A 64,330-nucleotide genomic window follows, 5' to 3' on the forward strand; every position below is an offset into this window, starting at 1 on the left:
GAGGAGAACGTGAAGATCGCGTGAACCGAAGTGAAGGACTGGTTTCAAGGGTTGAAAGCACAGAGACATCCACCTCCGGAGGAGAAGGTAGATCCGGTGAAAGCGAAGCGCACTCTGGCTGCCCTGACAAAACCACCCAAGTCTCCGCCAAAAGGCAACTATGAGCGCATTATTGGAAAGACATTTGTCGCAGCGGAGCGGTCGGGAAGTACTGTCAGTGATCAAAGGATGAAAGAACGACGAGCTGGGAAACAAATTGCCCAGATCGGCGAACAAGCGAAGCAATCGTGCCCCCCGCTCAAGGTGCCTGCTAGCGACATCGTTGATTCGAGGATGGTGCCCGGTTATAGCAATCTTGGAGGTTACCTGCCCGACGATGTACATTATGATTTCTTGGAGGTGCAGATACACAGATACGAGTACGGGAAGCCTCTCGTCAAAGATGAAAGATCTCTAACAACGATGATGTGAAGATTGCATGATTGGTACATGAAAACCTGCAGAGAGTCTGGGGGAGTAATACTTTGTACCTGAGAGTTAAAAAGGAGCATGACCTCGTTGGAATTGAACTGTTGCATGTTCCATTTGAGGAGTTCTTTCAGTTTTTCAATCAATTGGCCCTCGATAAAGCAACGATCACCTGCTACTGTCTGTAAGTAGTACTACTTCTGTCATTAAGTCCCTCTATATATATAGGCCAGCTCTTTCATTGCATGTATTTATAATTATCCTCACTATATTATGCAGATTGAAGATCGCCGAATTGAAGAAAAGACAAGTCGGTGATATTGGCTTCATTAGCACAAATCTCATAGATGCAACTGAGGTTAAATTTCATGCCGAAGATACCGAGGCCAACTTGCTACGATCGTTGGTAATAAATGAAAACAAAGATATAATACTCTTTCCTTACAACTTCAAGTGAGTGTTACTGTCTAGCTTCTGCATATTTGGTTTCCCTTATATATTAGTCCAGGTTATAGTAATGTAATTGATGAGTTATGCATGCGTGCGCAGGTTCCACTATATTCTCCTAGAGATTAAGCTTGAGCAGGGAGTAGTAACTGTCTTATACTCAAAACGAAAAGATCCCCAGGAGTATGCGGACATGACTCAAATGCTCGAGAAGTAAGTTAAATCGATCATTATCCACCATATCAGCAACTTTGTTCATTTCTGATATCAAGTAATTGTTTTCTTTGTCTGGCAGGGTTTGGAGAAAATTCACAAAAAAAGCTCCGGGACTGCTGAAGAAGCTGGAATTTAGACACCCGAAAGTAAGTACTATATATAGTAGCATGTTCCGCGCATCTCCTAGTGATTCAAGCGCTAGTTTCATCAATACCATTTGGCATTCTTGCTTATCAGTTTGCTTGACCTCTATTTCTTGTAAAGTGGTTGTGGCAGGAACAAGGGAATGATTTCTGTGGATACTATGTTTGCGAGTCCATCCGCCACACGACCTATGAGCGGGGCTACTCTGACGAACAATATGAAGTACGTAAATAAAAATATTCACCATTTTATTTTATTACCATCATTTTTGTTGAGTTTCATTCATTCATATATATATATATATATATATATATGTATGTATGTATGTATGTATTGACCCCCTTCTTCAAATTAGATGTTTCGGATGCGGGATGAACTCCTAGCACCAGATCGCATGCGAGCAATTCAAGAGGAATTGGCGGCATTCTTTCTTGACCACGTGATCGCTGAAGATGGAGAATACTATGTGGACCACGTGTCCGTATGTTAGGAGATTATATTTGTAAAAGATAATTATTGTATATATGTAGCCGGTAGTGTCGGATAGATATACGAGAACTTGTTGTTCGACCAATCTCTCGGAGAAGGAGAGGTGGTCGATATCACTTCTCTCTGTATGCATATATGTTCATGACGATCTTCTGTTTCCTTCGTTTGCTTACTAGCTAGCTAGCGTGTCTAGCTAGTCCTCTCTATACGTATGTATAGTACGTAGCGTCGACCAAGCATGGACAAAAGAGAGGACACTTCTCTCTATTAATTAGCTAGATAACATAATATATGAAACACCTAAATTAACCCCCCAAAACCCCAACCCCCCCCCCCTTAAAAAAACAAAAACCCCAGCCACAGAAATGCTGACGCGTGGATGCCTATTGGTCCCTGTTGGTGCCACCAACCGGGACAAAAGGCCCTCCTGCCTGGGCTCAGCACACATGCCACATGGAGGCCATCTGTCCCGGTTCTGGACTGAACCGGGACTAAAGGGCCAGGGCATTAGTACTGACCCTTTAGTCCCAGTTCAGGAACCGGGACAAAAGTCCCTTACCAACCGGGACAATAGGCCCTTTTTCTACTAGTGTAGGGAAGAAAGGGCCGAGCAACGGCGGCAGCGGCAACCTCCGCTCTAGGGTTAGCCGTGGCCGCCCGCAGATCAGCGGCGCGTCGGATCAACGCAGTGGGAAGAGAGGGCCGAGCAGCGGCACCAGTGGCAACCTCCGCTCCTCCTTGCGATGGGGACAATCAAGCTCGATGGGGGGGGGGGGGGGGGGCAGCGGCGCCACCGGCCGTGGCGCCCCTTCGGGAGATGCTGGTTCGAGGCGGTGGGTGGCGGCGGCGGCGATGTGGGCGGGAGGAGAAGAGGCGCGCGGGAGGGGAGGGGAACGAGAGAGCGGGAGGGAGAGGAGGCGGCTAGGTCTTCAACACAGGAGCACCCAACTTTTATACCACTTTACACGAAATGACGAGAATGCCCTCAGTGGGGCAGCGTAATTACGCGCGGTGGCACGAGACGACGGTGACTACCGCAGTTGGAGGCAGTAACTATTCATTTCTATAGTGCCCATCCCAGATCCGACGGCCCAGCTCTTCCATGCGCTCGATCGGACGACCAAAAACTCATCAAGCAAACGCATCTGACGGCCGAGAGTCGCTGAGCTATGAGGAGCTTTGTAGGAACATTCATCTCTTATTTCTAGATGTGTACGCCATTAAAAGGATGGCGTCAAGAGATCAGAGGTTCGAGAAAGTAAGAATGGGAAAGGGTTTTGGATAAGGCCATGATCGGCGTGCAACCGAAAAGTGAGGGTAGGCGGTGGCAGCCGGAATAGAGGTTTTGTTCGGCGAATTTGACATAGGACGAAGCTATAAATTCACAGTAATTTGAGACGGGAGACATGGGCGGTGTTAGAGTTGGGTCCAGCTGAACTCAATAGTTCTATACTAATCTAGTACTCCTTCTGTATAGACTAATATAAGACCTTTTAATCAAGGTTAATATTAATTACTTAGGTTATCTTTATTTCGCTTGAACCAACAGTTTGATAGAGGCGAACCATTGAGCATTTGCTTTGGCTTGGTCACTCGCTAGGGAAGTACTCCCTCCATCCGAAAAAACTTGTCCCAAACTTGTTTTTCAAATGGATGTATCTAGCACTAACTTGGTGCTAGATACATTCATTTGAGGGACAAGTTTTTCCGGCCGGAGGGAGTATGAGACTATGAGGTTAATTTAGTCACCGTAGTGGCTAGGTTGTGCATTCACAATTTTCTATTCGGGGTATAATTCTCAAAATAGCCCGTGAATACACAAGTCTGTGTTGTATCAAGTGAGTTTCAGTCGTACAGCTTTAGTTTCAAGTGGGTTAGTGCGGTATCAAGTAGCTAGTACTATCGCATCGTTGGGTCCATAGTTTCGGCAATGGTATACAACCTCTCGATTGTGTGCATCGCTTGATTTAAAGGCCAAGGGCAAATCCTTCTTTTCACAAAAAAAAAAAAAACTTATGCATGTATGTGTGTGGGGAGAAGATGATGAAGAAGATGGCCAGCCATGTCCCTCGCAAAACAAAAGACCAAGCATGTGAGTATGAGTGTGATCAGTATGGCCGTAGGTCTTATGACTCAAGTCATGTGACTTTCAGTTACTTGACACGTGGCCTAGGTTGTGAAGGACCCAGATGTCAATGACCACTAAGTCACCTTACTTAAATTAGAGAATCTGGACATGATCGGTATAGTATTTTTGGCCATGCTGTCAGACTGAAGTGAACTGCCTATTTCTTCAGTGTAGCTGAATCAAGTTCAGTTATCCAATGGCTCGCCAGCATCCAGTTAAAGAAGATCCAACGGCTCAGTGTCCGCCGCTGTTCTGTAGCGTTTCATCCGTTTACCGTTACTGTTCCCGCTCTACTCCTTGCCGGGCTATATAACAGCCGACGCTGAGTGTCTCTAAACCATTCTATTAGCTGGAGAAATCCCCAATTACACTTTACACATGTATACTCCAGCTACAGAGCATATTCTATAGTATGGGCGTAGATCCTATGACTAAGTCATGTGACTTTCAGTCACTTGACATGTGGCCTATGCTGTTAGACGAGCCAGATGTCACTGACCGCTAAGTCACCTGACTTAAATAAGAGAATCTCGGCATGATCGGTATGTACTTGTGGCCATGTGGGCAAAGGCAGTGGCCTTCGTGGCCATGGAACAAGCTTAGAGCATCCCCAACATCAAAACAAAACTTTGGGTATCTAAATTCATTTTTACACGAGAAGTGAAAATATTTACGTGGCCAAATACAATTATGCTTTTACAACAGACCTAAGAACTAGATACCTAAATCTCAGCTTCTACTTTTACCACACATATTTGTGCATATGCATTGCTCTAAATAATAATGTCAAATAACTCCCACACGTATGTGAAGAAGTGGAGATTGAAGAAATTTCTGTGTGTAACTGTGTATCTATGGATCGATGACTCAAGTTGAGCACACCACACATACGCCCTGCCCCTCTTGAATGGATGGATGATGTGATGTGATGTGATCCAAGAAAGAAAGAAAGAAAGAAAGAAAGAAACGAAACGTGTTTCGATAAGCAGAAGATGCGCGACGGCAATTGTGATGATCGATCAGCAAGTTAAAAGTTAGAGGTGGGGACGGCGCAATGGGAGAAATCCCATCCTCCTTCCTTGCTCCCAAGTTAGTCTACGAAACATTGTAGCTATGTTGTACATCCACGGTTTCTGCCAATGTAATTCTCCAAATAGCTCATGAATAATGTTTTGGACTGAGTTGGTTTTTGGGGCCATCAAGTTAGTTTAGACTTGGTTAAAAAATAAATTGCTCTTGGTCAGGCTTTGAAAGATATCAATTATGTTACTTGTGTCGTGTCTCAATGTTGGATCCATAGTGCAAGCATGATATACTAGTTTCTCCTTTCTTACCACCCGATGGTTTAAGAATTTGCCACTATCTTGGTACTAAGGTTATCATGTGGTAATTTGTTATAAATGGTTTACAACTAATACGTTACCATCGACCAACAAAAGAGCGTGAGAAAAGCTTGTCAAACTATGTAGATTTAGTCTAGTTTAAAGGCCACACTGATATGAATGCTACAATAAAAATGGACTGTCAATGTCATAAATGTTTAGGCTCCTAAATGTTTTTATTCGTGAATCAACTTTTAATCCAATGTTCTCATCATGGTTGTGACTGTCCTTGTGCACTTTTTATCTCACTTATCTCTTGTTGTGTGCACGTAGAAATGCATATTAGAATGTTCTTGCACAAACTAGATTGTGTCATGGTGTGGAGACCAATACGCAAACATCATATCGTTATGTTTTTCAAAAAATATTCAAAACAACAACATTACAAACATTGAATTTGATATGCTATAAACAAAAGGGTTTCATACCAAGTACAAAGCGCTCATATTTCAATGCCTAACTAATTATTCCTAAGATAAATACATGCATATTTGACAAAGAAACAAGCACCCATCACTGGCGAGAACATTGAGAAGATATTCAACAATAAACTACTTATTGGCATCACATACACTCTAGAATAGTGTATTTAGTTATGCCTAAACCTGATATATACAATCAATAGCAGCCAACAAGTTCTACAGATAACTATGAATATTGTGTAAAGGAAGCATACAAGCACAACATAGTATATTTAACTTGTGTTCTTATGTGATATTTTTGCTATTCTTAATTTATGGTGAAAACCACTATATTATTTTTATAAACAACCCAAATTAAACCACAAAATTAATTAAATGACAAAACATATTGCTTTGATTTAGCATAAAATGAATATATTCAAATTTATTTAACTTAATGTGTATGAGTGGGATGTCCTTGTCAATTTCACTAGTAATACATACATATAATAAAATATATCACTAAATATAACAATAAGGGTAATATGTATTTATGTGTCATGAATAGTTGTGATGAAGTAAAAAAGTTTAGTATAACTGAATAGCCAACAACAAAATAATGCGGGGACTATCAGCACAATAGTGCTCAATCAAGGACTACAATGTAATTGGCATTTCAAAGAGCGATCAGGCACTTCAACTTAGACAACCTTCCTAAATAGTTATCTATAAAAGCATAAAATATTTTAAAAATATTTTCCCCAGCTTAACAACAAACATAAGTGTATTCCATGCTCACACAACATTAATAAAGTAACGAAAAGGCCGTGACGAGGAGGAGGAGGAGGATCCTTTGGGACGAGGAGGAAGAAACGGATATATTGCTCCATTGCGGGGCAGCAGTTGGTTGCTGCTATAGTGCTACTACATGGGAGTGGGAGGTGGAGGAGGAAGAAGAAGAAGAAAAGGATCTTCCCCTGCCTCCACCTCTAGCAGTCCTATGTGGCACCGTCCCGACCCAACCCGCCATACACACCGCCTGCACTAATCTCCTCCATCCCCAACTGTTTTCTTTCCTTTTTCTGCAGGCGTGCAGCTGACGTGTGGGTCCAGCAATGAGGCAGACACTAGTGCAGAACCGGCCTTTAGTGCCGGTTCGTGACGGCCTTTAGTGCCGGTTCGCCAACAGGCACTAAAGAGTGGGGACTAAAGCCCCACCCCTTTAGTACCGGTTCGTCACGGACCGGCGCTAAAGTGCAAACACGTGGCACGAGCCAGGCCCGGGTGCGCGTAGGGCTTTAGTACCGGTTGGTAACACCAACCGGTACTAAATGTTTGGGTGTTTTTTTTAATTTTTCCTTTAATTTTGTGTTTTCAATTTAATTTAGTGATTGTTTTACATTATAATGATTTGTTAAATCATTAGGTGAAAGTACCGCGGATTAGTTTCGACTGGATGCATTTGGATCTAGCTAGCTAAGTGATCAAGTATATGCCATATCCATATTATACTTGATCACCTAATTAATATGTATGGATATGGCATGCATATATATACTTGACCACTTAGGTAGGATCCATCCAGCTAAAACTAATCTGTGGTTTCTTTCATTAAATGATATAATAACTCATCATCATCATCATATTAACATAAAAGCTCTTGCATCATATCATCAACATGAGTGTATATATATACTCTAGCTAGCTAGCTAAAATCATCGTAGTCGTCATTATCACTATTTAATCATCATAGTCATTACCGCTATCTAATCACCACCAACAATAGCTTAAATAAGAAACATTCACTTGTACCAGAAGCAAAAATATCATCGAGTTCAACATGATTGTCATGATATTATAAGCGTTCATATATAACACCACAAAAGCAAATCACTCTTTGAGATTAAGTTCAGAACGAAGAACACGGACATGAAAGGACAAGTACTAAGAGCAGCGTGAACTAGCTAAATCACTCCTACTAGCTACTCTTTCTCTGGTAAAATAGCATAGAACATGTATAGCTCTCCTGATTCATCATACTGGAGCATGCAGATGAACCTGTCTCCTAATCGTGGGATGCGCTTCTCATTGCTGCCCCCTAGTACTTCTCTGCGATCGTTAAAAAATTTCCTCCAATCTTTCGCTATTAAGCATTCATCGCTTCTAGAAATCCTGAATGCATTCATGTGCAATGCAGGATATCTTGGCCGTAAGCTAACAATTGACATGCGACCTTTAGTCTCGATCCCCTGAGGCACAACTGTCATCGAGAATTCCTGTTAAAGAACATCGTATAGTACTTAATTAATATACTTAGCAATGAAAGTTTAGCAAAAAATTATGTATGCAAAAGATGCACTGAGAACAAATAGTAAAATTCTTACCATCATTCCTAAATAGATGTGACCGTAGTTCAATACCATCACTATTGGTCGCACGTTTTGAGTACTAACATTTCTAAGTGCAGGAAGAAAATTTGTCTTTACAGTATGAAGATCCTCAAGCCATGAAACATAATGACTTATCTCCCCGCAGTTTAGTTCAGCTCCGGGACAGTAGTAGGTCCTGTCTATCAAGCGCCGGACATGTTTGCTTGAATGGAAATAAGCTGTCAATAGAAATTAGTTGTCAATTATTTTTGAATAAGCAATATCAAAGACAAAAATATAGTTGAGAAGAACTCACATAATGGTAGAACAAGAGGCGTCTGCACATCGACCCATATGTCTCTATTACCTTCAATATCATCTTCCAGACGAATATCCAAGTTGATAACCATACCAGGCTCAAATGCATAAGCGTTGCATAGTGCTTGCCAAGTTTTGCATTCAAAATAGGTGTACGTATGTGCATTGTATACTTTGACGTTGAAAGTATAACCATGCTCAGTTTTCAGGTAAACTCTCTTTACCTCCATAGTTTCCATATCATTGAAACCTATCTTATCCAAGACAAAAATTCTTGCATGGCAGGGGATGCGCTAGTAGAATAGTGAAAATTAAAAATTATAAGTCAGGCAAATGAAGCATATATAAGTGATGCTTAATTACTGTATCGAATTCGAAGGTCTCATCCAGCTTGATGCTGAATCGCCTATCATCAACAAGGAAATTTCTGTCGCACTGACCGCGCTGGTCTTCACTGTATTCGCACATAATGAAATTTTTTCCGTCGTCAGACGACATTTCCTATGTTCATATAGGCGAAACATTAAACACTTACTAATTCAATTAATTCAACTACTTCTATTAATTCAACTAAGCATTTACTAAAAATAAACTAGTTATATTAATTCAAATAATCTCATATACCTAAATTTTAATTAGTTCAAATAATCTCATATACCTAAATTTCCTTGCTAAAAATAAACTAGTTCTATTAATTCAACTAGTTCAACTAGGCATTTACTAAAAATAAACTAGTTATATTAATTCAACTAGTTCAACTAAGCATTTACTAAAAATAAACTAGTTATATTAATTCAACTAGTTCAACTAAGCATTTACTAAAAATAAACTAGTTATATTAATTCAACTAGTTCAACTAATCTCATATACCAAGATTTCTTACTAAAAATAAACTAGTTCAAATAAACTCATATACATAAATTTTCTTACTAAAAATAAACTATTTCTAATTCATCTAACATATAACATTTCTAACATTCTAAAAATAAACTAGTTATATTAATTAATTCATCCAAACAATAGAAAACAGAAAATAAGTAATAAAAATTATATGTGTGTGTGTATGTGTGTATGTACATGTGTGTGTACGTGTAGTGTGTGTGTATGTGTGTGTGTACGTACATGTGTGTGCACGTGTAGTGTGTGTGTGTGTGTATGTGTGTGTGCATGTGTGTGTGTGGGTACTACGATTGAGCGGGCGCGTACGGGCGGCGGGGGCGGCGAGGGCGGCAGGGACAGCGACGAGATGGGCGGCGGGGGCAGCTGATTTGTCCATTTTTAATTGGGCTAAATAACCCCCTCCTCCCTAATTAATCCCCCCCTTGATGGGGTGGGCGCCAAGCCTCGTAATAGCCCGTCCATGTAGCAAAGCCGCTAAAATAAAGATAACTGCTCCTATTTTACTTGTAGTAACTTCTTTGCTTTGTGAGGCAAGGCAATAGCTTGCCCAAGAAACCAGTCTAAAAGAAACCCATGTTTTACTTGTACCTATGAATATTATCTGGACAAAAAAAATGAATATTATCTTGAATCAATAAAGTGACAAGATTTCTCAAAAAAACTTAATTCAAGGAGCGATGACAGGTAGGACTGGACGTTCGAGCGAGCTTTTCGGCTCGGCCCGAAGCTCGCTCTAGCTCGGCCTGTTACAGCTCGGCCCGATAGAATAAACGAGCGAGCAGACTTGTGAAATGAGGCCCGATTCCTGACCGAGCCGAGCCGAGTCTCGCCCGGTCCAACTCGGTGACTCGCTCTAGGCCCAGCCCAATTCCCATCAGCCTTCGTTCCATTAGGGCACGAGCGACGCAGAGAAAGCGCAGTCTCTCCTTTCTCTGTTCAGCGCCGCCGCATCCCTCTCCTCGCCGCGCCGCCACATCTCTCTCCTTGCCGCGCCGCAAAAGTGGACCGATGGCGGCGAGCGATGCGGCCATTCCTCACCACCCCGAATGCAGGCGGACGCTCCTCCCCTGGTTTCTCGCTGTACGTGACGAGCAGGTACTCTCTCCTTCCTTCCCATTAGTAACTCGGCGCGCGCACGCTCGGCACTCAGTCACGCGCGCTCCCTTGCACTGGCGCACGGACGGCAGATGACACACATGCTCCCTGCACGGCTGCGCAGGCACGCGATGGATGCATGGATGGATGTAGGGCTTGATGGATGGATGGATCAATGCTTCTGCTTGATTGTATAGAGTGTAGCTGTCGTCCTCCTTGCCGCGCCGGATGCCGCCGTCGTCCTCGCCGCGCCAGACACTGGACGGCTCGCTCTCGGCACCGATGGCGCCGTTCATCCCTCCTATGGTGCCTGGCCAAGCGTCCGCCGCCCGACGCCCGCAAGCACAGGCTTGCACACACATTAGCAGTGCACATGCGAGCTGCTCGAGCTGGACCGAGCCAGAGGCAAAACGAGCCGAGCCTCCAAAAACAGGCTCGTTCAACCAACGAGCCGAGCCGAGCTCGGCTCGCTTTAGGCGAGCCAAAGGCCGGCTCGGACTGAACTCAGCTCGGCTCAGCTCGTGTCCAGCCCTAATGACAGAATAATCTACTTTATAAGTTCCTTACTCTTATTTTTTCCGCGAGGAACTTTCAATCTACTCCCTCTGTAAACAAATATAAGAGTGTTTAGATCACTATTTTAGTGATCTAAATGCTCTTATATTTCTTTATGGAGGGAGTATTTCATCTTTGATCATAGCATTACAACAGAAAAAATTACGGAACGGACAAAGTACTTACCTGATGGCATTCTGGGGCGCGCGGACCATGTGCTTGGTCGGGGTTGACATGACGACGGCCACTTCAACGACGGTGAGAGCGAGGCCGGCGACTCGCGAGAAGATAACCAGGCGTTGGAGCTTTCGGTTAGCCATGTTGTGCTCTGCTTATGCTGCGCCTTGTGTGGAGGGAGGGAGATGTGAGAGAAGCGTGGCTCATCTGTGCTTGCTTTTATATCACTCGGAAGAATCCTGGGTTGGGTCTCCTGGGTGGCAAAGGTGCTTCACCCTTTTCTAAAAGGAACGAAAAGCACAAGACACACGCATTACATATACCATGAGTATGACCAAAGCAAAGACTCAACACACCATAAGTATCTCTCGGAAATTGTGCAGCCCTTCTAGGACGACACGCATTGCGTATATACCATGAGTACGACCATTGAGGGAGTACCATTTTTAAAAGCAATGGTAAATTTTTATGACCTCATCAGACCAACAAGCTACCCAAAACCACCACACTTAGGGCTAGCGTAACAACTTAGTACCAAATTTGAGTCAGGACACAAAAAACCACCGTTTGTGCCTAATGTGTAACACAGAGCACTGACGCCCTGATCTAGCCGCAAAACCGACAGGTGGGTCCTGCCTGTCGGGTTGACGGACGCCGTTAGACGGCGAAACGCCATGTATTAGGTCTAGTATGCCGCCGTTTCGACCCGTCCCCTCCCCCCCCCCCCCCCCCCATTCAGTTTCCACCAGCGCTACCCATGGCGACCGGCTCCGGTGGCGGTGCGAGTTCTTCCGGCCCGAAGCGCTGACGGACGGAATGCTTCGCCATTGGCATGTTCGGCCCCAACCCCAATGGCTTATGCAACCTCGATTCAGAGTCGTCGGCGCTTTAGAAAGCTCTCCCGCCGGCGCCATCATGTGCGAAAGAGGCGGGGAAGGGTGATGCGGAGGCTGCGGCGCAAAGTGCTGCCGAGGCGCCGACAAAACCGTTGAGTACTCTCGTACGCTTGGTCGCCACATAGGTAAATCTCACTCTGGCAAATTCTAGGGTTAGTTTTAGCAATAGTTATTTAATTGTCTCCGGAAATATTTGTCCTACAAATGGTTGTATCTAAACTTATTTAAGTTATAGATACATTCATTTTATCCATTTTTAGGACAAGTATTTCCGAACGGAAGGAGTATGTGATAGAATTAGAGCCAATCTGGGTTTGGGCTGTCTGAAAACCAACCAATTTGAACTGCTCGTTAATCAGAACGTCCCTCCTTGTGCTTATCCTGTAAAGTGGCACTGTTTTGTTTGCCTCCGATATTACCAACTGCAAACAATATATTGGAATCAGATCACATTGGTTAGCTTGGTTCCATTTTCCAACTAGGAACCTTCATGGCCAAACTGAAAAACGTGTACCAGAATTGTGCGCATTGGTTTTGTTCTTTCAGTTTGTATGAAGTACTACTACTACGTTCAGTCCTTCAGGAAGGGTAGCTTTACCGGTGTACGGATTGTTCAATTGACTTCTGCTGATGTGTTTTTCTTTTTTGAGAGAGACTTCTGTTGATGTGTTGAGTGTATTCATAGTACTACTACATTCAGTGAGAATAGTTTTGCAGTATTGTGACTTGCGGAGGCGCTAATTGTTTGTCCTCTGTAATTTTATTTGTATCTTCAGTTGCGAGCATGACAAAGTGGTCAGTGCTGTGGACTGTATCCTGTCCCTGGTTGGTGATAAGAATCCGGAGCACTACTTTGTCGCCACCCAGGATTCTGGTCTCCGGGCAAAGAGTGTTTGACAAAAAACTATCATTTTAGGGGTTTTTGTCTCACAGAACTACCACTTTGAAAATTTTGACCTGAAACTACCGGAAATTTCTTAATTTGTTCCTAAAAACTACCAGTTTCACTTGATGATCGTTTTATATGATTTAAACTGAAAACTGACAAAACTAGCCCACCCGTCAGGGCTAATGTGACTGAAAAGTCAATGCTAGGGGAGACTGGCCCACCCGCAGCCGTCGCCTCGCACCTCCCACCCCCACCCGCGCTGCAGATCGACGCTACCGGACCCGTGCCCTGTCTCGCCGCCGGACCAGTCCCCCCGTCTCGCCGCCAGCGGACTCCCGTGGTCCGACGCCGGCTCCCGCCTCTGTCACGGACGCGCCCAAGGCCCCAAAGAAGCAGGCGCGCCACCGGCCTGTAGCGGACGCGCCCGGACCGGCTGCCAAGGACGCGACTCCGATGACTTGCCGCCGCCGCCCCGTGCCCACACGCGGTAGCTCTCCAGGTGCAGGGGCATGGGCCGCCTCGCGCACCAAGACGAGCGGGCGACGGCGCTAGGCACCAACGACGGGAGGCGGAGATGAGGGGCGACCGAAGGGAACTCCGTCGAGGCGGCGGACGCGAGGCAGCGGATCTGGTCGGCGACGAGCTGCTCAACCTGCTCGCCGCTAGCCCCGACGGACTAGCTTCCGGCAGCAAGGGCTCGCCGCGACGGTGGTCCTGATTCCGGGGGAGGGAGAGCCGGCCTTCGGCGGCAACTAGGACGACGACGACGCGGAGGACGCCTCGCCGGGCAGCAAGGAGCCGGCGACCACAGCGTGCAGCAGGGGCGTCTCCCCGGCGGGCGCATCACTGGAGTTTGACCTCCTTCCCTCCCATGCACAGAAGCTGTTTGTGAAAATGCCAAAGAAAGATAGAGAGAGGAGAAAGAAGAATGACGTGTGGGTCCCACCTGTAATAACGGTCAACTGAATGGTCAACATATTTAAATTGTTTAAACTGTCTATTACCTGAAAGTGGTAGTTTTTAGTCACAAAATTAAGAATTTTTGGTAGTTTTTGACCACATATTAAAAAGTGGTAGTTCTGTGGGACGAGGACCCCAATTGTGGTAGTTTTTTTGTCAAACACTCCCGGGCAAAGCTACGAGAGGTATGAAGATTTGCTATGCTTTTGTACCATTCTACTTTTACCATGTTATCACCTAAATTTTATTTGTGAAAGAAATTGCTCAGGGACGTTAATACAACTGACAAGTATTATATCATCTATTTAACAGAAACAACAGAAAAAGAAATATATTTTGCCATGTTATCTTACGAACTTTTTGTGCAACAATGTGTTGATGCATGTGTTTTCTTGGTTGTAGGTTCCTTGTGTTCCTGTGATATATGGTCTGAAGAACTCTCTGTTTATTGAGCAACCCTCCGTGCAGCAGCGTAAGTTTGCTCAGTTGGATGAGGAGAAGAGTATACATATGGAAAAATCAGAATTTAAGAAGCTACTGAAAGGGTCATCGGAAAGACGTCTGTCGATGGAATCGCCCCCGGAGTAGCTGCAGAGAAAAGCAAATTTAAAAGAAACAGAGCAAATGTTATATTTTCAGCAACTGTTTTTCAGGATATTTCATTGTTAGAGCTCCCGGTTCGGTTTTTTCGTCCGGTTCTTTCGTGAAAAAAAGTTCGTCAAAACCTATCAATATGGGATCTAGCTTTGAAGATCTTGATGCGAGGAATCCAACGATGAAAGCGGTTTGAGATTTGAACGCACGGTTTAAGAGATAAAACATTTTAAATAAACGGATCTACGAAAAAAGGGAAAACTCTCGGGTTGCGACAAGTGGCGCACATGCAGCGCGCCACTTGTCGCAACCTGGGGAGGTTGGAGTGATCTTTGCAACAAGTACTCCTCAACTAGTGATTTCGACGAAATCCCCTCGCGCCTCCTCCACCTCCACTCGACCAGGGGTTTTGTTTACCGCTCGAAATTTCAAGATTTGCCATGGTTACCACATATTTCGGTCACCCTTGGTAAATGGTCATTTGGAGCAAAAGAATCGAATTTTTCGAATCTTATGAATTCAAACGCCCATTGTATAATAAAGTATGACATCACGTCACAGCACTCACGTAGACAACGTTCCACTGAGCTAGTAGCTCTTTTATGATAAATACAAGTTCAGGTGCTATCTATATCTATTTTGAAAGAATTTGAATTCAAAATTGCGTTATAAATTTTGTTGAAAATTCGTTAGAAATGTGCTCGAAATTTCGTGGTAACTGTGGTAACCACGTTTACCTGTCCCCTCAATAAAAATGTCTTATTCCGTAACCAAAACCTTGCACTCGACACGCCGCCGCCCTACCCGAGCCCGCACCCCTCCGCCACCCACCTCGCGGCCTTACCGGCGCGCATCACACGTTTCCTGTCGCTTCCCTTGGGGCACCACCGGAGCTGCCGCGAAGAGGGTGAAGAGGTGGTCGCGGCACTGCAAGGTGGTCAAGTTCTACTCCACATGCTTCGGCTTCCGCGAGGCTTACAAGGTGCTCGTCGACGGCACTTTCGTGCACCACCTCCTCGTCCAACAACTCCTCCCCGCCGACGACGCCCTCCATGAGCTCCTCTACGCCGACCGGGCGCCCCCGCTCTTCACCTCCAAGTGCGTCCAGGTCGAGCTCCGCCGCATCGGCAAGTACCACTCTCAGGCTTTCGAGCCACCCAGCTCCTCGCCACCGCCAGGTCCCCTTCTGATGTTAACTTCTATCCTCCTGTTTTTATTTATTTTATTTACATGCTAGAAAGCTCTGTGAAAAAATGCGTTGGTCATCGATGCAATTTCGAATTGAATGACTTTGTTCTGTCATATTAGTCACCTGATAGAGTCAATTTGGGTTTGGGCTATCTAAAATCCTACCTGCATTGGTAGCTTATATGCAGTTTCGAATTTGGGTGCCGGCTATTTAATCACCTGATGATACAGGATGCAGCCAATTTTGTTCTGGGCTTTCGGGAAACCTAGGTGCAATTTGAATTATGGATTATAACTTTACAATAACATGAGGCCTCACTGTTAGTTTTGTAGTTTGGCACTGGTTACATTAAACCCATGTATAGTATGAAACTTCTTTGCCAACTATGAAATTGTATACTGGATTTTGGATCAGGTTGGTTTTGTTTTATCACTTTGATTGTAGGAATTTCTGGTACTATACTACTGCTACTATATTCAGTCAGGAGAGTCTTACTGTATTGTGACTTGATTAGCTCGAGGAACTGACGATTGCTTTTTTCTGTGGACTTCTGTTGGTGTGTTCAGCTGCGAGCATGAAAAACTGGTCAGTGCAGTGGATTGTATTCTGTCACTGGGAGGTATGACGATTCACTATGCTTTTGTAGCATTGTATCTTTACCATTTTATCACCTGAATTTTATTTCTGAAAAGGTCTGCTCAGGGACATTAAACCAACCGACAACTAGCATATCATCTACTTTGCAGAAACGATAGAACCAATGTATTTTGCCATCTTATGGACTGCTTCTGCAGAACCTGCTCATGCATGTTTTGCTTCGTTGTAGGTTCCTTGTGTTCCTGTGATATATGGTTTGAAGAACTCTCTCTCTATAGAGAAACCCTCTGCAGCAACGTAAGTTTGCTCAGTTGGATGAGGAGAAGCGTATACATATGGAAAAATCAGAATTTAAGAAGCTACTGAAAGCGTCATCAGAAGGAAGGACGTCTGTTGATGGAATTGCGCCTGGAGTTGTGGCAGGGAAAAGCAAGTTCACAAGGAACAGAGCGAAGGTTATATTTACCTCTGCGCTTTTTCAGGATATTCGTCATATGCACAGAGTATATTTGATCCTTATGGTCTAGTGGGCTGTGGGCATCATCAACATTTTAAGTTATGAAATGATGATCTGTGTCCTTCTGCAGGGCCCGAACCCACTGTCCTGCAAGAAAAAGAAGCCAAAACCCGAACCATGAGCAGTTCAAAATGAGGTAATTAATCATCACTACACATCATTCTCGGTTTACATTGGGAGCTGTATGCAATACTCAAAACAGGCAGATTATACGTGTCTTTTTCTCTCTTTCTTTTTGGCGAATAGATTATACGTGTCTAATGCAATGTTATAATAGGAAAACTGGAGTTGGAGAGGCGTGATTCTGGACCATGGTTCAGCCGAACCTATGGTCGACGCCGTACGATTCAACATCCTGCTACATGTGGATCCGCGTCATGCATTGTTTAACATGCAAACAGCTCCCATCATACATTTTTTAATCAATCATGCACGGATCCTTATAAAAAGTGTCCAGAGATCAATGGTGTCGAGCGTAGGTTCGGCTAGGCGTGATTCTGGACCATGGTTCAGCCGAACCTATGATCGACGCCGTACGATTCAACATCCTGCTACATGTGGATCCGCGTCACGCATTGTTTAACATACAAACAGCTCCCATCATGCATTTTTTAATCAATCATGCACGGATCCTTATGAAAAGTGTCCAGAGATCAATGGTGTCGAGCGTAGGTTCGGCTGAACCATGGTTCCGTATAACATTTTCGCTAGAGTTGCCTGACTTATCTTGAGGTGTAGAGCTAAGAGTTAGACGGATAAAAATTAATTTGCCAACTTAATCTTAGATAGACAAAGTATCCCATTGCACATTATTTTTTGCTGTAGCTCCTGATTTTAGTTGTGGATGATACATTGGTACCTGAGAAGATCAAGCACCAATGCATGTCTCTTTAAGGGTCCGAAGACCGACAGCAAGGCATAGCGGAAGAGGGTGAGGAACCGGAAGAGAAGCGGCAAATATATCGATCAAGCACAAACAGCAAGCTGATGGACATATGAAGTTGCAACCAACAACGTCATTGCGCTGATCTGGCCTCAATCCATATTGCACCCCATGCAAAGATTACATGCTAATGTCGTTTCTTCAAATTTCATACCTAATCATGAGTCATTACACTGTAACACTAAAAATTTGTTTGAGATCTGTTTGAACTGGTAAAATTTGTCCTCGTTAGTAATTTGGATATGAGTTCAATCAAATCTCTGCCTTGGTTTAGTGATGAAACCAACCATCACTGGTGGACCTTCCGGTTTGAACTGGTAAAATTAATCCTGATTAGTAGTTTGGATATTTGTGTTGATCGATATGTGGCTTGCATGTAGATGATAATTCAATTTTTTTTGCTTTGTATTTCTAGGGTGAAGCAGCAATTTCAAATAAAAGATATATGTTTTATTTAGTGGTGTGCTTAAAATTATTTGTTCAAATTTATATCAATGTGAAAATTGAATAATGATTGATTTTATCTAGGTACGTGCATACTAGTGTTAGAAAATAAACCACGCGTGTCATGGCTGTGTGTTTAGTGCGGGCGTGTGTGCCCGACTAGTGTGTGCGTGTGTTGCATGCATCAGTGGAATAAGTCTCCAGGTAGTTAGTACGTGCAAGCTAATTGCATGGATGCTTGGCCGGGTCTCGCGGAGGAGCGAGTGGCTCACGACGAGAAGAGGCCGATTCCGGAGGTAGTGCATGCGTGGGGTTATGCATGCGTGGGCGCTGCGTCTTCTGGTGTATAAAGTCAAGATGATGTAGTTCTTTAGTGCTGCCAAATCCAGTGAATAAAGGTTGCCAAGATACAGGCCGGTTCGCCGGCCGCGGCGTTCGTCACCATTGCTCCGAGTTCGTGCTCGAGTTGAGTTTCGTTGTGCATATGGTTTCCGGGTTTGCGCCAACACGTCGTACCCGAGGGAACCATTGCCGGCCAGCCATGGCCACGAGGTTGAAGAGCTGAAGAATACGGCCCCATTCACCCCGCGCCTTCCCAGGCAGCACGCGCGTGCGCCCACACGCCCTTGCACCACGCCCACTCGCTCCGTCGGCAACCGATTGGGGGAACGGACGGGAGCACGGGAGGGCTGGACTGCACCAAATCCGTCGAGCTACAGGGCTGCACCTCCTCTCCATCGACCCCTAGATAGCTTCCCAGCGCTCCAGATCATGTTCCTCTCCGGCTGGAGGAGGAGCAAGGGAGAAGGAGAACAGGAGTAGGAGGCTGGAGCGGTTGCAGGCATGCCGTCAGTCAGCGACGGCGGTGGCGACGATCGGCCAAAGGCCATGGTTGCGCGGCAGAAGGCGGCGGCGGCCATGGGGTGGGGCATGGGGAGGCAATGGCGTGGCGGCCATTTAAGTGTTTTTTTTTTAAAGTGAGTTCGATGATGTGGTGGCTGGCTGGACGCTGACTGGGCTGATGACCAGTCAAAACCGATCAAAAACAGTCAAAAACCAGCCCAGGGTTGGTTTTTGTCTGGTTTTCGAAGTTTGAGGTTGTGAAGTGGACGGTTTTGAAGTTCAGGATTGTATACTAAACTTTGACGGTAGTTCATGGTTGTAATATCGACTTCTCTCTATTTTTTATGTGATTGATCCATGGGAGAACTCCAAAATCTGATACCCGCGACATAGGAGTAAAAAAATTGCTTGAATACGGTTAATTTATACATGTTCTCGGGATATTAGCTATCTAAAATTTGTCAAAATTGATGTAAACAACGACAAGAATTATGGAAGAGAAAGTGTACTATATATCTAAAAAATGGTAGGTGAAATTGGGATTTAAAAGTAGGTACCTTGGCTCTGCTGAACAGCAACATGCAATGCATTTTGTCCGTTTGGTCCAGAGTATGAAAGAACCCCGCCGCTCAACTCGTAGAGTGTTTTTGCGATGATTCCATTTTCCAGTAAGATGGCGAGGTAAAACGGTAAAGTACCTTCTTCAGGAAGAGTGGCCAATTCTGGATCATGGGTCATGAGCAAGTTGACCATATCATTGCTCCCAAAGCGGACGGCCTCGTGCAAGGCTGTCTCTTTGAGCTTGTTTTGTGTTTGCAGCAGCCCTTTACCATTGTTAATGCCCTGACCATCAGCAAGATCAATGAAACGAGACATCATTGGGAGGTTCCCCGCCCGTGCAGCACAGTGCAGGGGCGTATCTCCCTGGCTGTTTTGCACGAAGAGGAGGCTGGGTGCCTTGCCGTAGACGAGATTAGCTTTGTTCAGTAAGTCCTCAGAGTCGCCATGGCTAGCGGCGACCACATGGAGAAGAGTGCCACCTTCAACTGTAACCGCGTACAGAGAAGGTGGCTGCCTCGCCGAGCTTCCGATGGTGTAGGCCGCTGGCTTCCCGTCGAGGAATGATTCCAGATCGTGGGAAGAGCCAGAGCAGGCCAGTGCTAGCAGCCCGGCGTCCATCTTGGGCTCCATGGTAGTCGCTGGTGGAGGAGCAGTATTTGCCGCAACGGGCGAGCTCGGGGCTGCCAGCCCATTGCTGGACGCCATTGAGCACTAACACGAACGAGGTGGAAGAGGGAATGAGAGACGATCAACTGGGGCTGGCTGGACTGCAAATGTACGCATGTAGTGGTAGCTGCTTAGAGGAGTGTGCGTCCAAGCTGTGCCTGGAGATGAGTATATGTAGAACGACGAGAGCAAGCAAGGAATGCAGAGGGGAGGGATGGGTGAGCTGAGCAGGAGACGACCGTGGCGACTTGGGGCCAAGGCCGTGTCATCACCAATAAAATAGCCCTTCTCCCTCCTACTTTACATAAACCTTTCACAGGACCTTGTTTTAGAAATAACTCTTTCCTTGCTCACGAGCTCTTGTTTTTCACCTGGTGTATGGAAATCCTGTCGCTTTTGTTTCATGCCCTTGCCCCTGCGTATCACTCCTTGCAGCCTGCCTCCTAGGAAGATTGGTGGAACTTAATGCTCAAATGGATTATATGGTAGAGATGCTTCCGGTTCTGGTTAAATTCATTTGTGTTTTTAGATTAGAAAAAGGACAAAAAAGATTGTGTTAGACCTGCTTCTGGTTAAATTTGTTTGTGTTATCAGATTTGAAAGACAAAAGTATTATGGTGTTATAGATGCTTCTGGTTAAAGTTTTCTAATGTTTCCTGATTTGTTTCGCTGACCATAAATATGTCTTTTCTAGATATAGTTTACCACATCCGAAACTATTTGTAGGGTACCAACCAACCCTGGTTCATGACAACTGCACTTGCTTCGTAGCGGAGCATAGACGTAGATTCGCTAATTATCACTCAATAATAACCAAACCCTTATTTTCTCCCTCTTCTTTTTGTGTGAGTTGTTTAGACTCTTAGTTTGTTAGTGTTAGTTAAAACTAAACCTATAGTTGAAACAAATGTACCATTTTACTAAATGTTATCAAAGTTTGTTTATTTTTATTTTTCAATCAGTTCTGATTTTCTCCCATAATTATTCTAGCTTATACTTCCTCCGTTCCTAAATGTAAGTCTTTGTAGAGGTTTCACTATTAACCACATGCGGATGTATATAGATGCATTTTAGAGTGTAGATTCACCCATTTTGCTCCGTATGTAGTTCATATTGGAATCTTTACAAAGACTTATATTTAAGAATGGAGTACATGCCAGTGAATGAAGTCACGGAAGTTCTTTTATCTTATCACATTTTGGTAGCCTGGTGTTCTTCTTGCACCTTGCATGTTATGTTCTTTTAGTGGGAGGGTGAGGGAATTTTCTTCTCCTGTTATAACGCACGAGCAACTTTCCTAGTTGATAGAAAAGGAGCTGAGAACCCAGTAGCTGATAACTTGTCTAGGCTTGAAAATGTGTTTGATGACCCACTACCTATTAATGATAGTTTTCCTGATGAGCAGTTGGCTGTAATAAATGTTGCTAATAGTACTCCTTGGTATGCTGACTATGCTAATTACATTGTTGCTAAATATTTACCACCTAGCTTTACTTACAAACAAAAGAAAAAATTCTTCTATGATTTAAGACATTACTTTTGGGATGACCCACATCTTTATAAAGAAGGAGTAGATGGTATTATTAGACGTTATGTACCTGAGCATGAACAGGGACAAATCCGACAGAAATGTCACTCCGAACCATATGGAGTGCATCATGCTGGAGATAGAACTGCTCATAAGGTATTGTAATCTGGATTTTATTGGCCTACTCTCTTCAAGGATGCTCGTAAGTATGTCTCATCTTGTGATGAATGCCAAAAGAATAGGTAATATTGGTAAGGTCAAGAAATGCCTATGAATTATTCACTTGTTGTTAAACCATTTGATGTTTGGGGATTTGATTACATGGGACCTTTTCCTTCCTCTAATGGGTATACACATATTTTGGTTGCTGTTGATTATGTTTCTAAATGGGTAGAAACTATTCCAACTAGTAGTGCTGATCACAACACATCTATTAAAATGCTTAAGGAAGTTATTTTCCCAACGTTTGGAGTCCCTAGATATTTAATGACTGATGGTGGTTCACACTTTATTCATGGTGCTTTCCATAAGATGCTTGCTAAGTATGATGTTAACCATAGAATTGCGTCACCCTATCATCCTCACACTACTAGGGAAAAGTCTATACACAGAATCTTACCAGCAGCGCGTTTTAAAATAAGGCGCTGCTGCTATAACAAAATGCAGCTGCAGGTGGATACAGTAAGCATTTTTTTTACAGTAGCACTGGTACAAGCAAATTCACTCTTGAACAAAGAAATGTTTAATTTAACAGAACATTCAGACAATTCATTGAAGTTCCTCAAGAAACATAGTTACTCCTTTGTCGAAAAGAGCCACATTCCAAACGATGGTACTGCCCGGATCCATGTAATACGCCATTTTGGCCCTCTTCAAGCTAGCTGTGTCGGTGGTTGTGCTGCTGGTTCCCCTTTGCCACGGGTGTGACTTAATGCAGTCAAACAAAAGATGACTGCTATGGGCCAAAGTTGAAATATAATAGTGGCCACGAATGTGAATGCTGCCAATGGGAATGTCCAGACTATCCCGTGAAATATCCCTTTTCTCCTACAGAATGGTGCTCCTAGAATAGAATTCTTGATTGCTATTTCCAAATTACGATAAAGCAATGCCAGAGAACTTAAGACACAGACTATGACGGCTGTCTTATGAGCAACGGGAGCTAACATTGTATAGCTACCAAGTGCAAAAGCAGCCACCAAACAAGTAATCGAAACTGACATGAAAATGAAGGCCATGGTTATATGCATTTCCCGGCTCCGAGGGTTGTGTATGGGAGATCCAGAAGACATAAGAGCAATTGTAGCTATCATGGAAGAAGCAAAGGCAAGTGCATTGGCTTGCACGAATGCACCAAAAGCATAACTTCCCGAAAGTGTTGGTGTGCCTCCATTATTGTGGTCATCAGCTCTATAACCTCCGGGCATGGCGAAACTTGCACCAAATGTTACAGTTGCAATTAGTACAGAGCCAATACATAGATTTTGTGTCCCCTCTTTCACTTGATCCAGTTGACGTATTCCACCATTTCTTGACTGGATAATATTGTTCTCTTCAAAGTAATCCTGGCGATAAACACCCCGTTTGGCACCAGCAAGTACGAGTGTGTCGTATATTTTCACTTCACTGTTCTACAAAATCAAAACAAATTAAAGTTGAACCACATAATCCTTAATTGTTATCATTCATCTCAAAGCCTTTGCTTAAAAATGAAGTGAACTTGCGTGTACTTTACCTGGTTATAATACCATAATCCGTTAGAAATATTGTGATTGCGATGTGCTATATCTAGCGGGGTCTCCTCTTTTTCATTTGTTAAATTTAAGTCTACTTGTCTATTCCCGAATAGAGCATCAAACATTGTAAGCCTCTTGGTCTGGACAGCTAGGTGCATGGCCGTGTTTCCTTTGTTGTCTTGCATATTCAAAATCCATAATAATAATCGGTTGCTGCAAGCAGAACGGACTGTCCACATTTCCCCCTTTTCAACTGCGACATGCAGAAATGTCCTCCCCCAAGCATCACGCAAACCAGCACAATTGGGTGACTCCTTAACAAAATCACTGATGGCAAGTGTTGCACCTACGGATGCAGCGACATGTATGGGGAATGACCCGCTGTTGTCCGTTTGATACAATGCATCTGGATTGACCTGCAGTAGAAGCAAACTAATGGCTCGTAGGTCACTTTGAGACAGTACAGATGCAACTAAGTGAAGAGGTGTACTTCCCTTATCATCTTGTTGTGTTGTAAGGTTGTTGTTCCATCCTAACACCATCTCTGTAAGACCTACAAGTGGCTTCTATCAGTTAAACTAATCAATATGAGAGAAACAGAAACAGAAGCAACTGTAGAGAACTGAGATGAGGTTGGGATGCATCACATGTATTCATCCACAAGGGGTCATAAATATATAGATTACATCAGTGAGAGGAGAGGGAGATACACACGCAGCACTAACAGAATACAACAGGTGATCCTAGATCGATGGGAGGTTGCGCTGCATGCGCCATGCAATGGCGGCAGGATAAGCCATGCATGACTGGCTCAAGTCGGTTGAGCGGGAGACCAGCACCAGTAGTCTAACAGCCCCCCGCAGTCTCATCGTGGGATGATCGAACGTTGAGACTGGACCTGAACTGGCAGTAGGCAGTCCCTTGGTGAAGATATCTGCATACTGAGAAGAAGTAGGAACATGCAACACGCGCACCTCGCCCAAAGAAACCTTGTCACGGACGAAATGTATGTCGATCTCGATGTGTTTCATCCGTCGATGCTGCACGGGGTTAGCCGACATATAAACCGCAGAGACATTATCACAGTAGACCACAGTAGACTTGGCGATGGGTTGATGAAGCTCTCCCAATAACTGCCGCAACCAAGCCGTCTCAGCGACGACGTGGGCAACGGCCCGGTACTCCGCCTCAGCGCTGGACTTGGAAACAGTAAGTTGTCGCTTCGACGACCAAGATATCAAATTATCCCCGAGAAAAATGCAAAACCCAGAGGTAGAACGTCGAGTGTCGGGGCAGCCGGCCCAGTCTGCGTCGGAGTAGGCGAGAAGAGTGGTGGGTGATGATGGATAGATATGTAAGCCATAGTCTAGGGTGCCTTTGAGATAACGTACGATGCGCTTGACAAGGTTGTAGTGAGAGGTGCGAGGAGCGTGCATGAAGAGACAGGCCTGTTGAACAGCGTAGGACAAGTCGGGACGGGTGATCGTCACCAGTAGTCTAACAGCAACTAAAAGTATCGCCTCTATGCCTGCCCAGTTCTATGTCATGTGAGTGCTCTGCCTACACAATTTTTTTTCAGGAAAGGGAGAAAATGCTCGAAAATTTTACAGTCATAATTTGTCCATCCTGCAATACGAGGGTATATTAATTCAACCTGTAAGCTAAATTATATACCTTTTACTTAGCTATGAATTCCAATTGATTCATGAAGAAATATCAATATAATATGGAAGTGTTGAGAGGGCAGAAACACTGCTCACCAGGTCAAGTTTGTCTTATATGGTTTGGAATAACCGTTATAGTTCTTGGTCGAGTTAAAACTTAAAGTCGCAAGGGCTAGGCTTTACATCATAGAAAGCAAACACCTGACGTTTTGTCTTCAAGACATGTGTGACAAAAGTGTTATGTACTTGCCTACGTTTATAAAATTGTCATTTTATGACCCATGTTTCCTAAAAGCTGAACAAAATTTTGCAGCAAATGATAATGTGCTACTCACATCTCTTCATAGTCAGAAGGCAGCTGTCACCACGTACCTATGGGATGCAGCCACATGTATCGGAATTTAAACTCTCGTGAGCTGCGGTCAGTTACAGGACTGACATGAACGGTGCTACCCAAATTTTCATTCTGGCTGTTGTGACAGAAAATATATGGATCTGTTCGAAGTGCAGGCGAATCCTTAGTCAAATTCTAGCTATCATCGGAACTTGATCGCATGGCCCCCCTTTTATCTTCAACCACCAGTCCTACTACCCAGCCCACCGAATGCGTCACCTACATGGCCGACGATACTCCGCTCGAGCAACTCCAACGCGCCAGCCCATTCTGACGCGCTTCCGCTTTTCGTTCACCGTGCAACCCATTCCCGGCCCAATTTGGGCCTCTTTTGCGTCGGTGCGGACACGAAATGGATGCGCGCGACGCCCGCCTACTCTTCCCCTGGCCCGCCAGTTGGCGGCACAGCCACCCCGCTCACGCTCCCGACCGCTCGCCATGGATGATGTGCTGATCCTCGATACCGCCGCTGGCCTCGCATCCATCGCCTCCGTCACCTCCGCCAAAGGAAAGCCCTGTGCCGCTCGCAAGACGGCTATGCCGACCAAGACGAAGCCGTCGACGGACGAGCAGTGGGTTGTGCAGTCGGCCAAGAGGAAGGTCCGGAGGCACGCGCAAGAACGCAAGCTCGAAGTCGTGTCCGCCGCTGCACAACAAGAGGAAAACATTGCCTGAGTCGCTGCGGCAACGAGGGAGACCCTACTCTACCTAGGGTTAAACCCAGGCCAGCACGGGCTCATCGCCTCCGCCGTGGCCGCGGCCAGCATGGGCTCATCGGCCTTTCCTCGTGTGCCAATGCCAGAGTTGCCGCGCACATCTCCCAAGCCACCGATTCCTGGCTTCCATCCCTACCCGCAAGCCTCCCGTTTCACCGGGGAATGCTCACTGGAGGTGAGCGTGGTGGCACCAGCCACACCCGCGCCCATGGCCATCGACCTCAATGCCACACCTGCGACCGGTGGATCATCCACCGGGGCCAGAGGAAATGCCCGTGGGAGATCCTAGGCGACACGCATCCCGACGGCCACAACCCGTTCGACAGAATGCCAGCCACAAACGACGAGACGGCTAACTCCATCGTCGAGAACATCATTTTTGATGGCGGTGTGGGTGCCGCTGCCTTCGATCACGATGAGACCCAAAGCCAAGACGGCCAAGGCCCCTTCATGGCCGACACCTTTGATCAAGGTCATGGTGGCATGGCCGACCCCTTCATGCAAGGCCAAGATGGCATGGGAGCACCTTCCCGCTTGACCACGAAATCCCGGAGGACTACGGCCTAGAAGAAGAACATGAAGTGGACATCGACAAGGAGCCTTTGTTCGAAGATGAGCTCTCCACCGAAGCCAATGCGAACATGAAGTGCCAAAGGAAGCGGACGAAGGCATACACAAAGGATGAGGACACGCTCCTTTATGAATGTTGGAGGGACATTGGACAAGACCTCAAGGTCGGCGCCGAGAAAAAAGGCATCAACCTTTTGGCTACGTGTTCATCACGAATTTCATGAACACAAGCAGTTCACGCAGTACCGAATGGAGAGCAAGCGTGGGCGGGTGTACCTCTCGAAGCGTTGGAGGGTGATACAACAAGAGTGCAACAAGTTTTGTGCCACCCTTGAGAACATCGAGGGATGTCTCATGTGCTTGCATGCTATTCATTAGTAGGCATTCCAAGCTTTGGAGGCATTCAAGGCCCAACATGAAAACAAGTCCTTCAACCTCACCCATTGTTTGACGGTCATCAACGGGGACGAGAAGTTCAAGGCGCAGTATGCCGCCATCAAGGCGCGTGGAGTGGAGGAAGCCGTCGAGGACCATGGTGAGGGAGAGAGGCTGCGGCGCAAGGGAAGACCAACTCCAAGAAAGAGAACAAGCGCGATGCGGCGTCGATTGCATTGCATGCAACTTTGGAAGGCATTATGACACAAGGGAGGAGAAGCGGCGGCAAGAAAAAGAAGAGCAAATGGCCTTCATGGAGATCCAGAGGAGGAGGCTTGAGCTCGATGCGGAGAAGCAAGCGAATAAGCTTGAGATGGAGGCGGAGAAGCAAAGAAGATGCTTGAGATCGAGGCCGCCAATGCCAAGACCAAGGCAAAAGAAATGGCGTCAGCTTGCAAGATGACGAGGGTGGAGATCACGAAGGTGGACTTGAGCACGGTTTCCCCGAGGAAGAGGCCTTGGTTCGAGGCGGCATGGTTGAAGTCCCACCCCTTTTTGTGTGCTGGTAAGCGCGCCAACATGAACTGTGTGGTGTTTTTTTGGAGGCTGACATTGCGTCGGCATGAACTATGGGCGATGCATGGCCGCTGGCATGATCTGTGGCCACGAGCCTTTTTAAAATCGTGTGGGGACGAAGAATTGGCTCTGCGCGTTGGGTGCACGGCCGATCCAAACGCAGAAGAGGGTGGACAAGCCGACCCAAACGAACAAAAAGCAGACAAAGGGTATGTCCATTTGGGTCGGCGCGTTGGAGTTGCTCTAACTGCCATAACAACTGGTCATGCTGCGGCCCTGGCCATTCCTATAAGTCCCACCCGACCAAGTCCATCCCACCATATTATCTTTTCCTTTTTCTTTTCTTTTTGTAAAGTGAGTTCACCCTGATTTCAGTAATGAAAATGAAGCCACCTATAGGTTGTGGTAAAAAGACCGAGTGAAAGAAGATCAATATTCTTCAAACAAGTCCCACTGATAAAATACCCGAACACAATAAAACACTAACAATCATAACCCAGGTATATGCTAAACAGTACATATCTCACAAAAACCACTAGATAGAAAAACAGTATGTTAAGCCGAGATTTACAAGGTAAAAAATAGCGTGCTGTACAAAATAGCGTTGCTCCTTAAATTAGGCTATCATCGTGCTATAGCATGCTATTAACAGGACATTGTATACTACTTTATTTAGCGAGACAATTTTCTATATAGCGCGCTATTTTTTCAGGGAACTTTCATGGTACCCTGGTACTCCCTAATCAGAGGCAGGAGCAGGGGCGGAGCCAGCGTAATGGCGTTGGGTTCAGTTGAACCCAACGACTTTTCCTGGCCGGGTATATGTACACATATACGTACTTGCATGAACCCAGTGAAAAATAGGGCTTGAACCCATCAAACTTACAATGCAACGCAAGAAGCCCAAAAGCCCGTAAAGTGAACTCCATCTGTGCCAGCCTGCCAGGCAAGTTCGTGGCTTCGTGACCCTTCTAGGTATTCCTATTTTCCTGTAGACATGTACGCGTACACAGGCAGCCGCCAGCAGCACGACCTTTCGCCGTTCGCTTGGTCGACTCTCTCCCAATCTCCTCCATGAGCCGGCGACGAGCCCCGCCGACAAGGGTGGGTCTGGGCGGCAACCTTGCCGCCTAATATAAACCAAAAATTCAAGATACCGAGTCGCATCGTCAGATCTCCTCTCCATTAAACATGGTGTACTTTTCTAATTGTTATTTCCCGTATTTTGATTGATCTAGGCCATAAGATAGTATTTTTCAGATATAAACTGATCACTAGATTGAGGTCATCCATTAGAGGTAGGCAAAGTGCACCAAATACGACTCCAAGTAGTCTTCTGAGGCATTCTATACAAAGAGGAATTAATTAAGACAAGTTGCCTTATGATCTGATTTATAGGAAAATAAAATTGAGTACACGAGAAATTCTAAGGAACTAGATAAGATACATTTATAACTATATAAGGGGCTTCAAATGTTACCGCTTAATTTGGATTATCCAGAAAGAGAAATTGGAGATACTAAACTTAGATTTAGTCCAAACTAATGATGCGGACAAATAAGATATTACTTTTCCTCTGGGCTATTAACTTCTAAAGCTAGTAATAATACTGTTTGTTGTCACAACATCTGTGGATGGATGCTTTTCAGCTACGAATGTTGTGATGAAAAAAATTGCACAATAAAATTGATGATTGGCTCATCAATGATTGTTTAATTTGCTATGCGGAGAAAGATATGTTTTCTGCCACTAGTAATGATCTGGTGTTTGATCCTTTTAAGTAGATGAAAATCAAAAGCGGACACTCTAAAATTTGAGTGACTTTACAACTTCTTTCGCTTGATGATACTTGTTTTTAAACTTCTCAAACTAACTTATCATTTTTTAATGTTTTTAGGAGGATGAGAAGCTACAACCAGAGCTGCAAACTATTTTTGGTATTACTCTATTTATAATATGTAAGGAACTCAATTTATAATTTCATCCAACAGGTATGTCTTGCACTTCAGCTTTCAATGTAACCCAATTTGTGATAAGTAATAGCATATGTATTTTATTTTTAGTGCTATACTCTTGCTTAAACTTGTTTAAAATTAGACTTTACACTTAATTATAGCATACCAAATCTTTATAATGAGTTAATGAGTGAACCCAATGACAAAAAATTCTGGCTCCGCCCCTGGGCAGGAGTATCACTCAGTGATTTACACTATGGAAAAAATATGCGGGATTTAAACATTGAAAAGTGTACCTTTGCCTCGGAGAACAGCAGCATGCAATGCATTTTGTGCATCTGGTCCAGAGTATGAAAGGTTCCTGTCATTACTGCCGCTTTTCCCGCCGCTTAACTCGTAGAGTGTTTCCGCGATGATTATATTTTCCAGTAAGATGGCTAGGTACAACGGAGAAGTACCAGTTTTCGGAAGACCTGCCAATTCTGGATCCTCCTTCTTGAGCAATTCGACTATATCATTGTTCCCACTGCGGACCGCCTCGTGCAAGACTGTCCATTTACTCTTGTTTTCCGTCTCTAGCAGTGCCTTCACTCTGCTTGTATCTTGATCCTTGCTAGCCAGATCAATGAGAAAATGCACCATTTCGAATTTCGCCGCCCGTGCAGCACAGTGCAAGGGCGTGTCATCATTGTTGTTTTGCGCGAACAGGAGACTTACTGCCTTCTTGCGTATGGAGCCATCTTCCTCCAAGTTCTCACCATTACTGTTGGTGGCCATCACATGGAGAAAAGTGTCACCGTCCATGGTGACCCCGTCCAAGAAAGACTCCCTGAGATGAGCTTCTTCGTCACCAAAAGCAGGCTGCATAGCCGAGCTTCCGATGGCCCCGTCGCTGGAGGTTTGACGGTCTTCTCTGTTGAGAAATGATTGCAGTTTCTTCCATGAGCCAGAGCAGGCCACTGCTAGCAGCCTGTAATCCATGACCGGTGAGCGAGGCTTGGGCGGCTTAGGAGTCTGGTTGCATGAGGCCATCACGACTACCATGGTGGAAGGATCCTCCTTGCTCAACACATCCTTCAACTGCTGGCAATGGTCATGGCCTATGGCCACAATCATCTGTGCTTCTGTGGTCACCAGTGGAGGAGGAGCATTCCTCACAACGGGTGAGTTACGATCTTCCTCCCTGGTGCTCGATGCCATCGCCAACACCATAGAGGTGCAAATTAATTTGGTGGGGCGATGGGATTCAGAGTCGGTGGATTTGTTTGAGGCAAGAATGGTACGGGGCTAAGCTTGAGAAAATAGCACAATGGGTGTTCATCCCGCGATCAAATAAGAGGATAAATAGGGATTACAATCAGAATTTTGATTAGAGGTAGGATTAAAAAATGTCAACAGGACAATAAGTTAAACCGAAGGACACCGGACACGACACGACGCTAACGCACGAGTTGTCGCGATGTCTAAACATTAGATAAAGAAGAACGGCCGGCTGCTGGTCTCGTTCTTGGCTGCCTCAGAAGCCACTCACCCACTCTCTTCCAAGCAAAAAAAATGGCATACCCAACGACTTGACCTTTACCTACCCACCTGAGGCCAAAATTGGTTTCAAGATGCAGTTGTCATAGTATGGACGTACTCCGAAGCGATTATTGATGAACCGCGAAGGTTGCGTGACCACTTTCCTTAAAAATTGCAAACGGCACCGGCCTGCTGACTAATCTTCCCACTCTCTTCCAAACTTGTCTCTGGATTTGGCCTGTTGTGTTGGTTAGAATAGTAACCAAATTGTAAACTAACGTGTTAGTAATGTTGATCATGCATCTTCAGTCGCTAGAGGATTGTAGCAGGAGTTCTTTTGACGAAGTAACACTAGTAATTTGTTTGAGGCTGTTTGGACTGTAAAATTTGTCCTGGCTAGTAATTTATATGAGTTTCATCATATAAATTTTCCTTATGAAGAAATCAACCATCTGATTCCTACATACTGGCAGGTCGGTTTCAACTTTCAGGTCTCTACATTCCGCTTGGCATGACAGAGTGCATTGCCACTGTACAGGTGCGACGAGCCTGCATAACCAAAATGTCATTTCTTTACAAATAGAGAAATATATATTCATAATACGGATCAATTCATAACAGAAAAGAACATAACTCCTCCTGTTAGCTTATTAGAGTCATAGATATCATCTGGACAATACAAAGTGCGATTGTAGGCAAATACAATAAGCATTAACTCTTGAACAAAGAAGGTCTAATCACAGCAGCACAAGCACATTAACTGCTCAACAAACATACTTCTGATGACAGCAGAGTCTAAATCTCCAACGATATTGTGAGAACAGCCACGGTTACAAGAGATGGTAATGATCCATATATGGCAACGGATCGGGCTTTCCCCCTCGGCCAACATCGACGATCTTTGGGACTGATGTCTCCCTTCTGAGCTGGATGCGGCAATCTGGCACTCCATCCTCCTCATTATTCTATGGAAGATCTGGGACTTCAGAAATGCTATGACCTTCAAGCAGCAAAAGCACCACAGTATCCTCACCCTTAGGAGAATCATTGATGATGTCATGCTCTGGACCGGATGAAGAAAACAGAGCAAAAGCAGGCCGCCTCCTCATGGCGTTCCTACCTCTTATCACGATTACATGTGCTTATGTAATTTCACCTTGTAATCAGTCAAACAATGGGTTACAAACTTGAGAAATATATTCAGGTGGGGAGCTCCCCCCCCCCCCCCCCCCCCCCGCGTGATTTTTCAAAATAATAATAATGCAAAACGCCCCCAACTTTCTCCCACTGCTTCCTAGGCCCTTGAACCACACCACAGTCCTTCCCCTCGATCCCAACCTTCCCTCCCGCCGCAACCGGCAAGCGTGCCCACGATCTCGGCGCCGTCGCTCCCTCCCCGGGCCACCACCGTGTCCCACGCCGGATCCGGCCATCGGCCTCCATCGTCCCTGCCCGGCACCGGATCAGGCGGGAATGCCCCGGCCAGCTCGGTGTGGTAAGCATTCAGGGCTACAGTGTCCACGGCCCCATTGACCATGGGATGGCGCTGGGATGAAGAAGAGAAGGCCAGGGTTAGTGTAAGAGCCTGGCACCAGCAGGAAGGCAGCCCCGGGTGCCCCAGATCGGTAGCTTGTTTTGCAGTTTCAAATATAGTAGCACACTTAGTTCCAGCATGTTAGTTACCCGATGATAGAGGATACATCTAATTTTGTTCTGGGCTTTCTGGGAACCCAGGTGGAATTTGAATTATGGATTATAACTTTATATAACTCGAGGCCTCACTGTTAGTTCTGTGGTTTGGCACTGGTTAGTTTGGTTACATTAAACCCAAGTACAGTATGAAACTTGTTTGCCACCTCTGAAATCGTATACGGGATTTTGGATCAACTTGGTTTTGTTTTGTCAGTTTGATTGTATGATTTTCTGGTGCTACTACTGCTACTGCATCCATTCAGGATAGCCTTACTGTATCGTGACTTGATTAGCTCGAGGAACTGACGATTGCTTGTTCTGTGGACTTCTGTTGGTGCGTTCAGTTGCGAGCATGAAAAAGTGGTCAGTGCAGTGGATTGTATTCTGTCGCTGGTAGGTGATAAGAATGCGGAACACTACTCTGTTGCCACCCAGGATTCTAATCTCCGGGCTAAGCTACGGGAGGTATGAAGATTCGCTGCACTTATCTAGCATTCTAATTTTACCATTTTATATTCTTATTTTTTTGGTGAAATAATCTGCTCAGGATCAATAATACAGCCTACAAGTATGATAGTATCTACTTGAAAACTAGCAAAATGTATTATGACATATTAAAAACTACTTCTGCTGCAATGTGCTCATGTCCGTTTTCCTTGGCTGTAGGTCCCTTGTGTTCCTATGATATATGGTCTGATGAACTCCCTGTTTATTGAGCAACCCTCTGTGCAACAACTCAAGTTTGCTCAGTTGGATGAGGAGAAGCGTATACATATGGAAAAATCAGAATTTAAGAAGCTACTAAAAGCTTCATCAGAAGGAAAGACGTCTGTCGACGGAAACATACCCAGATTAGTTGCAGAGAAAAGCAAGTTTAAAAGGAACAAAACAAAGGTTATATTTAAATTTACTGTTTTCAGTATATTTTCCTATGCACAAGTACATTGATCGTTATGATATACTGCACATCATTAACATTTTGAAATATGAAATGCTGATGTGTGTCCTTCTGCAGGGCCCGAACCCACTATCCTGCAAGAAAAAGAAACCAAAGCCCCAACCACCAGCTGATCAAAATCAGGTAATCATTGCTACATACCATTATCAGTTGACATCATGGTTTTAAATAGCCCGCTATAGCATCGCTAGAGCACGCTATAGCATTTAGAAGAGGTCTGTCGCTAAGAGGCTTAGCACACTATTTAAAACTTTGGTTGACATGAGGTATATGTAATCATTAAGGAACACGCTCGCATAAGTATTGGTTACAATTTATGCTGTTAAAACAAGCCTGGAGTTGCCTGATACACTGAGAGTAAGACAGATGAGAAATAATGTGACAATTAAAGCTTAGATAGGCTCTTAGACAATGAAGCCCATAGCAGATTCCTTATTGCTGTAGCTCCTATTTTGATTTGTATTGGGACGTGGATGGCTCGTACACGGTGAGGCCCATTGCACGTATATTCGATTCTGCCGTGGCATGTGGATAATACACGAATACCTAATGACAACAAGCACTGATGAGAACATGTTTCCTTCAGGATCCAAAGACTGATGGCGAGGCAAAGCGAAAGAGGGTTAGGAAATGGAAGAGAAGAGGCAAAAACCACAGTCAAGCAGAGACAGCGAGCTGATGGATCTATGAAGAATCTGCAAACAAGAACATTGTTGCTCCATGTTCTGGCTTGGATCCGTTGCACCCCATGCCAGGTTTATGTGCTGATGGTGTTTCTTCAAATGTCATATGTAAAGTCAGTCAACTTGACAAATCATGTATCAGCGCTAGAGGATTGTAGCTGGAGCTTTTTGGTGAAGTAACACTAGTAGTTTGTTTGAGGTTTCTTTGACTTGTAAATTCTGTCTCAGTTAGTAATTTATATGAGTTCGGGTGTGTGCTCCTTGTGTTTGTATCCTCTTCATGATGCTTCATATTGAGTCAATAAAGTCCACCCTTTGTCGAAAAAAAGGTAATTTATATGAGTTTAGCCTAAGTTCTGCCATTGGTCTTCTGACTTCTGCACGCTGGTGCGGCATGGCTTGTAGCAAGCGTTGGGCTGCTGACCTGTGTGCCACTGCCAGTTGAAGACCAACGGGTTCATCACAAAGATTATCCTCTTGGTAAGATGTAACAAGCGACCACCAGTGGGATGATAAAGAGCATGACCAAAATAAGTCAGCCAACATGATTAAAACAAGTTATTTCTTTGTAAACAGTACAGAGGAAACAACATTCAAAGCATTATGAAAAAGATCAATTCATAATAGAAAATAACATATCTGGCTCTATCAGCTCAGACTAGTCATAAATATCATCTGACAATACAGTGCGCACTTGCAGTCAAATACAGCAAGCATTGTTTACACTGGTACACGCACATTGATTCTTGAATTCTAAGCACAAGAAACATAATTCTGATGACAGTAGATCCAAAGTCTCCAATTTGCAGTGTGAAGACAATCACACTTACAAAAGATGGAACTAACGATCCATGTAATATACGCTTATCTGGCGCTCTTCAAGCTCGTGGTGTGGGTGGTTGTGCCACTGGTCCCGCTTCACCGACATATGAGTCAATAAAACGAGTATTTAACCAAAAACTACCACATTTGCCGGAAACGTGACAGAAAACTACCACTCTACGTTTTTGTGCGAAAAACTACCAAATTTTTCCTAAGCCGTGGCAAAAAACTACCAACTCGCGTAATCGCTCGCTTCGCCCGCGCTAACCCCTATTCTGACCGGTTGGGCCCGCCAATAGTTGCCACGCGGGCTAACTGACGCCCGGCGCGCGCTGACGGCCGTTAACGGCCCGTCCCCTGTCAGAACGGCCGCTGTCGGTCGGGTGCGGGTCAAGATCTGACCCTTTCCCCTCTCGCTGCACTCTCTCCGTCCTCTCCCTCTCTCTGAACTAGGTGGTGGCGGCGGCGGCGACGATGTCGGCGGTGGTTCCGGAGGGGGGCATCGGCGATATGGGTGGTGGCGGCGGCGGCGGCGACGCAGGCGGCGGTGGCACAAGTTTGGACGCTGCGGGCTCAGTCGACAATTGGTTGGGGAGCACCAGCTTCTCGACGCAGGCCGGCTCGCAGCAGCAGGGGGCACAGCTCGCCCAGTCATCGCCAATGGGTTGCAGGTATGGAAATATCATCTGCTAGGTTAGCTGCTTCAATCTGCCAAATAGGTTAGCTGCTCATGAATTGGTTAGCTGCTTCAATCTGGCAAATTAGTAATATGTGTTTGTTAGAGCTTGTTGGACATGTGTAGTAAACTGTATTGCACTTGTAGCTCTGTCATATTCAATTGAATTCATGAGCACCTATTTCTGCAGTTTTGCTGACAAGAAGTGGGAGATATGGTTTCATTTAGAAGGAAGAAACCCTGTGAAAAGGGTTATATATGAGTCAGATATATCTTTTCTTACTCTACAATCACTCATTGCTAGTGAAGGGTATGGGCAAAGTGATTACATGTACTATGTGAAGGAGGAGGAAATTGGATCTGAAAGAGTAAAGTATTTAGGTAATGAATCTAGTGTTCATGAAATGTTGGAGTTTTTTAATCATGTCAATGTTGTGAACATAAGGGTTGTGAGAGATGTTGAACCTGCAATAAGTACACAGGCTATTCAGAATTACATGAACACTCAAGAGAGTTGCTGTGTGCAAAAGGTTGTGGAGCAATCTGAGCTTCAGAATGAGATAGATGATAGAAAGGCTCAGCTTGAGAGGAGCAGGATTCAAAGAGAGGCAGATTTGAACCACTTTGAAGGAGACACTGAAGTGTCTGAATTTTGTTTTGATGATTCAGTTCATTCAGATGGTAGTGCTGAAGCTGTTCAACAAATGGAAATAGAGTGTGCCTCTGAAGAGGAAACACCATTGCAAAGTACTGCTATTGTGAAACATGTGAAGAACCCTGGGCCAACTAGCTAAAAGATGTCACAATGAGGTAGAGAAAAAACGTTTTAAAGATTGGTTTCCTGAAGCAGATGAGTTTTGTTTTGCTGGTGATCCAGGCATAAGTGATGAGGAAGAAGAAGATGAAGTTGAACTACCATACATCATGAAGAAGGCAAAGACAAAGAGTAGTAAGAAAAAGATGAAGGAAAGAGTATATTTTGACCCTTCAATCCCCAATTCACATTTACTCTTGTGCAAGGGCTTGTGTTTTGATTCTGTTTACCAGTTCAGAGAAGCATTAAGAGATTTTCATATAAGGACTTTGAGGTCTTTTCACTACCATAGGAACACTCCAACAAGAATTATTGTTTGGTGTTCACAGAGAGAGCATGGATGTGAATTTTACATCTGTGCCTCCAGGATAGCTCATGAAAGAACATTTTGCATTAAGAAGTGTAACATGGAGCACACTTGTCCAGCATCAGCAGAGAACACAAAAGTTACTACTAAGTGGCTTTCCAAAGAAGTTGAGCCATCTCTTAGAGCAGATCCTAGAGCACCTGTGGATTCACTTATTAAAAACAGCAAAGTCAAGTTTTCAGTTGATGTATCAAAGAGTGTGGCCTATAGGGCAAGGAGGAAGGCTATTAAGGTTGTACAAGGTGACCAGAAGGAGCAGTACTATAGACTGAGGGACTACCTACAAGCAGTTCTTGACACAAACCCTGGTAGCAGGTGTGTAGTTACAACATTTGAGGACCCAGAAAACCATGCCCCAACTCCTAGATTTAAGTACATGTTCTACTGCTTGCATGCATCAAAGCAAGGATTTCTTAATGGTTGCAGGCCCTTTATAGGTAAATATATAACTGCATTTTGTTCAAAATATCTTGTTGTAATTTTTTGGTAACTAATTGAAAGTGCGTTATATCGACTAGAGGGGGGGTGAATAGGCGATTTTTATGAAAGTCTTCAAAACGTGGAAGTTATGAAGACAAACAGAATAGATAAGCCTATCACTATGCAGCGGAAGTTAGATTACACAAGGCAAGCCATCGTCAAGTATTCAATATAGTGAAAGCACAGTGACAAACAACTTCAGTGTAATAAGGATCAGGTAGGAAGAGGTTATGAAGCCAAACAAATCATACAGTTACGTTGTGAAGACAATCGATAGATCAAGCATGCAATGGCTTCACAATGAATAACAGTAAGTAAAAAGAAGTGAAGATGAAACCAGTGACACGTTGAAGACAATGATTTGTTGGACCAGTTCCAGTTGCTGTGACAACTGTATGTCTGGTTGGAGCGGCTAGGTATTTAAACCAAAGGACACCCAGTCCCGAACACGCAGCTCAGGACACCCAGTCCTCACCATTTTCTCCTTGAGATAAGGTCACACAGACCTCGCCCAATCACTCTGGTAAGTCTTCAAGGTAGACTCCCAAACCTTCACAGACTTCGTTCACCGGCAATCCACAATTTCTCTTGGATGCTCAGAACGCGACGCCTAACCGTCTAGAGGATGCACAGTCCTCAAGTGTAATAAGTCTTCAGATCACTCAGACGAGAAGACTTAAGTGATGCCCAATTTACTCTGGCTCTGGGTGGTTAGGGCTTTTCTCCTCGCTAGGAATTTTCTCTCAAAGGCTTTGAGGTGGGTTGCTCTCAAACGACAAAAGCCGTGCACTGAAATCTGAGCAACCAACCATTTAAGGTTGAAGGGGGTGGACTATTTATAGCCACTGGGCAACCCGACTGATTTGTCCGAAATGACCCTGGGTCACTAAGGAACTGACACGTGTACCAACGGTCGGATTTCGAACTCTCATGGCAACTTTACTTGGGCTACAAGTAAAGCTGACTTCATACATTTTTAGGGGTCTTCTCTGGTAGTGAAACCGAATCAATGAGAGACTTCTACCTGTGTTATCCTGCAATTCTCACAAACACATTAGTCCCTCAACTAGGTTTGTCATCAATACTCCAAAACCAACTAGGGGTGGCACTAGATGCACTTACAATCTCCCCCTTTTTGGTGATTGATGACAAACTAGTTGAAGCTTTCAACGGGGAACATAATTTGTGAAATTGTAAAGGAATTGTCTTCATAAGCTGCAAGGGCTCCCCCTGAAGATGTGCATATAAGTAATTTGCCTCTTGAATGCAAATGCACATGGCAGGTTGTACTTGTGGAGATCCACTTCAACTTATGATGACAATCCACTATGCATGTAAGAGTATACGAAGATAATGACATGCATAATGGAAAATGGACGTCTGCAGAATGATCTAAGTGTGGAATTTATCGTCGCACATGCGGAATTTATCTTCGCATAACAGAGTGACAAAGAGGTAGCAGACGACCATCAAGTCTAAGTGTTACAACTCAAAGAAGCAAATGTAGCAAAAACGGGAGTTGTAAGCATGAAGCAAAATGTAGCAAAATATATAAAGGCACCCGCCCATAGTGACCCGCTTGAAGACTAACAACATCATATGCTTCTCCCCCTTTTGTCAGTGATGACCAAAAAGGTTCGAAGACATAGAGTGTTCTACGCGTTCCTAGGCGCAGCAGGGTCGGTGGAGGTGTGTGGCGGTGCAGACGAGCTTGGTGCGGATTCGACGCGCGCTGAAGTAGGTGGAGATGATGTCGCGTCGTCTTCTTCTTCAATAATCCGGGCAGACACTGTGGCAGCAGAAGAAGAGAACTCCGAATCTTCAAGTGATGGTGTGCTTCGCATCACAGCTCTTCTAGGAGGTGTGGAGTCAAACTTGAATCGCTCTTTGAAGCCATCCTCTTGAAGTTCAGCTTCAGGGCACATCATTGTGAGGCCTTCCCAAGTGCGGCGACAGGTTTCGTGTGCGACGAATGCATTCTTGGTTGCCAGATTCCTGATGCGATTGACGTCTTTTATGATGCTTCTCATCTGCCTCTTGAGCCAGTCGTGATGCCTATCTTGTTTTTGGTGAAGAGCCACAAGAAGCTCTCGGTCATTGAGGGCACGAGCACGCTTCTTGGGTCTCTGAGCAGCTATGCTGTCAGTGGCTTCAGTCGAGGCAGGTGCACGTGTGGTGCCAGCCAATGGATACACTCTGGATATGGCTTCAACACCTTCAACATTCTGAGTGAAGCTCTGGTGTTCGGCATTCTGAAGACTTAATGGCTGCTTGGCGGGTTCAGGATATATAGCTTCAGCAGAGGTGTCTACATCTGGCAAGAAGATCCGATGGTTCCGGGCTGAGGGCTGATATGAAGTTGCAGAGTGAAGCTTGATCAGCCTCATAACCCAAGGAGCATAAAACTTCAAACCAAAGAGATCTGAGCCAGATGCTGCGAGTTGACGGATGAAGAGATCCTGTGCGTTGAAGCATTTGCCATGCAGAATACAAAAGATGAGAGTCTTCATTGCACCTTCAATCTTGGCATATGGAGAGTGTCCCTTTATGGACCAGAGAGTCCGCCTGATGATGTGATAGATGGTTCTGGGTAGGTACTCTAAGTCTTCAACGAAGAACTCAGTTGGATAGGGTGCATCATGAGGCAATGGCTTCATCATTGAGAGCATCTGACTCATATTTGGCTCAGGACGCTGAAATATGCTCTCAATTGCTTCAGCATGGAGTTGGCAGCCTTCTTCGAAGAATTCGTCAGGAGTGGGAAGGCCGGTAAGCTCAATGATATCGAATGCATTGGCGTCATGATGGACGTTGCCGGTCATCCACTCCAGGACCCAAGTCTTCGGATCTCTGTTGTAGCCTTTGATATGCAAGGTGGCATAGAATTGAAGCAGAAGCTCTTCATTCCAGTGCTCTTCATCTGTGATAAAAGGAAGCAGACCCACTTGCTTGAACCAATCCAGTGCGTCTTCCAGGCCAGGCAGGCCAGCAACAGCTTCAACCTCAAGGCGCTTGTGAGGAAAGATGTGGCCTTGGTTGTATAGGATGCATGAATAATAGATGCGCTGTTGATAGCTCCAGAACCTGTCTGATACAATCTGTTCCCTTGAATAAGGGTTCTTGGAGCTGTTGAAAAATGTGTTGTCTGCCCTGAAGCTGTTGATGTTGAAGGAGCCAGGAGCTGATGCAGGACCTGGGAACCTTGGCAGTCGTGGAATCGGCTTCTGGACATGAGGCCTATGCGCAACATGATAGTTGAATTGTGGACCGGCAGCAAACTCAGGCACAGAAGGTTCAGGAGCAGTAGCTTCAGTGTCTTCTGAAGCTGTTGTTGGGGAGGGCTCCACATTAGCTTCGGTGTTGGTGGTGGCAGCCTCAACATTTTCAGCCTCAACACGTGTAGTGAGAGGGACGGACTCAGGCACGTTCTCTTGGAAACTGCCTCTTGTTGGAGCGGGGGAGATGGAGCTTGGGGTTCTGGTGGTGCTTCTTCATTGTCTTCGGCTGATGCAGCCGGAATGTCTTCAGCCGAAGCTTGAGGCCTTGGACCTTTGCGAAGCCTACGGAACGTAGGCGACGCATGTGGAGTTGCAGTGGGCTGGGGCTCATTATCTTCCTCCTGTGGGCGATCTGCCCATGATGCATCTTGTGTGATTGGTGTCAATGGACGACCAATGCTTATCATTTCGCTTGTCTCAAGCTGAGGAAGGGCTGCATCACCGTGTACATTGTCTTGGAGACCAATGTCTTCAGTAGCATTGGGGTCGGCTACTGGTATGTCTTTAGCGTGCGGAGCCTCTATGGAAGCAGGCTCATGCACTATCAACTGACGATCTGCGTCAGGAAAGATGACTGAGAGGGGTTCAACTATCAAGGGCTCTGTGGGAGCAGCCCGAGATTTCTTGGTCTTGCGCTTCTTGGTGCTGGGGTCAGAAGGAGAGGCTTCAGAGTGTTTTCTCTTTCTCGCTTCAGCTTCAGCTGTCCTTGTCTTCTTGAGCTCGGAAGCAGTGGACCGGCTCTTTGGCTTCGAGCCAGTTGTGGCAGTGGGGAAGACAATCGGAGCAGCTTCTTGCCTTGGCGCCTCTGGTTCAGCGGTGGCAGTCTTCTTATTTTTCTTAGCGGCCATCCTGGGGTCGATGCCTGGACGCCCAAGTGCCTTGCGCTTCTAGGCCTCATTGTAGGCCTGCACACATTTGTCTGCCAAAGTCTTCATCTGCTCACGGGAACCTTGAGCTTCGGCACGCTTCTTCAAAAAGTTCTCCTTCAGCTCGTGCAACATGATCTTGAAGCTTTTCACTTCTTGCACACTAAGCTTGGCAACGTGCTTCTTGAACTGAGCCTTTTCAAAATCAATTTTCTGCTTCAGTTCAACAATGCGCTGGGCTATTGCAAGTTCTGAAGCAATTGCGCCTTGAAAAGCGACGCTGGGGCCAACGGGCAGCTGAAGGTCTTCAAAGCTGATGTCTGGTGAGGCAAACCATTCATCGATGAAATTGTGGATGATGGCGACATCAAACAGAGGCAGATTGTTGAAGAGTTCAGCCTCCTCCTTGCTCTTGATGAGCTGCTCAAGAGCATCATCTCCAAGATCTTCATCACTTGATAGATCAATGGTTTCGCTGCGCAGAATGGCAGCAGCTGTGAGCTTCCTGGCTTCTTGGGGCTTGGAGACTCTTGAGAAGTCTTCTGACTGCACACTGGCTTCAGGAGGTGCAGTTGCCAATGGCTTCGCTCTTGAGATTTTGGGAGAAGCGGCTGGCTTTGAAGATTTTGGCTTCTTCGTCTGCTTCGGCTTCCGTGCAGCAGGAGCGTCATCAGACTCAGTGTCTGCTGGAGGGTCGTTGACGGCAGTCCCTTGGACTAGAATGCGAGTAATGAGGCCTGCTAGATTGGCATACGGACCGATGATATTGGGTTCGGCGTCGCGTGTGCCATCCGCCCTTGGCACAGATGGACCAGGGTTGAAGTCTAACCCTAGATTCTTCTTGTTTTGCTTCGCAGAGTTCTGAGCAAACTGAAAATTGCGCTTGAATATATTGTCATCGCGACACCAGAGGAGTGATGACGGATGTGCTTCAGCTGGCTGCGGTCCTCGGACCATGCATGGGTAGAAGCCTTGAGCAATGGCTTCGTCTCTGGACCTGGGTACGAGATTTTTGTATAGTACGTCTCCCCACGGTCTCTTGATGACGCACTTCTCTGCATACTCCTGAGTGATGAAGCGGTATTGGAACCATTGCTCTGCCCAATATCTTTGAATCCATTGGATTCATGTCTTGCGCTGACCATAGTTCTCTTCAGGGTCTGTTTTGTACATCTCTGCCAGTTCATCAGGCAGATCTTTGGATGTGCCGCCACGGCGCTGTCTGCCTCCCTTCCTTGCTGCTATTTCTGAAGCCATAAATCTTAGCTTGGAAGGCTTCAAGACGTTCAAAGGCTTCCTTTTGCTTGACCAACAAGAACTGGCTTCAGGAGAGTTGATGTGATGCTGCAAGAATTCTGCAAATGAATGCAGACTATGAGAACCAAAGGATTCTCCCACGGACATGTACCTGTGACAGCATTAAGGTGCGAGGGAAGGGGAAGAGGTCATATGCATTCTCAGAAGATTTTGAAGATAAATCAGTTTAGAAGACATTGACCTCATCGTGCGAAGACATTCACTCAGAGAAAAGAAGTTGGTTCCAGATTTGTACGAACCCACAGATTAGTACAAGTGAGGAATCTAACTACTTCATGAATCACAAGTGAACATTCTAGGCAGGTTATGAGATGCAGACTGAGAGAGAACTAACTTGTGTGAAGAGAAACTTCTTATGGCAGGAAATGACTGAACTATAGGATCAAAAGAGGCTGTAAAAAGAGGTTTTATTTACCACACTTGGAACTGCTAGACGAAGTGGGAGTTGAGGCCGAGCAGTTCGATCCTCCGTGCCCTAACTTGGCGACGGAAGACACCTACGGCGACGGCGGAGAGGTCGAAGTCCGCGGTCGGCGTGAAAACGGCGTCGGAGAGGTTGCGGCAGTGAAGCGCTTCGTCGCCGGCGTCGTCGAGAGATAGCGGTGGCGCTAGGGTTCGTGCGAGCGAGGGTGGAAGAAGAGATAATGACCACAGTGAATTGGGTATTTATAGGGATAGAGGCGGCACTGCACTATTACACAGGTGCCCCTGACGATTCGCATCTGAACAGCACGTGGCCATCATGCGGTATTTTGGGGGCAGTTCCACATCCCACGCACGCCTTGATTGTCGGGTGTCGTTCCTACTTCTCCGGATTTCTTGTGGATGAATGAGCGTTGAAAACGGTTTTAAAGTTTGTCTATCTGTCTTCTGCTGACAAGGACGCAGAGAAGACATTTGACAGTTTCAATAGAATGCATATGACTTGGAGAGATAGAGTTTGAGGTAGGAAGCATAGAGAGGTTAGGGTCCGATCACATTCACTTAGTTCAAAAGATTCAAACAAGAAGACATAGCTATAAGTGAATGCTGTAGAGGACAGAACACTAGTATATATATATATTCAACATAGTGAAGATAATCATGAAGACATATTGAGATTGAAGCCAAACCAAATGCGAAGACATTGCGAGGTAACGCCATGAGTGAAACACTTCAAAATAGAACGTTTGGTGGTGGAGTTACCCACCGTATAGGAAGTATTAGACCCAGACACGGCGCACAATTATCGTGGCGCTCCGAAGTCAAATTCCACATTAATGTATTCACACTTAGAAGTTATGTCTTCATTGATTGAAGATATACGTTACTTCATGTGTTGCACATCTAAGTCATCAATATGCATAAGTGTTAGGATGTGTGCCTGATCAAAGGACATTTGAGGATTCCAAGATATTTAGCTCACACCGTAACTTGCAAAATCTCTTCTCATCCAAGGGCTTGGTGAAGATATCTGCCAATTGCTCTTCAGTGTTGACGTGTATGATATCAATATCTTCCTTCACAACATGATCTCTGAGAAAATGATGACGAATTTCAATGTGCTTTGTCTTCGAGTGCTGAACTGGGTTGTTGGCGATCTTGATGGCGCTTTCGTTGTCGCAGTAAAGAGGAACTTGCTTCAGATGAATGCCATAGTCCTTGAGAGTTTGCTTCATCCACAGAAGTTGAGCGCAGCAAGATCCAGCAGCAATGTATTCAGATTCAGCAGTGGAGAGAGATACACAGTTCTGCTTCTTTGAAGACCAACATACAAGTGATCGTCCCAGAAAGTGGCATGTGCCTGATGTAGACTTCCGATCAACCTTGTCACCAGCATAATCAGCATCCGAGAATCCAACCAGATCAAACTCTGAGCCCTTTGGATACCATAATCCTAGAGTTGGTGTGTGAGCCAAATATCGAAGAATTCGCTTCACAGCTAAGTGATGCGACTCCTTTGGTGCCGCTTGGAATCGAGCACACATGCAAACACTAAGCATAATATCTGGCCTAGATGCACATAAATAAAGCAAAGAACCAATCATGGAGCGGTATACCTTTTGATCGAACTCTTTACCATTGTCGTCGGGACCCAGATGATGTTTGGCTGGCATTGGCGTTGTGAAGCCTTTGCAATCTTGCATACCGAACTTCTTCAGGCACTCTTTAAGATATTTCTCTTGAGATATGAAAATGTCGTTGCGTTGTTGCCGTATTTGAAGACCGAGGAAGAATTTCAACTTCCCCATCATAGACATCTGATATTGCTCTTGCATCATATATCCAAACTCTTCACTGTATTTCTGATTGGTGCAGCCGAAGATAATGTCATCCACATATATTTGGCACACAAACAGTTCACCATCATATGTCTTCGTGAAGAGAGTGGGATCTAAGGAACCAGGTATGAAGCCTTTGCTCTTCAAGAAGTACTTGAGTGTGTCATACCAGGCCCGAGGGGCTTGTTTGAGGCCATACAGTGCCTTATTGAGCTTGTATACCATGTCAGGATGTTTTGGATCTTCAAACCCTGGTGGTTGTGCAACATACACTTCTTCTTCAATCTTGCCATTGAGAAAGGCACTCTTCACATCCATTTGATACAGAATTATGTTGTGATGATTTGCATAGGCCAGCAGAATACGTATGGCTTCAAGTCTAGCCACAGGAGCAAAGGTTTCATCGAAGTCAATGCCTTCCACTTGAGTATATCCTTGAGCAACGAGGCGAGCTTTGTTTCTGACGATTTGACCATGCTCATCTTGCTTGTTGTGGTATATCCATTCGGTGCCTATTATGTTATGCTTCCATGGATCAGGACGCTTAACCAGTTCCCATACATTGTTCAGCTCAAACTGTTGAAGCTCTTCTTGCATTGCTTGAATCCATTCAGGTTCCATAAAGGCTTCTTCAACTTTCTTGGGTTCTGAAATTGAGACGAATGCGAAGTGCCCACAGAAATTTGCCAGTTGAGTTGCCCTTGAATGAGTGAGGGGACCAGGTGCATTGATGCTGTCAATTATTCTGTCAATCTGCACTTCATTGGCTACCCGAGGATGTATAGGGCAAAGACTTTGCTCTTGCTGATCTGTGTTGTCGTTGGGAGGAATATCTTCAGACTGAGCATTGTCTTCATGTGGATCAGGTGCTGAGATGATAAGTTCTTCTTCAGGATGAGCTTCAGAAGGTACAATTTCTCCAGTTCCCATAAGCTTGATTGATTCACTAGCTGGAACTTCATCTAGCACATTTGGCAGTTGCTCTCTTTATGATCCATTGGTTTCATCGAACCGCACATCCACTGTTTCAACCACTTTGTAGTGGAAGAGATTGAAGACTCTGTAGGAGTAAGAATCCTTTCCATATCCAAGCATGAAGCCCTCATGTGCTTTTGGTGCAAACTTTGAGGTGTGGTGTGGGTCCTTGATCCAGCATCTTGCGCCAAATACTCTGAAGTAACTGACATTTGGCTTCTTGCCAGTTAGGAGTTCATAAGATGTCTTGTTCAGAAGCTTGTGAAGATAAACACGATTGATTGTATGGCATGCAGTGTCAATAGCTTCAGTCCAGAATTTTCTTAGAGTCTTGTATTCATCTAGCATTGTTCTGGCCATCTCAATGAGTGTTCTGTTCTTGCGTTCAACGATGCCATTTTGCTGTGGCGTATACGGAGCTGAGAATTCATGAGTGATGCCCAATGTATTAAGATATGTATCAAGGCCAGTGTTCTTGAATTCAGTGCCATTGTCACTTCTGATGTGCTTTATCTTGGCGCCATAATTATTCATGGCTCGATTGGCGAAGCGTCTGAAGACATCCTACACTTCAGTCTTGAAGAGGATTATGTGCACCCAAGTATATCTAGAATAATCATCAACAATTACGAAGCCATAGAGGCAAGCAGTAGTGGAAAAAGTTGAGTAGTGAGTGGGACCAAAAAGATCCATATGAAGCAGTTCGAAGGGTTGAGTAGTGGTCATGATTGTCTTCGAAGGATGTTTTGCCCTTGTCATCTTCCCTGCTTCACAGGCACCTCATAAGTGATCTTTCTTGAACTTGACGCCCTCGATGCCTATGACATGCTTCTTCTTCGCAAGGGTGTGGAGGTTCCTCATGCCAGCATGCCCAAGCCTCCGATGCCAAAGCCAGCATTCTGAAGCCTTTGCCAGAAGACATACTGCAAGCTGTGGCCCTGCTGAGAAATCTACCACATACAAATCATCTTTCCGATACCCTTCAAACACTAGAGACTTGTCAGATTCCATTAGTACCAGGCAACGATATTTTCCAAATATTACGACCGTGTTCAAATCGCAAAGCATTGAGACAGACATTAAGTTGAAGCCAAGGGATTCAACAAGCATGACTTTGTCCATGTGTTGATCCTTTGAGATTGCAACTCTACCTAGACCCAATACCTTACTTTTACCAGTGTCAGCAAATGTGATGTGGCTCTTGTCAGATGGACGTAAGGTTGAGTCCATAAAGAGGCTTCTTTTGCCAGTCATGTGATTTGTACACCCACTGTCAATAATCCATTCTGAAGACTCTGAAGACGCTTGTGTCATACCCTACAGTGCAGTTAGGGGGATAGGCTTCACGAAGAGAATTGTGAAGCAAAAACATTTGACGAACCAGTGGGTTATGAAAACTTAGATCCAGATTAGGACTAATAGGGAGAGTAGCATGCGATTCAGGAACGAAATACATAGTGATGCCATTAGGGCATTTTATCTTGCGCCCTGCAAGATTTTTAAGGTCCCCAGCAATAGCGTCAGACGATTTTGGTTTTCTGCTGGAGACCTTTCCCTGCAAAAGAGAGTTAAGCTTTCTTAACCACCCACATCTTCAAGGGTGGCTTAGAAGCAATAAGTCTAAGTGCAGCATCTGAGAATTTTGGCTTTGGGGCCCTAGCAAACAGTCTAGCAGGAGGACAATAGTACTCATAAGAATAGGCAGAATAGTTCTTGGTCATATGAACTTGACGGTTTGATGAACCGCTCTCATGTTCATATGCCTGAGTATGGTTTTCCTGCAAAACATTTGCGTTAGTGCGACTCAGGTGAGTCCTCTGTCTGTATGAAGCCTTTGGACCGTATGAAGCCTTTGGTCTGGGGTTTGTCTTCTTCATGTGAGGTGTCATGGAGACATTCACAGGAAGATTCTCCAGACACGTTTTTGGAACCCAGATCTTCTTTATGGGCGGTCCATTCCTGCAGTTAGTACCAATGTACCTGGCAAACACTTCACTATTCTGATTTTTAAACAGTTTATAGTTTGCATCAAAGGATTCATCAATGATAATGGGGTTAGCACAAGTGAAGCCAGACAGATTGGATGGATCTGCTGAGGATTCCTTTGCAGCAACCCATGTGGTTTTGGGGTACTGCTCAGGTTTCCAGTAAGATCCATCTGCATTTATTTTCCTTGTGAACCCAACACCCTCTTTCCTAGGGTTTCGGTTCAGAATCTACTTCTTAAGGACATCACATAATGTCTGATGCCCTTTAAGACTTTTGTACATCCCTGTTTCAAGCAATGTCTTCAACCTAGCATTCTCATCAGCAATAGCAGTGGTATCCTCAGCAGAGGGGTTAGTTACCATTTCAACAGTTGAAGATATTGCAACAGCAGTAGCAGTGGAACATTCAGCAACAGAAGTAGCATTATCACGCTCAATGCATTTAAGGCATGGTGGTTCAAATCCTTCCTGAGCGGAACTGATCTGTTCGGCGCGAAGTGACTCGTTTTCCTTTTGAAGATCTTCATGATCCGCTCTCAACTTCTCAAGTTCTTGCTTCCTTTGAAGATAATCATAGGAAAGCTTTTCATGAGTAGTTGAGAGTGTCTCAAGACGATCTTCAAGTTCCTGATACTTAACGTGAAGATTTTTTATGTCTTCAATTAAGGATTCAGAATGAGTCATTTCAGCACCCAACAGATCATCGCTTCTGTCTAACAGTTTTTTAATATGTTCCATTTCCTTTTGTTGTTCAGTTGCAATTTTAGCAAGTGTTTTGTAGCTGGGTTTTGAATCACAATCAGAGTCATCGTCACTAGATGTTTGATAGTGAGTAGTGCGTTTGTTTACCTTGGCACCTCGGGCCATGAAGCAGTAGGTAGGAGTGGAGTCGTCCTCGTCATTTGCGTCGGTGTTGGTGATGAAGTCATTGTCTTCAGTGTTGAAGATGGACTTGGCAACGTATGCAGTAGCCAGACTCACAATGCCAGAATCAGATTCCTCCTCAGACTCCACCTCTGCCTCCTCTGATGCAGACTCCTCCTCTGAGTCCATTTCCTTGCCAACAAACGCACGTGCCTTGCCAGATGAGCTCTTCTTGTGTGTTGAAGACTTTGAGGAAGACTTGGAAGAAGACTTTGAGTATTTCTTCTTCTTCTTGTCGTCAGAATCATATTCCTTGCTCTTCTTCTTCTTTCTGTTCTCATTGTCCCACTGTGGACATTCAGAGATGAAGTGTCCAGTTTTCTTGCACTTGTGACATGTTTTCTTCTTGTAGTCATGAGCAGATGCTTCATCATTCCTTGAGCTTGATCGTGAAGACTTTCTGAAGCCTTTCTTCTTGGTGAATTTCTGGAACTTCTTCACTAGCATTGCAAGTTCCCTTCCAATGTCTTCAGGATCATCAGAACTGCTGTCAGATTCTTCTTCAGATGAGGACACAGCTTTTGCCTTCAGGGCACGAGTTCGCCCATAGTTTGGACCGTAGATATCTCTTTTCTCAGAAAGCTGAAACTCATGTGTGTTAAGCCTCTCAAGTATGTCAGACGGATCGAGTGTCTTGAAATCAGGACGTTCTTGAATCATCAGGGCTACGATGTCAAATGAACTATCAAGTGATCTCAGCAGCGTCTTGACGATTTCATGTTTGGTGATCTCAGTGGCGCCGAGGGCTTGAAGCTCATTTGTGATGTCAGTGAGCCGGTCAAATGTGTGCTGGACATTCTCATTGTCATTTCTCTTGAAGCGGTTGAAGAGGTTGCGAAGAACACTGATTCTCTGATCTCTCTGGGTTGAGATGCCTTCATTGACCTTGGAGAGCCAGTCCCAGACCAGCTTGGATGTCTTCAAGGCACTCACACGGCCGTACTGTCCCTTGGTCAGATGACCACAGATGATATTCTTGGCAGTAGAGTCCAGTTGAGTGAACTTCTTGACATCAGCAGCAGTGACACCTTCTCCAGCCTTGGGAACGCCGTTTTCAACGACATACCACAGGTCGACGTCAATGGCTTCAAGATGCATGCGCATCTTATTCTTCCAGTAGGGATATTCAGTTCCATCGAAGACGGGGCACGCAGCGGAGACTTTGATTATCCCTGCAGTCGACATAGCTAAAACTCCAGGTGGTTAAACCGAATCACACAGAACAAGGGAGCACCTTGCTCTGATACCAATTGAAAGTGCGTGGAAGTTATGAAAACAAGGGGGGGTGAATAGGCGATTTTTATGAAAGTCTTCAAAACGTGGAAGTTATGAAGACAAACAGAATAGATAAGCCTATCACTATGCAGCGGAAGTTAGATTACACAAGGCAAGCCATTGTCAAGTATTCAATATAGTGAAAGCACAGTGACAAACAGCTTCAGTGTAATAAGGATCAGGTAGGAAGAGGTTATGAAGCCAAACAAATCATACAGTTACGTTGTGAAGACAATCGATAGATCAGGCATGCAATGGCTTCACAATGAATAACAGTAAGTAAAAAGAAGTGAAGATGAAACCAGTGACACGTTGAAGACAATGATTTGTTGGACCAGTCCAGTTGCTGTGACAACTGTACGTCTGGTTGGAGCGGCTAGGTATTTAAACCAAAGGACACACAGTCCCGAACACGCAGCTCAGGACACCCAGTCCTCACCGTTTTCTCCTTGAGCTAAGGTCACACAGACCTCGCCCAATCACTCTGGTAAGTCTTCAAGGTAGACTCCCAAACCTTCACAGACTTCGTTCACCGGCAATCCACAATTTCTCTTGGATGCTCAGAACGCGACGCCTAACTGTCTGGAGGATGCACAGTCCTCAAGTGTAATAAGTCTTCAGATCACTCAGACGAGAAGACTTAAGTGATGCCCAATTTACTCTAGCTCTGGGTGGTTAGGGCTTTTCTCCTCGCTAGGAATTTTCTCTCAAAGGCTTTGAGGTGGGTTGCTCTCAAACGACAAAAGCCGTGCACTGAAATCTGAGCAGCCAACCATTTAAGGTTGAAGGGGGTGGACTATTTATAGCCACTGGGCAACCCGACCTGATTTGTCCGAAATGACCCTGGGTCACTAAGGAACTGACACGTGTACCAATGGTCGGATTTCGAACTCTCATGGCAACTTTACTTGGGCTACAAGTAAAGCTGACTTGTCCGACTCTCGACAAGATTTTCTCTCATAGTCTTCGCTCGAAGACATAGGATTTGAATTAGGTATCACTTCAGTCATTCTGACTGGTTCTCTTGGACCCCACTTAACAGTACGGTGGTTCCTATGACACAACATAAATGAAATAAACTACGAAGGATCTAAGTCTTCGAGTTCCATAAGCTTCATAGGGAGTCTTCTCTTGTCATAGTCTTCAATATGAATATCTTCATAAACCACCATTGTCTTCAATGTCTTCGTACATTTTTAGGGGTCATCTCTGGTAGTGAAACCGAATCAATGAGAGACTTCTACCTGTGTTATCCTGCAATTCTCACAAACACATTGTCCCTCAACTAGGTTTGTCGTCAATACTCCAAAACCAACTAGGGGTGGCACTAGATGCACCTACACTAATTTGGGTATGGATGTAGGGCTTGATGGTTGCTTCATCAAGCTAACCACTGGACAACAAATTCTTGCAGCCACAGGAAGAGATGGCAACAACAACATCTACCCCATAGCCTTTGGTGTGGTTGATAAGGAAGATTCAGAAAGTTGGACATGGTTCTTAACCCAGCTAAGATGTTGCATTGGAAGTGGAAGCAAATTTGGAACCTACACCATTATTTCTGACAGGCAAAAGGTATGCAACCTATCTTAGCCAGTAGTTCACATAAATATCGTTATTACTGGCTTTATTTGTTTTTGTTCATGACCATGGTTATTAATTTACAATCAGGGTCTTCTTAAGGCTATAAATGAGGTGTTCCCTGATTCCCCTCAGAGATACTGCCTCAGGCACATCTATGCAAATTTTCAGTCAGCTGGTTTTAGAGGAGCAGAACTAAAAAAGCTAGTAGATAAGGCTAGCTACTCATTCACCAAACATGGCCATGAATTAGCAATGGCAGAGCTTAAAGCAGAGTGTGAGGATGCCTGGAAGTGGCTTTCAAAAATTCCAAAGGAGACTTGGTGTAGGTCTTCAATGGATTACAATTGCAAAACTGATCTTGTTGTGAACAACCTGAGTGAGGTTTTCAACAAAATGATCCTTGATGTTGGGGCCAAACCAATTAGAACTATGTTTGAAGGAATAAGGACTAAGCAAATGATCAAAAGGCAGAAGACCAGGGAAAAAACAGAGAACAGCAGGTGGATGATCACACCCAACTATTCAGAGAAACTAGAGGAGAATAAGAAGTATGCCAAATTTTGTGAGGCACATAAGGCTGGTCCTGACATTTGGCAAGTGTCTAGTAAGGAAAATCAGTACTGTGTCAACCTAGCTACTAACTCATGTGACTGCAGGAGGTGGGACATGACAGGTGTGACATGCAGTCATGCAATAGCAGCAATGAGCAAGATTCACATGCACCCAGAGGACTATGTGCATGAATTTTTCAAAAAACCACTATATATTGAAGCATACAAAGACATAGTGTACCCTGTCCCTGGTCCTGAATTCTGGCCTGACACCCATACTCAGGATATTGAGCCACCAGTGTTCAAAGAAAAATTAGGGAAGAAACAAACAGCTAGGAGAAAGGGCCAGTTTGAGGTGCCTGCACCAAAAGACACAAGCAGGATGGGAACAATTACATGCAGCAATTGTGGTCTACAGGGCCATAGATTTACTTACTGTGGGAAAGCTCTAAAGCCAAGTCTTCAGATGAGAAAGAACTTACACCAGGTCATTTAAAAATGTTGCATTCTTTGTTTAGTTAATAGTTGTTTAATTATGTACTAACTATCTTAATTCTGTCATGCAGGAGAATAGAGAAATTTTTAGGGGTTCCTCTAGTGCTAGTCACCCACCTCCAGAACCACCACATCAACACCAAACTTCACAGAGGCCAGCCTCATCTGCTCCACCTCCTAAAGCAGTGAGGAACAGAAAAACAGCAGCAGATAAGAGAGCTTTAGCATCAACTCTTTCTGCAGGAGCAGCCAGGTCTTCACCAGCACCTCCAACAGGATCAGCATCAACAAGAGCTCCAAGAGGATCAGCATCAACAAGAACATTCAATGCACCAAGAGCATCCACTGCAGAACCAGGGATATTAGTAGGCAAGAGGAAGAGGAAACCCCCTAGCAAGTTTGCACTATATTTTAGTGCTAGTGGAAACCATTGAAACTCTGCTACTAGACTGCTTAAATTTGTGGCAATGTGTTCTGCTACTTAGTTTGATTGTATGGTACTAAGTTTGTGCTTTGCTACTAGACTGCTTAAATTCAGACATGTGAACTTGTGTGCAATGTGCAATGTTGAATGTATGGGTTAAGTTTGTTTTATTTGTTTTACTTTGCCATTTGTGCAGTTTAGGTGCATGTTTTAATTTGTTTTTTTGTTTTACTTTGCCCTTTCTACAGTTCAGAAGTGACTGCCAAATTCATTTTAGAAAAAAAAATATGCACAAAAAATGTCTGACCTAGGCTCGAACCCAGGACCAGTTGGTTGTAACCATGTGTTCAATACCAATGGGCTAGTGCTAGTGATTTGTTTGCATAGCATCGGCCAAACTTATTATATGTTGCCCACCACGTCGTCTGTTCAGCGTGCGCTGCAGCCGCCATCGTGGTGAGTGTGCGTTGACTAAACCCAGCCGTTTCGGATTCTATGAGTTTATTACGTGTCCACCCACCACGCTCTCTGCTCACTCGCCCACTCGCCGCTCGCACCGCCCACTCCGCTTCCCCCTCTCTCCTGTCGAAATCGCCGCCGACAACCACCGCCACCGTCGTCGCCATGGACTGGCAGCTGGCCATCGAAGCTCTCGCCGGCAACAACCAGGAGATGCGCGCGCAGTACAGGAAGATCGCGCGCTGGTTCCCCAGTCTAGCGATGATGAGGAACCACGCCCGCGGCCTCGTGAAGGTGATGACAGCTGCTGAAAAGCAGCGCGCCTTCCCTGCCGGCCGCACCATCCCGCCGCCGTCCCTTCTGTTGTGGGCGATGCGCGAGGTGCAGCGCTTCCCCGACCCCAGGCAACGCGCCCGATGGTGGATGTACCGCTCATCCACCACGCCGCCGGCCGCCGCGGACCACGTCACCGATGCCGTCCTCGCGCTCCCAGCCCCAATCAACAACGCCTACTGGGACAGGCGCAATCCATGGGTCCTTGGCCCCTCTGACGACTCTGACGGCGAGTCTTCAGACGACGAGTCCTCTGACGACGAGTCCAGTGAAGATGATGAGGACGAGTCGTCTGACGAATCTGACGAGGTGGATGAGGTCGTCGTCCTCTCCGACGACGAGCCTGAAGTGCAGCTGCTGGCTCCCGTCCTCGACGCCGTGGAGGGGGACAGGAACCTCCCAATCCACGTGGATGCGCTGCCGGAGGTCGATCTCCCAGACGGCGTCGTGGTGAAGCAAGAACAAGATGGCGGCGAGGAAGATGTGGTGGAGCCGGCGCCGGGCAAGAAGAAGAGGGAGGCCGTGACTGCAGTGCGCCGCTCCCAGCGCCTGAAGATGCTGAAGAAGGAGGAGTGAAGTGCTGCCTTCAGTTAGTTCAGTGCAAAAAAATTCAGTTTCGTCAGTCCTGAACTTTCATAAGTTCAGTAAGTTCCTAGGTTCAGTTTCGTCAGCACTATCTACTTGCTATCTATGTCAGGCACTATCTACTACTAGTTGCTATCTATGTCAGACTATGAATGGTAGTACTATCTATCTATGTCAGATTATCTATATATGTTAGTTGCTACTTGCTACATATGTTAAGTTATTTGTCAGACTATCTAAGCTACTTGCTATATATGTTACTTGCTGCTTTCTACTTCCAACTATGTCACTACTGTCAGTTATCCACACATGATATATGCAGAGTAAAACAGACTCATCACAGATAAAACATTCTTACTTAATTAACTTAGCATGAGTACTCACTTAGCATAGTAGGTCTTAACATAAAAGTCATTACATCATAGATAAAACCAACTAGTTCTTAAACCATAAGAGTACCTCCCTCCCTCATACCATTCTGAAAGCACATAAAACTTTCCCAAAATATACACCTAACATGCATGACATTCCAAGGCCAGCTATATATATAGGCCTACTAATTACTTAACCCACACACCAAGCACTTCACTCATTCATAATTGCCTTGATCCTCTCCAGCTTATCTTTGCTGGCATGCCCAGCATTGACCAGATCAGCAATCAGATACTCCAGCTTCTTCTTCTCTTTCTTAAGTAGGTCCCTGTCCCCCTCCACTTCCTTCATGGCCTTCCTCATGTTCTGAATGATATCTGCTTGGCTTTGAAGAATGCACCTTTGCTCCTTGGCAAGATTCATCTTTTCCATACTTATCTCAATCTTTGCTTGATCCTCAAGTTGTTTATTCTTTGCATTTAGATCATTGATTGCCTGATTGGTATAGTCCATGTCATGAGACATCTTGCCATCTTGATAGTCAAAAAGCTTGGATACATCTTCCACCAACTGGCTGTAGTTGTTTGACAGGAAATCAATTTCCTTCTGTAGCTTGGCCACCTCTTTCTCATGGGCTTGTTTGTCCTTCACCCTCCCCAAGTTCTGCTCATGGTACATGTCCCAAATCCTTGTTAGGCACCTTTGTAGAATCTCTGACCAAGGACCATCCACCCACTCCACAACCCCACAGTTCACACCTACATCCTACAGAAGCAATTATTTATAATTAAGCACAAATCACTTAGTAACAAACTTAGTACAGATAACCAAAGTTCACACCTACATCAATATGCTCTCTTTATTAGCATCAGACATAATTTCAGTTAACAGCTATATTTAGCAGTAGATATAAATTCATTTAACTCTATTCTTTTTTAGGTAGAAGCTATATTCAGTAAACACCTAACTAATACATTCAGTTCACAGTACACTAAAGATCTCTGCATGTAGGTGTTCTCAGGTTCAGTCATGTATTGAATTCAGTTAACTACAACACACATCTCTGCACATCACACATCTCTGCACCACATGCTGCACCACACATCTCCAGCAGTAAAGCACATCACACATCTCCACCAGCAAAACAAGATTTAATACCTGCTGCACAGGACAACCCAGGAATCGCCTCCCAGTCAAAGCACCTTCAAAAGCCACCATCTTCTTCGGCCTCTGATGATGCATCATGCACGTCGGCTCAGATTCAGTGTAAGAACCACAGAAAGATGGTTCCACCACACTGTCAGGGGTTTCCTGCAAAAGAAACTTCGAATCAAACCTAAAGCAACTTGGAATCTCCAACTTGGATGAACTAACCCTAACCCTAACTCTGTTCCACCATTATGCACTTACAAAGAGCTGAGGATCCATTGAAACCATGTTGATGTCCTTGTCCGAACTCTCCTCGTCATTCCAGGATGGCATCCTCAACTTCTACCGGCAGCAATGGCCGCGGCGGCGACGGCGATAGGCTGACCGAGCTCAGAGCACCAGGGAGAGGGGAGAGGATGAGGACGAGTGAGAGCGAGCGAGGAGGAAGAGAATGAGCGAGTGGCTGAGCTCGCTCGCTCTCACTTATTGACCCGACCGACAGCGGCCGTTCCGACAGGGGACGGGCCGTTAACGGCCGTCAGCGCGCGCCGGGCGTTAGTTAGCCCGCGTGGCAACTGTTGGCGGGCCCAACCGGTCAGAATAGGGGTTAGCGCGGGAGAAACGAGCGATTACGCGAGTTGGTAGTTTTTTGCCACGGCTTAGGAAAAATTTGGTAGTTTTTCGCACAAAAACGTAGAGTGGTAGTTTTCTGTCACGTTTCCGGCAAATGTGGTAGTTTTTGGTTAAATACTCCAATAAAATGGACTGCTATGAGAGAAAGTTGAAAGAGAATACCGACCATGAATGATAATGCTGCCGATGGGAGTGCCCAGACTATCCCGTAAGATATCCCCTTTCTCTTACATAGTGCTGCGAACAAAACCATAGACTTGACCACTTCCCATGTTTGATAGAGTGATACGAGAGAACTGATGACATATACTACACTGGCAGTCATAGGAACAACTGTAGCTAACATAATAAGAGTACCAAATGAAAAGGCAAGTACCAAGCTTCCCATCGAAATCGATATGACATTGTAGGCCCTTTTTAAGTGCACTTCACGTCTCCGAAGTTGTAGCAATGGATCTCCAGAATACATGAGAGAAATTGTAGCCATGGTTGAGAAAGCGAAGGCAAGTGCAGTGTTCACAATGAATGCAGCAAACAGATAACCTCCTGGAAGAGTTGGTGTGCCTGCATCCCTTGTGTTATTGTGATCATCAGCTATATAACCTCCAGGCATGGCGAAAGTTGCACCAAATGTCACGGTTGCAACTAGCACTGAGACGATACATAAACTTTGTGTCGCCTCTTTCACTTGATTAGTTCTATATATTTCATCTTCTCTTGCTTTCCCAATATCGTCCTTTTGTATGTAACCTAAGCTACCCCTTTTAGCACCAACATATTTGAGTGCAGCGAACTGAACTGGTTGAGGATAGCAGAAACACCTAGCAGAGTTTGCGTGCCAAAACAGCGGGGTACCCAATGCGGACACTTCATGATTCAATTTGCAAAATACTGGAATTGCATTGATCTCATAAAAGAAGAGGAGGATTTCGATGTAAGTGAATAGTACGAGAGCATCAATTTTAATTTTTACAAGCAGCACTACTTGAATACTTCAATTATCTCATGAAAGAATAATAAAAGAATATCCAATGACCTCCATGCAGCAAAGCAACGTTGATGCCGAGTTGAAACCAGAGTTCCTTTTTACAGCCATATTTGGTGAAACAAACCAAGTAAAGTGCGAGGAACTACCTACAAGAATCAAAAAATTCAAAACCAGAAACTTCAAAGTTCTATTCCACCAACATGCTGGAATTTAGTCTATTTTGGGCAGCCCAATAACTATTTCAGAAATTCCTAATAAATCCTAGAGGCCCACTCAGCCCATTTGTGCAAGGCAAGGGATACTACTAAAGTTTAGTCCCACATTGCTAGTTTAGTGGGAGTTGGACCTCCTTATAAGGGAAGTTCTTTCCCCACTTGTACGAGCATGAGAATAAGAGGGATATCCACGCGGGCTCCTCTTCCGCCGCCCGCCTCGCCACGACGCGCCGCGGGTTGCGGGAATGAGCCGAGCCGATATCTAAATTTTTGCCACGCACTATGGGTATACGAAAGGTCACACGGAAGCTGAAAAGATTTTTGCGAAAATGGAGTTTGAATGCGAACGGTGCAGCCCTTCGGCTGCTGGCTGTTCGCTTCGCCTCCGTCTCTTCGTTTCACCTCCCGTCGTTGCCCTCTCGCCTCCTTCTCTTGCGCCTATAAAAGGGAGGTCGCTCCTCCCAGAGAGACGCACCAGAACTTCTCCTTCCTCTCGCCACCGGTTCCATTCCCTGAGCTACCGCTGTCTTCCTCATCCCGGCTTGCGGCGTGCACCGCGAGTCGGGACAGTAGGCCTCCGAAACTGCACCTCTTTGAGTCCTGTACGGGAGTAGGGTGATAAGGTTTTTGGGGAGCGCTCCGCGTGACTACTGACTTCTTCATCACGGACTCCGACGACTACTTCCCCGACGACGACTTCTTCCCCGACGTCGACGACCTCATCGACGACATGGCTGGAGAAGACGTCGACCCCAAGTCTAGTGCTTCTGCTGCTGCTGTCCAGTACGTGTTTATGCTCTTTCTGTTAGATGTCCTGCCACAGTTCTTTCCTCTAGTTTATGCCCTACATGTGTTAGGTTCTACTTCATATATGCAACTTGCTATACTGTCTTTGTCAAATCACATGACTTGCTTTATCACTGTTATATTAGTCATGCTTTATCTAGTATTTTTGTTAATAAAATCATTTGGTAAATTGCTCATATTTCCAACAATCCAAAAACCTTATTATAGGCAATTTACCCCAAGTGGTTTTGCTGCTTCCATGAGACCTCCTATGTTTGAGGGTATCCACTATAAGAGGTGGTGCGTGAGAGTAGTCTTATGGTTTCAAACCATGAGTTGCTATGACGCCACTCTTGGCAAATCTGAAGGAGAGCTTGATGCTCAACAAGCACAAGCTTTTCAGAAAATGGATACTCTGTTTAAGGCTGCTCTGTTGAGTGTTCTTGGTGAGAACATAGTTGACGCTTATGCGTCAATTGATAATGGAAAAGATATGTGGGATGCACTCGAGGTCAAGTTTGGGGTCTCGGATGCTGGCACTGAGCTGTACATCATGGAGCAATTCTATGATTACAGGATGACTGAAGAGCACTCTGTGGTTGAGCAAGCTCATGAGATACAGTCATTTGCTAGAGAACTTGAGCACTTCAGTTGTACGCTACCAGACAGGTTTGTTGCCGGAGGTATCATCACTAAGCTTCCTCCTTCATGGAGGAACTTTGCTACCTTGCTGAAGCATAAGAGGCAGGAGTTTTCCGTCCCGGATCTCATTGGCACTCTTGATGTGGAAGAAAAGGCGAGAGCAAAGGACACACGTGCTCGAGGTATTGAGGGAGGATCTAGTGCCAATGTGGTACAGAAGCAGAACTTCCAGCCCCACAAGTTCAAGAACAAGGGCAAGTTTTATGGTAAAGCAAAGTTTGATGGGAAGAACAAGGCTGTGCAACACACGAACTTCAAGAAAAAGAATGGCAAGACGAAAGGTGCTTGTCATGTGTGTGGGGATCCTGATCATTGGGCTCCTAGTTGCCCTAATCGCTTTGTCAAGCGTCATCCTGGGAAAGGCGGCAAGACCGCTAATGTTGTCATTGGAGACACTGACATGAAGGATGCTGGGTATGGTATATTTCCCACTATTCTTTCAGTATGTCATTCTCCTGACTGGTTGATTGACACGGGTGCTAATGTGCATGTATGCGGTGATATTTCCATGTTTTCGTCTTATCAGACCGCAGGGACTTCAACCGTGCTGATGGGCAACGGTTCAAGTGCTTCTGTTCGTGGTGTTGGGACGGTCGATCTGAAGTTTACTTCGGGGAAGATCGTGCAGCTGAAGAACGTGCATTATGTCCCCTCCGTCAATAAAAATCTTGTTAGCGGATCTCTTCTGTGTAGAGATGGCTACAAGCTTGTCTTTGAGTCGAATAAATTTGTAATATCCAAGTATGGAACCTTTGTTGGTAAAGGCTATGAGTCATGAGGCCTGTTTCGTTTATCCTTATCAGACGTTTGCAATAAAGTTGTTAGTCATATTTGCAACAATAGTGAATCCAATGTGTGGCATTCACGACTCTATCATGTTAACTTTGGTTGCATGTCGCGACTAGCGAAGTTGAACTTAATCCCTAGTTTCACCACTGTCAAGGGATGTAAGTGTCAAGTGTGTGTGCAAGCTAAGCAACCTCGTAAGTCTCACACGACTGCGGAAAAAAGAAATCTTGCACCACTAGAGCTCATACATTCAGATCTATGTGAAATGAATGGTGTTTTGACAAAAGGTGGAAAGAAATATTTCATGACGTTAATTGATGACTCCACTAGATACTGCCGTGTGTATCTTCTGAAATCTAAGGATGAGGCTTTGAACTTTTTCAAGATCTATAAAGCTGAAGTGGAAAACCAACTTGATCGAAAAATCAAGAGGCTTAGGTCTGACCGTGGTGGAGAGTATTTTTCCAATGAATTTGATGCTTTTTGTGCGGAACATGGTATAATCCATGAGAGGACGCCTCCCTATTCACCTCAGTCAAATTGGGTGGCCGAAAGAAAGAACCGTACTCTAACAGATTTGGTTAACGCCATGTTAGACACTTCGGGTCTCTCCAAGGCATGGTGGGGGGAGGCGATATTGACTGCATGTCATGTCCTAAACCGAGTTCCCACAAAGAACAAAGAGATAAATCCATTCGAGGAATGGGAGAAGAAAAGGTTAAAACTCTCTTATCTACAAACATGGGGTTGTTCGGCGAAAGTCAATGTTCCAATTCCAAAGAAACGGAAAATTGGACAAAGACTGTGGATTGTGTTTTCCTGGGATATGCTTTTCATAGCATTGGCTATAGATTCTTGGTTGTAAAATCTGAGGTACCTGACATACATGTCGGTACGATCATGGAGTCGAATGATGCGACTTTCTTTCAAGATATCTTTCCCATGAAGGATATGGCTACCTCATCTAATCAGGAGATGCCTAGTTCATCGAATTAGGAACCAGTTACAATTACCGAACCTGCCATTTCGATGGAACACTTTGAAAGTCCTGTGGAGGAGAACAATGAAGTTCCTACTAGGAGCAAGAGATAGAGGACTGCAAAGTCCTTTGGTGATGATTTTCTTGTGTATCTAATAGATGACACTCCCAGTTCTATTTCAGAGGCCTATGCATCTGAAGATGCTGACTACTGGAAGGAAGCGATTCGTAGCGAGATGGATTCCATCTTGGCGAATGAAACCTGGGAGATAACTGGTCATCCATAACTTATGGGTGCAAACCTATAGGATGCAAATGGGTATTCAAGAAGAAGCTTAGGCCTGATGGTACTATTGAAAAGTACAAGGCTCGGCTCGTGGCTAAGGGTTATACCCAAAAGGAAGGTGAAGACTTCTTTGATACTTACTCACCTGTGGCTCGACTGACCACTATTCGAGTTCTACTTTCACTAGCTGCCTCGCATGGTCTTCTCGTTCATCAAATGGATGTTAAGACTGCTTTCCTAAATGGAGAGTTGGACGAGGAAATTTATATGGAACAACCAGATGGGTTTGTACTAGATGGTCAAGAAGGGAAAGTGTGCAAGTTGCTGAAGTCTTTGTACGGACTTAAGCAAGCACCCAAATAGTGGCATGAGAAGTTTGAAAGAACTTTAACAGCTGTAGGCTTTGTTGTGAACGAAGCTGACAAATGTGTGTACTATCGCCATGGTGGGGGCGAGGGAGTTATCCTGTGCTTGTATGTTGATGACATACTGATTTTCGGAACAAATCTGAATGTTATTAAAGAGGTCAAGGATTTCCTGTCTCGTTGTTTTGAGATGAAGGATTTAGGAGTGGCTGATGTCATTCTGAACATCAAGTTGTTGAGAGACGATGATGGTGGGATTACTTTGCTTCAATCTCACTATGTGGAAAAGATCTTGAGTCGCTTTGGCTATAGTGACTGTTAGCCCTCTCCAACACCATATGATGCAAGTGTGTTACTTCAAAAGAATCGAAGAATTGCCAGAGATCAATTGAAATATTCTCAGATTATTGGCTCGCTTATGTACTTGGCAAGTGCTACAAGACCTGACATCTCTTTTGCTGTTAGCAAACTGAGTCGGTTTGTCTCAAAACCAGGAGATGTACATTGGAAAGCTCTAGAGAGAGTTTTGCGTTATTTGAAAGGCACTGCAAATTATGGAATTCACTACACCGGGCATCCAAAGGTGCTTGAAGGGTATAGTGACTCGAACTGGATCTCAGATGCTGATGAGATAAAGGACACGAGCGGTTATGTATTCACTCATGAAGGTGGCGCTGTTTCTTGGAAGTCTTGCAAGCAGACCATCTTAACAAGATCAACAATGGAAGCAGAACTCACAGCACTAGATACAGCTACGGTTGAAGTAGATTGGCTTCGCCGGCTCTTGAATGACTTGCCGGTTGTTGAGAAACCTGTACCGGGTATCCTTATGAACTGCGACAATCAAACTGTGATCACAAAAGTGAGCAGCTCAAAGGATAACATGAAGTCATCAAGACACGTTCAGAGAAGGCTAAAGTCTGTCAGGAAAATGAAAAACTCCGGAGTTATTGTGTTGGATTATATCCAAACATCTAAAAATCTGGCAGATCCTTTTACTAAGGGTCTATCACGTAATGTGATAGATAATGCATCGAGGGAGATGGGTATGAGACCCACAATATGAGTTGTTCACAGTGGTAACCTATTCTTTGTGATCGGAGATCCCGTGAATTAGATGTGGAAGACAAGCTGTGGGTCAACTGAGAGGAGAGTATCCTTAACATTTACAATACCACTCCATGAAGATGCAATACTCTCCTAATCTGCATGGCAGGTTGATGTACATCTTAATGTGTTCTAAGTGGCTTATTTAAGCAGAGATGTTATGCTGCAGAACATCTTTTGAAGAACACACCTATATGAGTCTGATTGTCAAACGTCGCAATCTATGAGAGTAGGGTTCTCTCTAGTAAACTCATGAAAGGTCATGGAGTATGACGCATAAGCTCCACCCGCGGGGAAGACCCACGGTAGCCACGAATCGGTCAAGGCTTTATGTGAAGCTAGATTCGCAGAAAACTTGCAGTTCAAGGCCCAGTCCACTGTTCAAGTTGCTTACTAGTGTAGCATAGAGTTCTAGGTGGAAGTTCAACTTAACAGTCTACACTGCAGTACCGGTATATAAAACAGTGTTTTGGAACCAAAGGCAATATTCTGTGTGCCTCTGGGATCTGGTGGGGGATTTCTGGAATTTAGTCTATTTTGGGCAGCCCAATAACTATTTCAGAACTTCCTAATAAATCCTAGAGGCCCACTCAGCCCATTTGTGCAAGGCAAGGGATACTACTAAAGTTTAGTCCCACATTGCTAGTTTAGTGTGAGTTGGACCTCCTTATAAGGGAGGTTCTTTCCCCACTTGTACGAGCATGAGAATAAGAGGGATATCCACGCGGGCTCCTCCTCCGCCGCCCGCCTCGCCACGACGCGCCGCGGGTTGCGGGAATGAGCCGAGCCGATATCTAAATTTTTGCCACGCACTACGGGTATACGAAAGGTCACACGGAAGCTGAAAAGATTTTTGCGAAAGTGGAGTTTGAATGCGAACGGTGCAGCCCTTCGGCTGCTGGCTGTTCGCTTCGCCTCCGTCTCTTCGT

General features: G+C 45.0%; 5 protein-coding genes and 2 pseudogenes across 5 annotated transcripts; 4 read left to right on the forward strand and 3 right to left on the reverse strand.

Moving 5' to 3' along the window:
* The first annotated feature begins 12,475 nt into the window (after window positions 1-12,475).
* Window positions 12,476-17,719, forward strand: LOC147967045 (uncharacterized; annotated as a pseudogene).
* A 1,703-nt stretch (window positions 17,720-19,422) lies between these two features.
* Window positions 19,423-20,227, reverse strand: LOC147967046 (uncharacterized; annotated as a pseudogene).
* Window positions 20,228-22,588: 2,361 nt separating this feature from the next.
* Window positions 22,589-30,966, reverse strand: LOC147967047 (uncharacterized). The gene is made up of 3 exons (XM_087527450.1): window positions 29,999-30,966; window positions 23,452-24,005; window positions 22,589-23,347 (listed from the first exon to the last, which is right to left on the reverse strand). Exons 1-3 carry the CDS (start codon window positions 30,912-30,914, stop codon window positions 22,589-22,591), a joined length of 2,229 nt encoding a protein of 742 aa, XP_087383576.1. The 5' UTR covers window positions 30,915-30,966.
* A 1,792-nt stretch (window positions 30,967-32,758) lies between these two features.
* On the forward strand, window positions 32,759-34,552 carry LOC147967048 (uncharacterized). The gene is made up of 5 exons (XM_087531023.1): window positions 32,759-32,835; window positions 33,260-33,380; window positions 33,582-33,809; window positions 33,931-33,996; window positions 34,460-34,552. Exons 1-5 carry the CDS (start codon window positions 32,759-32,761, stop codon window positions 34,550-34,552), a joined length of 585 nt encoding a protein of 194 aa, XP_087387149.1.
* Window positions 34,553-36,978: 2,426 nt separating this feature from the next.
* On the forward strand, window positions 36,979-52,192 carry LOC147967049 (uncharacterized). The gene is made up of 2 exons (XM_087527452.1): window positions 36,979-37,672; window positions 51,963-52,192. Exons 1-2 carry the CDS (start codon window positions 36,979-36,981, stop codon window positions 52,190-52,192), a joined length of 924 nt encoding a protein of 307 aa, XP_087383578.1.
* A 243-nt stretch (window positions 52,193-52,435) lies between these two features.
* Window positions 52,436-53,230, forward strand: LOC147967050 (uncharacterized). Its single transcript, XM_087531024.1, has one exon. It carries the CDS (start codon window positions 52,436-52,438, stop codon window positions 53,228-53,230), a length of 795 nt encoding a protein of 264 aa, XP_087387150.1.
* A 2,240-nt stretch (window positions 53,231-55,470) lies between these two features.
* On the reverse strand, window positions 55,471-56,884 carry LOC147967051 (uncharacterized). The gene is made up of 3 exons (XM_087527453.1): window positions 56,813-56,884; window positions 56,561-56,713; window positions 55,471-56,167 (listed from the first exon to the last, which is right to left on the reverse strand). Exons 1-3 carry the CDS (start codon window positions 56,882-56,884, stop codon window positions 55,616-55,618), a joined length of 777 nt encoding a protein of 258 aa, XP_087383579.1. The 3' UTR covers window positions 55,471-55,615.
* Between the last annotated feature and the right edge of the window lie 7,446 nt (window positions 56,885-64,330).

The sequence above is a fragment of the Triticum urartu genome, chromosome 6A, assembly GCF_056163025.1.
Source record: "Triticum urartu cultivar PI428250 chromosome 6A, HENAU_Tu73, whole genome shotgun sequence".
In the NCBI taxonomy this organism is placed as follows: Eukaryota; Viridiplantae; Streptophyta; class Magnoliopsida; order Poales; family Poaceae; genus Triticum; species Triticum urartu.

Coding starts and splice junctions, on each gene's coding strand:
- LOC147967051 (XM_087527453.1), bottom strand. CDS start 56,884: ATGCCATCCTGGAATGACGAGGAGAGTTCGGACAAGGACATCAACATG. Junction 56,714..56,812: donor CAATGGATCCTCAGCTCTTT/GTAAGTGCATAA, acceptor TTTCTTTTGCAG/GAAACCCCTGACAGTGTGGT. Junction 56,168..56,560: donor TGGGTTGTCCTGTGCAGCAG/GTATTAAATCTT, acceptor TTGCTTCTGTAG/GATGTAGGTGTGAACTGTGG.
- LOC147967049 (XM_087527452.1), top strand. CDS start 36,979: ATGAAGAAGGCAAAGACAAAGAGTAGTAAGAAAAAGATGAAGGAAAGA. Junction 37,673..51,962: donor TGGTTGCAGGCCCTTTATAG/GTAAATATATAA, acceptor GTATGGATGTAG/GGCTTGATGGTTGCTTCATC.
- LOC147967047 (XM_087527450.1), bottom strand. CDS start 30,914: ATGGTGTTGGCGATGGCATCGAGCACCAGGGAGGAAGATCGTAACTCA. Junction 24,006..29,998: donor TGCTGTTCTCCGAGGCAAAG/GTACACTTTTCA, acceptor AGCCACTTGTAG/GTCTTACAGAGATGGTGTTA. Junction 23,348..23,451: donor GATTATGGTATTATAACCAG/GTAAAGTACACG, acceptor TTGATTTTGTAG/AACAGTGAAGTGAAAATATA.
- LOC147967048 (XM_087531023.1), top strand. CDS start 32,759: ATGGGATGGCGCTGGGATGAAGAAGAGAAGGCCAGGGTTAGTGTAAGA. Junction 33,381..33,581: donor TCCGGGCTAAGCTACGGGAG/GTATGAAGATTC, acceptor CCTTGGCTGTAG/GTCCCTTGTGTTCCTATGAT. Junction 33,997..34,459: donor CACCAGCTGATCAAAATCAG/GTAATCATTGCT, acceptor TGTTTCCTTCAG/GATCCAAAGACTGATGGCGA.
- LOC147967050 (XM_087531024.1), top strand. CDS start 52,436: ATGGCAGAGCTTAAAGCAGAGTGTGAGGATGCCTGGAAGTGGCTTTCA.